Source organism: Gossypium hirsutum, chromosome A13 (genome assembly GCF_007990345.1).
Source record: "Gossypium hirsutum isolate 1008001.06 chromosome A13, Gossypium_hirsutum_v2.1, whole genome shotgun sequence".
Lineage (NCBI taxonomy): Eukaryota > Viridiplantae > Streptophyta > Magnoliopsida > Malvales > Malvaceae > Gossypium > Gossypium hirsutum.
The window spans coordinates 104,860,897-104,932,985 of record NC_053436.1 but is presented as its reverse complement, the minus strand read 5'-3'; the positions used below and the strand labels follow the sequence as shown (position 1 = coordinate 104,932,985).

The following is a 72,089-nucleotide window of genomic DNA, read 5'->3' as shown; positions in this document are numbered from 1 at the left end:
TTTGTTAAACAACTTTTTGATTTATATGGCATGTATTGGGGTTGATTTGATAATGTAATAGTATGAATGATTAAGTATGTAAAGTAAATTGAATGCAATGGTTGTGTTTGATAATGAAATATACATGTTTTGGCCTGAAATAGTTGATTTGTTGGACTTTATTAGTGTATAAATGTGATTTTGTTTAGGAAAATATTGAGATGGTGAGAAAAGCGGCCTTAAATGGCCTATTTTCGTCCACACGGGTAGATACACGGGCGTATATTTTGGGCCCTCGTAGGCCTGTATATTTTGGGCCTCATAGGCCCGTATAAGGGACTTTAAGCATGTGTTTGAATAATAGTTTATTTGGAATGAAGTTTCATGATCTGGTTTCGGGTGTGTTTAATTGTGTTTAAGTCTGGTAATACCTCGTACATTGTTTCGGCATAGAATACGGGTAAGGGGTGTTACAGATAGAGAAATGAGGAAAACAAAAGGAAGAAGTAGAAGAGAATGGAAAATAAATAAATAAAAAAGAAAGTTAAAAGAATATAAAAGAAAAAAAAATTAAATTGCACAAAATGAAAAAATATTGAGACCAATTATATAATTTAACCTAAAAATTTTGTTTGAGATGATAATTTAATGTACCATGTCAGCTTATTATTAATGACAATTAATGATTTAGTGACTAAAATGTTTCAACACGTTAACGTAAATGACTAAAATGTAACATTTCAAATATAAGTGATTAAAATGTAACTTGAAATAAATAAAAAATGACTATTTTGATAGTTTACTCTTATTATTAAAAAACTTTCAATAATATTAAAAAATAATTTCATTAAAAAAAAGTACAATTTTTATTTTCGTTTACATAGATTGCTTTATATGAAAATTTACATTATACAAATTTTAATTTTAATTTAATTTACTTTTACTAATTAGAGGAGCTATTGATAGTTTTAGGTATTGTAACAAAAAGAAAAAGAATCGTGATGCTACGCTCAAATAGAAAAAATTATCATTTATTCAAAAATTAGATTTACTACCATTCTACCCCCACATGAGAAGAGTTAGATTTATTCAAGAATTTAGTCTCAGCTTATAATTTCAGTTTTAAAGTTTGTAATGAAATTAGAGTAAATATAATTCTTAGTTCTCAAACTTGATAATTAAAATTATTTTATATGTAAATTTAACAACTAAATATACTTCGAATCCTGAAATTAATTTCCATTAACAAACCTTATACAACTTTTACATTATCCAATTTCAAGATTATATAAACTTAATTATCAAGTTGATATACCAAAACAAAACAAAAAAAAAAATGCAAATATTAAGGTGGACTAAATTACCAATTTTGTTCACCTCAAAGTTGGTTAAATTTGAAGCCATAAAAAGCTTGCTTGCTCTTCATGGCAAGGAAAGAAGAATGAGTAAAAAACAATAGCAATAATATAATAAAGAAGGAATATAGATTTTGCAAATGCTGAATTGTTGGAAACACGCGGAGAAATCAGACATGTTGCATTCCATATTTCTTCTATCAATTTCTGGGTAACTCTTTTTTATCTTTCCAATTCAATCTGTTCAATTTCATTTCGGGTATAATTAAATCCCAAATAAAATAAAGCGAATTTTACTGATCAATCGCTGCAGTTTCATTTGTTGATTATGAACGCTATGAATTTCATCATCAATTCGACCATGAAGCTTCCTTCAACACTCCTAAACCTCAGAAACGCTTTGTTTTTGGGGTCCCGACATCGGTTTAATCCTCCTTGTTGTGAAGATAAGCTTTTCTACAAGAGCAAAGCTTCTCTATTGAATTTCAGTAAAAACTCTCAATTCCACGCCTACCCTTCTCGATTCGTAGGATTTCAACGTGTTATCAACAATGCCCAGAAGTTTAATTGTTTACCAAGTTCCCTTTTTGCCCGACCCAGGGCGGTTCCGATGCCTTACGGTTTCTCTGTTCAAGCTGTGATAGCATCAAAGGTAAGAGACGTCTCAACATCTGTCGAAACAGGTAGAAACGACAAGAATTTCGAAAGAATTCACGTGCAAAACGGAATTAATGTGAAGACGCTTGTTGAAAGAATTGACACTGATAAGAACCTCGTAGGACGAGAAAATCCTCTAACTGAAGATGGAAACAACGTGAAGAACATTGGGGAGGGTTTGGGAAAGGGAAAAAATGGAGTTTCAATTGATAGTGCTATTGAAAAGGAGGCATGGGATTTATTGAGAGATTCAGTTGTGTCGTATTGAGGGTTCCCTGTTGGTACAGTGGCTGCAAATGATCCAGGTGATAAGCAGCCTTTGAATTACGACCAGGTCTTCATTCGTGATTTTGTGCCTTCAGCTTTGGCTTTTTTGCTTAAAGGTGAAGGAGGAATTCTCAAGAATTTTCTCCTCCATACTTTGCAGTTGCAGGTATACATACTCACTTAAGGTATATTGGATAACTTTGTAGCAGCATTAGTAGTGCATTTCCTTTTTTGGTGTGACTAGTCATTGATTATTTGATATCCATTTGTTTATTTGTGTATTATTTATCATTCAGATAGCCTAAGTACTTGTTTTGTTGATGAATCATCATTTGTCATTGATTATCTTTATGGTTTGGTGGCTTGGTCCTTTCCCAACATTGTGTAAAAACAAATCCAATGCACATATTCACGATAAAGTTGGCGAATTGTGCTTTTAGGTTCCTTTCAATCATTGTAGGACTTTGGGCATTTATTGCTTAATGTAATCAATTTCATGCCTCTTTTCTCCGTGCTGGTAGTTTCAGACACATCGAATTTCAATCCAGAGGTGGATATGGGTTTGCTATGTACTATGTAGGTTGAACATTTCCTTGTCAGTTTGCAAAATTATACCTTTAAAACTTAACCAACTATTTTGTTGTCTTTGATCTAGAGTTGGGAGAAAACTGTGGACTGCTATAGTCCTGGACAGGGTTTGATGCCAGCCAGTTTTAAGGTTAGAACTGTACCAATTGATGACAATAAGTTTGAGGAAGTTCTAGATCCAGATTTTGGAGAATCAGCTATTGGTCGTGTTGCACCAGTGGACTCCGGTTAGTTTATTGCAACTTTGTAGACCATTTACTATGACAACTTGCTAGTTAATATTAGGATGTTGAATCATTCAGCTTTAGCATTCATGATGCTTTTGTACTTTGAAGTTCGCATGTGATTCTTTTCTTTTTCTTTTTTTTCCTTTTCGAAGTTATTGCTCAAAGAAAATTGATTGACTTAGTTCATTGAATTGACACTCAGAGGGAAAATTGATAAAGTGAGTTTATTGAATTGACTTCTTTGATAGGATTATGGTGGATTATATTGTTGAGGGCATATGGGAGAATCACTGGTGATTATTCATTGCAAGAGAGAGTGGATGTTCAAACGGGAATGAAGCTGGTCCTCAACTTGTGTTTAGCTGATGGATTTGATATGTTTCCTTCTCTGTTAGTCACCGATGGATCCTGCATGATAGATAGAAGGATGGGTATTCATGGTCATCCCATTGAGATCCAAGTGAGTTCATTGTTAGAAGTTTTAAAGTTTCCGAACAAAAAACAGCCAAAAAGGTTGCTTTAAGTTGCTCTTGTTAATCATATCGGATTTAACCTGATCTCAAAAAGTTAGGTTGCTGTTTTATCTGTGACCTCTAAAAAGGATGCTATATTAACTTTTTTAGACCATAATTGCTTTCTGTTTTCTTTGCTCATTATCTTAATTTGCACATGGTTTCTGATCCTGCCTCATTTTTAACAGAGGCTTTCATTTGCCCTTTCTATGTTGAAATTGTTGTCCTAATTGTCACATGCTTGGTCCACAGGCTTTGTTTTATGCTGCTCTACGTTCTTCTCGTGAGATTCTCTCAGTAAATGAGGGCTCCAAGAATTTGGTGAGGGCTATAAACAATAGACTGAATGCACTATCATTCCACATCAGAGAATACTATTGGGTTGACATGAAAAAGATCAATGAGATATACCGTTATAAGACAGAAGAGTACTCCATGGATGCTACCAACAAATTCAATATTTATCCAGAGCAAATTCCTTCCTGGCTTATGGATTGGGTACCTGAAGAAGGTGGATATCTAATTGGCAATTTACAGCCGGCTCACATGGATTTTAGGTTCTTCACACTTGGGAACCTCTGGTCCATTGTTTCATCACTGGGCACTTCAAAACAGAATGAAGCTATTCTCAACTTAATTGAAAACAAATGGGATGATATTGTGGGGCATATGCCTCTCAAGATATGCTATCCTGCAGTAGAGAATGAAGAGTGGCGCATAATTACGGGCAGTGACCCAAAGAATACGTGAGTGCCTTTCTCTTTATCATGAAGACTTTTCTCTCTCTCTCTCTCTATATATATATGTGTGTGTGTGTGTGTGTGTGTGTGTATCATGTACATATTATCTATTGACGCTGGTGTGCTTGATGAACTTATGTAGCCCTTGGTCATACCATAATGGTGGATCTTGGCCAACACTTCTCTGGCAGGTAAGCTTGAATTTTCTTGTAGTTTGGAATACCCTTTGTCAAGGATGGCCTTTTTCCTGTTTCAAATATCCAACTTTGTTCTATGATGCTTGTTTGAATACCTTGAATTAGTTAATGCGGTTATACCCTCGCTCTAAATCTTAAATTACTCTTTCAGTTTACTTTGGCTTGTGTCAAGATGGGCAGATTAGAACTAGCCCAAAAGGCCATAGCTTTGGCAGAGAAGAGGCTTTCAAGAGACCATTGGCCTGAATATTATGACACCCGAAGTGGGAAGTTTATTGGAAAGCAATCTCGACTTTCCCAGACATGGACCATTGCTGGTTTCCTGACCTCTAAAATGATGGTGGAGAACCGAGAGATGGCTTCCTTGTTATTCTGGGAGGAGGACTACGAGCTTCTCGAGATCTGCGTTTGTGCACTTAGCAAAAGCGGCCGGGTAAAATGTTCTCGTGGTGCTGCTAAATCTCAGATACTCGTGTAATCGAACACCATTATATGGAAGGTGGAGAGCCTTGTTACTGTACAGCTACAAGTTTAGGGTAGAGTAAGATTTTGTGTCTGATTAGCAATTTTCAATACTTAAAAAGTTCATCAACATACAGGTTTGTATTACAAACTAGTTTAGCATATGTTATTTTTTCCGATCAATCATGGAAGTTGACTGGCACTGAAAGTATAAATTGTTCTCCCATATATTGGGCCCTTGGATGACCAATTTATTGCAGCCATTGATTTTTCTTGTGCTTTCTAATTGAAAGAAATCAATAGGAAAAGGTCGTCCCACTCTATCAATAAATTCCCAGAGCTTCAAAATGAAATTTTATGTTCTCATAATTGGTTATGGTCCGTATTTTTCCGCACTTTGATTCATAGAATATAAGATTACTTTTGATAATAAGATTATAGGAATATAATATTACTTTAGCATATTAGTGAATATGTTATATCGCTTTGGTTTATTAGATTTTATTTTTTGGTTGGCCAAATGTAGAAGTACCTAAAAAAGCACATCTTTTATTATTTACTACACAAGGGCTGAAGCTTATAATATTTTATTTTATACCTTTATTTAGTAAATTAATTTCATACCTCGTTTCCTTTTTCAAATAAATAAACTGTAATCAGAGAGGGGATAAACATCTAATAACTTTTTAATCCGGAAAGAAAGAAAAAAAGTATGTTTCTGATTAAGTCTTAATGTAATTGGTATTGTTACTATTACAACAATTAAGAATATGTTTGTTTGAGTGCGCTTAAACACGCATTTTTCTCCAATTTAATTGTGGAGAAGAATTATCCATGAGTTACCAAAATATACACGATAACTTGAAATATTTTTATAACAAAAAATGTTGAATAGAATAAGTCCATATTACTTAATGATGAAAAATCAAATTGATTTTTTTTAAAATTATATTCAAAATAAATTATCTCTTTACTTTCTCTAAAAAATAAAATATTCAAATTATTGTATTTAATTTGTATCCAAAATTATACAATATCATTTTAACAAGTCTAAAATTATGAAATAAATAATTTGAAAAATTAAAATTTATTATTATCAAACGACATAAATATACACAATATTAAAAAAAAGTCAATTTAGTTATTGCTCATATAAGAGTTAAATATTTCAAAATGGTTATATAAAGGTCTAACATTTACCAAAATGCTCAAATGGATGCTAAAGCTTTCAAAAATGATTAGAAAATGGTCAAATCTTTTCGAAAGTGCATAAATAAGGGTTAAATATTTTCGAAAGTTCTCATATAAGGGCTTCTCAAAAATCATATATCATGTTACAAGTTATGTTTTTATTATTTTATTTTATTTTCAGGCAATATTTGATTCAACTATCATGTGTTTTCTTCTAAGCACGCCAACATTCATCTAATTTTTACTACAAACTAGGTTGAAGTGCATGAAAAGTCTTTATTTGAACACTTTTATAATGGTTAAGTCCTCATATGACTATTTTGAAAGATTTTGATCCTTATCTAAGCTGCCCCTAAAATGTTAAGCCCTAATTTTGAACATTTAATCATTTTCATAATTAAATTCAAATAAAAATATTATTATTTTTTTTTTAAAAATGAAAGGGTGATATGGGAGGGATGAGCCTAAATTCTTTTATTTTGAAATTAGGCTTCAGCTCGACTTAGTCCAATTTAGGTATGAACACCTTTTATGGTAATAAAATCTGTCCGAAGTTATAAAATCTCTCCAAAGTTAAAGCTATCCGTTAAGTGCATATTGAATTGAATTTGAACAAATTTTTAAAATTCAATTTGGATAAATTATAAAATTAATTATAAATTATATAAAATATCATATTAATATAATTTAAAAATATTTTAATCTTATCATGATTGACACTTTCCTTTTTTTAATTTTTATATTTTTCATAATTTCAAAAAAAGTTTTAAATGAATTTTTAATTAGTTTTATTTTTTAAATTTTTGGAAAAAATTTTAAACAATGATTTTTAAATACTTATGAATTTATATTAAAAATGCGAAGTAAAATTAAATTTTATTTTTATTTTATAATTTTTATGTAATTTGAAAGTGTAAGGATTGAAATGAGAAAGATAAAGATTAAGAGCTAAAAGAGAGTTATTTTACTCTTTTATAATTGCTACATCAACAACTTCAATAGTAAAATTGGATGGAGTTTGAAGACTTTTAAATAAATAAAAAAAATTAATATCTCAAAATTAAAATGTAGAGGTTAAATTTTAAGTTTAAAAAATTAGAGGGGGTTTTAAGGAATTAAAAGAAGTTGCGCTTGCGCAAGGCTGCCAGTGGAGGAAGCTGCCCTAAAGTAAAAAGAAGAAAAAAGGTAACTTTGTAATTTGTATTACTCCGACACAAAGACCCGTCACTGGGTTGGGTTGGGTTGGGTTTGGTTTGTGTTTGGTTGTGTACTATTAACACCCTAAGAAACTTAAGTACTATAAATATCGATTGGGTGTTGAGATCATTTTACACAGATCAGAAGATTCCCATAGATTTTCCCCGCCCAAAGATCCATCACTCCACCTCCCCCGGTACAGGGAAATGACAAAACGTAAGCCCACCACTGCCCCCGCCACCAACGACCCTCCTCACCTGCAACCTGGTTCCCAAGTGGAGATCAGTTCCAACGACCCTGGGTTCCGTGGTTCATGGTACACCGGCGTCATCATCAAGCGCCCTTCTTCTAAAAAGCCCAGCAAATTCCTAGTCCAATACACCCACCTCTTCGAGGACGAGGCTGGTACTACACCCTTGAGGGAAACCATCGACGCTGTGGATATACGCCCTCTGGCCCCTCGAGAGTCGACCAGAAAGTTTAAGTTCAGTGAAGAGGTGGATGCTTATTACAATGACGGATGGTGGGAAGGGGTGATTACTAAGGAGTTGGAGAATGGTAATTTTCATGTTTACTTCAAGAGGTCCAAGGAGCAGTTGGAGTTTGGCGAGGAGCAGTTGAGGCTTCATAGAGAGTGGATTAATGGGTCTTGGACGCCACCATTGGCGGGAGATGAGCAAGTTAAGGAGGTAAAATTCTTTTGGGTATTTCTTGTTTCTTACTATTTCACTTTTCTTTCGTAATTGAGTTTTTTTGTCGTAATTCTTATTCCTTTAGGTTTCTTCAGATAAAAAATTTGCTAGAAATTGGGATTTATGATTTATTTATTTGGATATAAAGTAGTTCAGAATGTTTGTAAACTGATATATGTTATTTTGCGAGTTCTGCATATATTTTAAGTCTTATATTGTTCAAATGCTCCATTTTTTGTAGGTTATTAGGAGTATTAAAGTAATAGGTTGTCTGTTTGAGGATCTAAGTATATCACGTGCTGAATATAAACTTTAATAGTTATGCTCTTTGAATTAGATAGATATCCTGGTTTCAGAAAACTGGTGTTGCTATTCAATATTCTTGATAATGACTTATTTTACTGATTGAATGTCTAAACTTGGAAGTCATTATATGAATTTGTTTCTCAAAATTGTTTGTAATATATGTTACCTTAGGTGTTCTAGATTGTTTGTACTTTTTGAGTAACAATTGATGGATTCCTAATTAACAATAAAATAAATGGAAAAAAAAATCAAGTCTGACAGAGCAGTGACCGAAGCAAAGATGAAATTTAGCAAAGTTGTCACCCAAGAGAAGTTAAAGCGTGATAATGCAGCAAGCAAAAAAAAGTCAAAGTCTGGTTTAGCTGGGAGCGGAGAGAAATTGAGGTCTAGCAAAATAACAATGGATAAATTTTTTTGTAAGGGAGCACATGTTGAGGTAACCAGTGATGAAGATGGTTTTGAAGGTGCTTGGTTCGCTGGAACTATTGTTAAAGTAGTGGGGAAAGACAGGTACCTAGTTCAGTATGAGAGCTTGAGAACTGACGATGACACTGATTTCTTAAAGGAGGAGTTTGATGACCTACACATTAGACCTTGTCCACCAGAAATTGTTATGGCTGATCGGTTCCAAAAGCTTGATGAAGTTGATGCTTTCTACAATGATGGCTGGTGGGTGGGTGTGATTTCTAAGGTTCTTTCGGATTCAAAGTATGAAGTCTATTTTAAGGCTACCAAGGAGGAAATGAAGTTTGAACACTCTGAGTTAAGGCTACATCAGGACTGGATTAATGGGAAATGGGTTGCAGCTTTCCAGGTATGACACTATCCCTTTTCAATATCATTTTAGATATGTGTTCTTGAATGGTGTTTGCATGACGTTTGCTTGAGAAATCAAAAACATGATCTATCTTTTTCTAGACTTGCTAAATTCTGTATGCATTTGTTGTGCAAGCATGGATTTAGGCCTTTAGTTCCTGAATCTTTATCAACTGCTTAAAAACTTTGATTTGTTAAAATTACATTCCTTTATTTTCTAAACATCTGTATTTTATAAATTCTTGAATAAATGCATGAGATGCTAAGAGCGATATGCATGATTACATTATCACAAGGGGAAAAAATGAAAGATGTGTGATTAAACACAAGTTGTCAATTAACAAATACATGCTTGCTAATCAAATGATGGAAACTTGTTTGTTGCGTGCACAAGAATAGGGCCAAGGCTAAGGGTGATGAATAAAAAACTCCTCCTTGGAGGAATCTATGGTGGAAAAAACTAATGAAGGTTTTTTAGGAGACTTCATACCTCAAAAGAATAGTAGACAAACTTTTCTACTTGCTCCATTTCTCTTACTCAATGGCTTTTGTATGGTAAGCATTACGTTGTTTAAAAAGGAAAAATTAATAAAATTGCAGACTTATAGGAGCTAAATTGTTAGCAAGAATAATTTCAAATTTGCATGGATTAGGCTTGGTCTAATTCTATCCTATTGATCACTTGAGTATGGCTTTTAGTTTCACTTATAAAATTGCAGACTTTTAGTCTCTTTTAAAAACTGAGGAGAGAGACATGAAATAGATTATGTTTCTTGCTGGTAGGCGGAAGGACCAACTGATTGGCCATAGGGCCATCTTGTTGTAGGATTTGGAAAGGTACATAGAATTTGGTGAGAGCTTTGGTGGAATGTGGCGTAGGCCAGTTTGTTACTGCCTTGATTTTGCTAGGAGTTGTTGAAACTCCACTAGCTGAAATAATATGCCCCAAGTATGCCATCTGTTTAGCTCCAAACGTGAGTGATGAGCACGTAAGAGTTCCAAGGCTTTCTTAATGTGCTGGAGGTGTTCCTCCCCAAACTTGTATGCTAAAATGCTGCCAAAGAAAACGAGTACAATTTTTTGTAGATGGAGTGGAAATACCTCATTCATCAATGCTTGATAGGTTGAAGGGACATCTGTCAATCCCAATGGCATGATTGAGAATTCGAACTGATCATGGTGGGTGTAAAAGACAGTCTTTTCAATGTTTGTTTGGTTCACTCTAATTTGATGATAACTTGATTTGAGGTCAAGTTGGTGAAGAGTCAATCTTATGTAGTTCATCTAGTAGCTGTTCTACTACCGAATTAGAAATTTAACCTTGACACCTGAAATTAGAAATTTATCTTTGACACTTTGGGTATTCGATTCTCTTTATGCAAAATTTCCTTGCACCATCTTGATTTTGAAAGAGAGGATTGATGAAGAGAATGGAGATTTACAGGTCTGGAGAATTCCTTGGCTCAACATTTCAATGTATTGCTTTTCAATTTCATCCTTCTAGGGATGCGGTTAGTGATAAGAGCAAGCTCCCACAGGGCCTGCTCCTAGAAGCATGCATATCTTGTGGTCACATGCTCAAATTGGAGGAGCTCCAATAGGCTCTTGGAATAAATCTGAAAATTCTACTGACAAGTCTTCAAATTCGTAAATTGTATTTGTGTCTCTTAGTGTGTGAATCCCAGGATGCATTTTTTTATGGCAACCCATGGAAAATCACATTCTTCATTTAACTCAAGTCCCATGGTTAGAGAAGAAAAATCCCATAATATTGAACCTAATATCTCCAACCATTTTGCCCCCCAAACAACATCAAACCAATCTAGTGAAGTGAAAAAATAAATCAGCAGTGAGAATGTTGGGCTAGTTTGAAGTTTATCAACTTACAAACCCCCAAGCTAGTTATTTTTGCACCATTTGCCACTATCACTTTCATGCCTACACTTCTGTTGATTGGAAGTCCTTATATATTGGTTGCATTTTCACTTTACTGACAATTGCATGGTTTTTCAATGTCGAACTCTAGTGATTGCATGAAGGGAGATTCTCTCATTAGAGTTTGGATTATGTTTAACTAGGTCCCAATCTTTTATTTCCAGCTTATAAAGTCTTTTGCACTGATGCCCAAAGGTGTAGGGTTTATCACGATTGAAACGCAATCCTTTGGCCTTGCGTTCTGGCATTTTAGCCCATGTCAAGCGCTTGTTGCTACTCATGCTTGAGATTGAGATTAATTTTGCTCCCGCTGGACTTGCTGCCATTTGCATTGCAGGAAGCAATAGTGTGAAGGAAGCCTTTGATGATATCCAAATCTTGGCTAGTTGTTGTTTATATTTGATTGGACAACTCTTCTAGTCATCCTTTTGTTTTCTGTATGTGTATGTCCATCGCCGTCTTCCATTTGGGATTTCCCACGACAACTGGTAGCACTGAGAGCAATTTGTTCTATGCTCAGAACAAAATTGAGTCACAGGATGGTGTACAGAAAAATCTTTCTCTGAGAGGGTGAATGTACTCTTGTTGGTGTTGCCTTCCTTCTTGGAGGAACCTATGGAGGAAAGAGCTAATGAAGGCTCTTTAGAGGGAACTGTTTGACCTCAAAAGAATAATTGACATCCTTTCTCCATTTCCCTTTCTTGATGGCCTTTATGTAGTATGCGATACATCGTTTAAAAAAAAATTAATAAAATTGCAGAATTATAAGAGATAAATTGCTAGCAGAATAGTATCAGATTTGCTTTGATTCTTGCTCTGCCAATTATGCCATTTGTTTTGGCAGATTTTATGCTGTTTATTTTCTATTGTAGACTTGATCAACAAATGCATCCTTAACATTTGTTTCATCTTTTGTACATGGTTAGCAGTTGGAATGTAGCTTTCGTACCGTATCTGATGCATCACTCATTTCTTTCTTCCAAGTTTTAATTTGACTCTTAAACAGTAAATGGATTGCACCAATTATGGAAGCACAAGCTTGTACTGATTTTTAATTGATTGTGATTTGTTTCTACTCAGGCATTGAAGTCATAAGTACTGCAGAAGGGAGAGGTGTCAACAATACTCATGCTTGGGGCCTTTTGGTCAGAACCAAAGTAAAGCCAAATCTTTTCTGGTTTCCAGCTATTGCATTTGGTGCTGGTGAATGCTTCTGTAACCAGTTTTAGGCATTCTTTAGAGACTTAAAATGTTACCTTAACAAGCAAGCTGAACTTAGTAGAGCTTACTTAAACGTCAATTTGTATGAATGGCATACCAAATGCCTAGTCTTTTCTATGAAGGATTAATAATGATGCATTACTTTTATCCCACATTGTGTGTGTGTGGCTTGCTTCATGACATCTATGATGGTAGTGAAACTCAAGTCAAATCATGGAGGTTGTTCAAGCATTAAAATAAGACTTGTCTATCTCAATTTAAAGGTGGCATTACGTTTAAAAGCTGTATTTTATTCAACAATATTATTATGGATAAGTTACGCATGATGTCATTAAGCTATTAATAAGTTTATGTTTTTGTTACTAATTTTGAAAAGTTATAAAATAGTTATTATATTTTTTGAAAGTTTTTATTGAAGTCGTTGAGTTGTTTAAATTATTGTCATATGGCTTTTTATTAGCCTTATTTATACCAATCGAAAGTTTTTTTCTCTTATTTTGCAGTTCATTTTTTTCATATAATAACTTTTAATGTCACAATTTTGCGAGTTAAAATCCAAACTTTTTCTTCTGTGATCTTCGGTGATCATCAAATTGATTTACATTTAATATATATTTTCTAGTCATCGATGAGTATTAACCTATTGTATCAACTGTCAAATCATCGTTTGGAGCTTGCCAATTAAACTTTTTAAAAAATAAAATTTAACATCTTAGTGACTTAGATAAAAATTTCTAAATAATTCAATGTTTTAAATAACCATTTTGTGACTATTTAAAGTTATCAAAACATAAACTTAGTAATAGTTTAGTGACATTGGTGTAAATTACCCTAATATTAAATATTAAATGGAATTTTTTTTTTAATTTTGTTGTTAAAATCATACTTTGAAAATCCAAACCATGAATCTAAAAGATTCAAGAACTAATCAAGTATTAGTAGTCAAATTATGTTTTCTCTTTGCCTCACATATGACTAACATAACAGTATACAAAGAAGAAACTGAAACATAGTAGGCCTCATCATGTCATGGGAAACAGAGCATTTTTTTTTCACTTACAAAGGCATTTGGTTGCACTACCATTCCAGTTGATTGAAGCAACAACACAACACAACACAACACATTTTCGGAAACTATGTAGTACCATAAAATAAAATCATTTTTTTATTGATTGCTAATAATGATATTTAGTACATTAAGGCTTTCTTCTGTTGGGAATTGAAAAAGGACTCTAGACTTCCTTCACTTCGACAGCTCCATTCACTTGTTTCTCTTCATCCTTACCCTTAGAACCCTTAACTTGTTCACCTTCAATCTCAAAAGCTGATACAGGGAAAGTCCTAAACAGCCCTGAAGGAGTCTTGAAAGTGATCTTCCCAGTGGGAGGATCATCCACTTGGATATCACTCAGTGTGATCCAAACCAAAAGCTCTTTGGTCTTCACCCCAGTCAGCTTCTTGATCTTGCCTTTCTCAACGACAGCCGTGACTTCAGTTGCATAGGAAACCAGCTTCCCTATCTTTTCGAACCTGTGGGTGATGCTCTTCTTTTGTTTGAGCCACACGAAACCTGTGTCCTTCACGTACCCACATTCTTCGATGTCTCTAAGTGGCAAAAGCCCCCTTGGCATGCCTACTTCCTCCAACAAAAACTTGGATTTCTCCTGGCATATCTCATCTCCATGGTAAATCTCTGATGCACTCGCTTTTATCTCTTCTGTCACAAGAGACATGTTTTCTTTCTTTCTGTAACCTTTGTCGCTCGAGAAAGATGGATTTGTTCAAGACAAATGGAGTCTTGATATAGTTGTTAAGCTATTTATTCACCCTTGTGAGTACAAAAATATTTCCATAATGCCATTGTGGCAAAGCTTTATAGGCTGTGCGTGGTGTCTGGACACAGTGGTTTGGTGGGTCAAGGCTGGGTTGGGTTTAGCCATCACCTTTAGGTGAACTAACAGGTGAGAGCGGTAAAAGGGGCTAAGATTCTGCCTAGCTACCATCTGTATGTATTTATGATACAGTTGGGAGATTTATTAATTGCATAAATTTATGGGAGGAGAAAAAAAAAGAGATAAAGAGTCGGGTGTTTGGAAGGGGTTTCCTATAGGAATGTGCCAAGTGTTTGAGGTAGGTGGGAATTCATTTATTAGAGTACCATATCAAGCTGTATATGATTAAGTTGCTTAACCCATTTTTAAAAGGTTGTATACAAAAGGTGAAATCTATGTTTCGTAGAAATCAAAATCAAAATATAAATAATGGAAATGTGGTAGTGGTTGAAGCCTGCTTATAAAATTAACTACTAATCTATTATGGGTGCTTGATGAGACTTGAACATTCATACATGTTGGGGCTATATTTGCTGGATTGCATAAGATTAGGACAAAACTTTGCCACTTTCAGCATGTATCACGAATAAGTGTTACGTAAAATACATTGCATTTTAAAACAAAATTAGAAAGGGATTGTTGTAACTTCGATACTTTGAAACCCTAATCCGATCTCAGCCAAGGGATAAACTCTGAAAACCAATTAACATGACTAATAGTTTTTGTTAAGAGCTTCATTAAAAAAAAATTCCAAACGAAATTATCCATGTAAAAGAACAAAAAAATGGAGGAGAATAAATAATATATCAACATATACCATGAATGGAGGAAGGGGCAGCCATTAATAACTTTGTCCGGCCATTGTGAAGGGTGTAGGTTAAGTTATAGATGGGCAGTCGCCATGCCTGTGTACGAAGGGGTGAGAAAATTATGAGGAACCATCAACTTGTTGGAGTGGCCCTCCCATCACCAGATTGTATGGCATTAGCATTGAACCAGTAAGAAGTTTTAGTCCACACGGCCCAACTATCATAAATATAGGTACTAATTAATAAATAATTATTTATATAAAATCTAGTATAAATTGCTCCCACCAAGATTCATGCAAGCTATGTTTCTGCTCTTTTTATTCCAACTACTTTAGCCCATGCATTTATAATGCTTTACTGAATAATAGGTCAAATAAAAAAAACACCATCTTTGAATGATTATTATCAGCACCAAATAGTCAGTTTAAGCATGAAATTTATCCGAATGATTCAGTACTTGATAGAAGAAAACTCAGCAAGAATAATGCTGAATCTAAAAGGTCACATTTATAAGCAATGCTTCAATTGCTATGAACTAAAATTTACAGCATGCTATGGATGGGAGCATACCATCTATAAATATTGCACTACGTACGTGGAGTCCAATAAGAAACCCACAATCTCTGCATGCTGAAATGGTGTGGGTGGTGGCTTGTGAGGGCAAAAATTAGATAACTTCCATGTAGCATGGATAATTTGGAGGGTTCATTTATTCAACTGAGCTAACAACGGCATAATTGCACCTGAAGCTGTTTTTGTCATTTTTGGGCCTTAAGTCAAATAATAAATTAGAGTTATTTTTAAAGAAAAATTATAAAATTTAATATAATAAAATAAAAGCATATACTAATAATAAAATAAAAAAATTGAGAGCCTCTTTTCTTGCCTATAATGAAGCGTCGATCAGAAAACTTAAAAGGCGGAAGAATTTTTTTTCCCATTAAAAGCTGGAAAATTTATTTTTAGGCCCCTTCCAGCCCTGGGCCCTGGGCGGCCGCACTCTCAAACTATCCCTAGGGTCAGGCCTGACCATTACCTCAAGGATTGAGGTAGAGAGTGTGAAGTGGAAAATGAATTGGTTTAAGTGACTTAGGGTCAATTTAGTATTGCTTCTTAAAAATACTTTTGAGATAAAAACATTGTGAAACAAAATGTTCCTAAGCTTTTCAAAAATGATTTTGGGACAAAAATTATTTTGCAAAAGTACTTTTTTTGACCAAAAGCAAAAATAAAAAAAAATTATTTTTATTTAAGAAGCAATACTTAGTGAGCTCATTCGAGTTTTAGCCAAAGGAGAGAGAGAAAAATGTTATGCAAATGGGCAATTTTTTTACAATGGTAATATACTAATTTACAAGCAAATAACAATGAGAAAGGAAATCCAAAAATTTGTGAGATTGCAATTACCAATTACTGTATGGGATGGACAATACGAAAAGCAATCAGATATGAAAGTAAATTATAAATATAGTACCAAACATAATTAATGCAAGGGTAATAAGTTCCAATGGGACTAACGGTGAAATCCACGCCACTAATTTATTTAGGTAGATTATACAATTAGTCATTGAATTATGGTTAAATTTTCGTTTTGGTCACTTAACTAAAACATGTTACAATTTAGCCAGTAAATTTTTTGAAATTGTTTTTCTAGGTCACTCCGCTGTTAAGTGACACTTTTTAGCTGGTGAAATAACAATTTTTATATTGTTTGTCAATTTAACTCTAATTCTAAATAAAATTATAAAAAAACTTAAAATTATTTAAAAAATAGAAAATTCAATATAAAAAATTTTAGAAAATAATATCTCAAAAATGTTGTTAGAAAATTATCATTCAATAGAATCATAAAACAAATTACAAACAGAACAAAACTAAAAAAAATGTTAGATTGTTACATGCTTCCTCAATGTTTCCCCAAACTCAAATTAGTAATATATTCAAATCAAGTTTCATGCCCTTGAAGAACATCCAGATTTGATATTATGGAGGCTTGTGAAATTGACATTGATGTCATTTCTTTAAAAAAATATTTAAAATATACCACAAAATTTTATTTTTCGGACTCGATTCAAATTTTCAATTCATTTAAATTATTTTTAAAAAAATCCAAATTGTAAGAATAAATTATGTTTTGAAATTTTCTTTTGAAATTTTCTTTCCTTATTACAGAAAAAAATACAATGTCAAGAAACAGAAAAGATAAAAAACAGAGAACTAATACTTTTGCTTAATGTTTTATTTTTCTATTTTTTTAAAGAATTGGTATTGGATTTTCTATATAGATAATGTAGGGAGAAAATTTGAAGGGTTTAAAAATAATTTTCCCTTATTTTCTCACACTTTATCTATTTTTAAAACAATTATTTACTTTTATTTTTATTTCTATTTTTAGAATTTTCTAAATTAAGAGTCACCAACAGGTAGAAAAAGGTTTTTCCTTAATATAATGCAAATAAGAAAGTGTGAGTATTTGGGTTTGATTCTAAGAAACCCCAGCTCTCATTCTAATGAGTTAATTGCATTAGGCATCCCTAAATTATATTCCTTATTTTAAAATATAAGTCCTCAAACTTTAAAATATTTTAATTATATTCTTAAACTATACATGTTATATCATTTAACATTTAAATTAATGGTTTAATAACAGAAGAACCTTATTAATATAATATCGGTGGTTTGAGAATATAATTAAAATATTTTAAAGTTTAAAAGAAAAATTTAAAATCTCAACCATAATTTGACTACTCTAATTTTTAAAAAAAAAAGGTGAAATTTTTATTAATATAAAATATTCAAATATGATTTATCTCATATCATCTTTATATTTACCAAATTTAATTTATTTCTTGTCAATCCACTTGCTAAATTATTCACATTTAAAACACAATCCCACCCGTATCTCAAAATTTCAATTTTATCCCATAAATAAAGATAATTAAAATAAAGAAAGAAGTTTAAATATTTTAAGCCCAAATCATTCCATGTCCATGAATAAGATTTTTTGGTAATTTAAAATGCAAGACATAAATTTAAAGAGAATTTTTTTTTTCTTTTTGCTTAGATTTTAGAAGAAATGATTGTTGGAATGGGATTAGAGGTCAAATTGATCAGACCATTGATTTTCGGTTCAATCAGTCCGTCTGATTCAAAGCAAATAATTTAATAAAATGTTTAAAAGAATAAAAAAATAAAAAAAAATTCGATTCACTCAAATTTTCAGTCCAGTTCAATTAGTTTGTACTAATTCTCAAATCAATTAACTTTTTTCACTCTCCATATCGATATCCTAGTCAATTTCTCGTCTAGTTGGTCCAATCCAATCCAATCCAAACAATACAGTGAAAAAAATACAAAAGATAGACCCATGCAAAATCTCAAACATGCCCAAACTCTCTAGACTATCTATGAAGGCCACAGATACACAAAACAAAATAGAAGAAAGATCATTTGTGGGGGGAAAAGGGAGAGTGTGATTTAGGCAGAGCAAATATGGGAGGTAGGAAAATTTGAGAATATTTTTTGCACGAATTTATGGAGTTGTAACATGCTTAATCAAAGCAATCTATAGTGCTTTATTTTTTCTGTTCCTATTTTAATCACATTTCCTTCCTTGGTTCAAAACCTCTTTCATTTTTTTATTTTTATTTCCAGTAATCACATTGGTCTTGAATCTTGATATAAAAGCATAAAAGGAAGAAACCCCAAACGATGACTTACAAAATGACAGCTGTGGGATTTGAACCCACGCCCTTTCGGACCAGAGCCTAAATCTGGCGCCTTAGACCACTCGGCCAAACTGTCAAAGTTGAGAACTATTTATATATTTAGTTATTATAATTAAATACAATAATAATGATAACATTCATTAATTTAATCTATGAATTTTAGATTTTGTCACACCCACTTGATTTCTCCAAAAAAATATTTGATTTTAATTCCGCTCCTTGGACAGAAAATTTTAGCCTTACCCTTAACGTTCATGATGTGAATTGTAATATTAATCCAACAAAATACTTTATATAAATATAAATAGATAATCTCATATATGATGTAATGTTTATAACTTTGAACATATTTGGAAAGAATGCTACTTTTTGTAGCTTTTCTTTTCTTTTTACATTTGATATAGGGGAATATTAGGTCTTCACTTGAAAGGAAACTTTAAATGTTAATTCAATTACACTCATCCAAACATGACCTTATTTGAGTATTATTTAACCAATGTCTATCACCAAATATTATTTTAGATCATATAAATAATTAATTAATTAAAAAAATCCAAAGTAGAAATTAAGACTTGGAGCATAAACCTAAGCACAACGACTCCCTTCAACTTTCGACTTCTTTCACATTATTCATTAGTTTTTTTTTCTTTCTAATAGTAAAAAGACAATTATAAATATATTAGACAAATACAAATATATGTTTAATTGATTACAATGTAAAATTCAATCAATATAATGTATAATATATAAATAAACAAATCGAACAATAATTGGTCTAAGTCAAAAAGAAATAGACAAAATCTACATAAAATATACAAATATGGTGGAGAGGAGACTTGAATCCAAGTCTTTAAGGTCCGGTTGAGGCCTGAACTGTATCAAACTTAGATATATTTTATTATTAAAATATTGATTAAATTAATATGACACAAATTAAATAAATATCAATTTAATTAAATAAATATGAAAATTTTAGTTTTCTTGCTGATAAAAAAAATACATAGGACAACTCCTTTAATATATAATATTATATAAATTTAAAGATACTTATGTATTTTATTTTAAAATTTATATTTAAAATTTGACATCAAATTAACTTAATTTTTTTTATATTTACTCACTAAAAAAATATTTATCTAAAGAAGTACTAAAATTTGACATTATTTTTTTTATAAATATTTTAAAAATTCTTTTTAGTCTTCAGTTGTGGGTAATACAATATGGAAAACCCTAACTGTGTATTCATTTGGTTCATGGGCACATGCAAGCCACTTGAAAATGTAGGGCCACGTAGTCACATGGTGGTGCGAGGCTCCTTTTAGCTCATAATAGTCCCCTCATTCTGCCTATGCCCTGTTTTGATTTAATGTAAAATTAGGAAATTTTCAAGCGATATTCAATTCGAACATATTTTGTCACATATGGAAGGACATGACCATTAGCCTTTATGCACACACAACACGTGTTTTGAGTTTTAATATCTTACAAAAATCTGTCAAAATTAAACTCACATGTCTCAAATCTAAAATCTCAATCTTGGTTGGGGACTAGATTGTTGGGTTCCTTCATTCCTCCCTGCCCTTACCCTTTTGCCGACACCATTTTCATTTATTACCACCTATCAAACTCCAAAATTCTTGGGATTTGATTTATCAAAGTAAATTGAGATTCTATTGATTTCACATAGATTTTATTGACAACAACAACATGCATTCATTACGCTTATAATTTCTTAAATTAGTGTCTTTTATTTTTCTCATATTTTTATTTATAATTAAATGCACTTCAACCATTGGTGACACCATGTTTTGTTCTAATCTATGGTTAAAATTTATAATCGAAAAGAAAAACACAACAATGAACACAGAGACGGAGACGGCAAATGGGGCTTTAAAAAAAGGGAAAGAAAAGTCAATATACAATAAAATACACGAATTTAACTAAAATGTAAAAACCAAAGTTTCCAAAAAATATTATATAATATAATAATGAACACCTTTTTCGCCATTTTTTACGAGTTGACAAGCCGACCAGCCGGCGGCTGTGCACCGCCGCTGGCGAGAAACTCGCTGATAGCTGTCATGGCTCGAACTTGCATCTCTAAAGCTGCTATGTAATCGCTAGTCTCTTCTAGAAGGTTCGCCAACGGTAGTTTCCGGCAACCGGGGAGAAGACGTCCCAAAGCCATCAACTTCCTCTCAACGGCCGGCAGTTTTCTCTTCTGTCTGTTACTCACCGGCTTCCTCAACTTCCTATTGGCGCCAACCTTGGCTCTCTTATGCTTCCTCATCTTGGCACCAGCAGCGAGTCGGCCCAGGAGAATGGCTCTGCTCCACCGCGTTGTACCCTTGGCCGAGACAGCAAGAAGTCTGTACGCCATGTCACGGACATAGTTTCCGGTCGCTGTTGGAGAACGACGGAGAGATTCGATGAGGTTGGAGGAGTAGATCCGTTGTTCTCGTTGGGTTCGCCATTGCTTGATTCTACGGTTGCCTTGCGTAGGATGAAAAGAAGGTGGGTTTCCTTCGGTTTTCCTCCGTTTCTTCCGTTCAAACTCCGGTGACATCTCAGGGCCTGGTTCGAGGTCTGGTAAGAAAGAAGCCATCAAAAGTCGGAAGCAATGAGAGGAAAGGAAAGAGACCAAAGAAAAGAAACAGTTTTTTTTTTTCCACTATCGTTTGGTTTTGGCGAGGAGGGAGAGTAGGGGATTCAATTTATTGCAATTTTTCGAAGGATATTGCGTTAAATATATATATATATAAAAAGATATTTTACTATAGTAGTAAAGGAGACATTTTCATAAAGAAAAAAATCAACACTTGGTTTTTATTATAATGTTAAAATTTTACTTTTTCCTTTGGTATTTTATTTTATTTTTGATAAAATATATTATTTATATTAATAATAATATTAACTAGAATTGATTTTTTTAACTTTTCTACATAATATAATTTTTTTTAAAAATTGATTACTTATTTTAAAATAGGTTAATATACTAAAAAATTTAAATTATTAGACTTGGTTTAAACAAGCCCTTAAGTTATCTTTTAGTTAAGCTAATGTACTCTAATTTTTACTCATAAAAGTCATTAATTTTAATATTTACGTAAAATTATTTTGAATTTCAAGCTCTTATCTTAATTTCTTATTGATGCAATAAAAATTTTATACACTTTTAATATTAACATAAAATTTAAAAAAAGTAATTAACATTTTCAAAAAAAATTATTTAAGTGTGTTATGTATGTAAGCGCTTTCAAGAAATTGTAAAATGTTATTTTTTATTTAATAAACTATTTTCATTAGTTAATTTAAAATTTTAAAATGTGTTTACTTTAATAATAAAATCAAGGGCTTTTATGGAAAAAATTTATAGTTACAGGCTTATTTAATTATAAAAATAATATAAGTGTTTGTTTAAACAAGATATAATAGTTTAAGATGTAACACCCCTAACCTTTATTCATCGCTGGAATAGGGTTACAGAGCATTACCGAAATTTACAGATCAAGTAAATAGATATTTCACATCATATAGTATTCATATTATAAGTCAATCATAAATTCCCTTATATGAGCCCTCGATGCCCAAAATACACATTAGAAATAAGTTGGGACTAAGCTGGGTACTCAGAGAATTTTTCAGAAAACATCAATTTTTTTTCCAAGTGCAGGGGACACACACTCATGTGAGCCACACAGCCAAGAGACACGCCCGTGTCTCAGGCTGTGGGGGCATTCAATATGAGGCACACGACCATGTCCCAGTCTGTGTCCTTACCCGTGTAACTCTTTGACTTGGGTCACATGGCCAACCACACGCCCGTGTATTAGGCCGTGTGCAAAGTGCAGGGTTCACACGGCTAAGTTACACACCCGTGTGCTAGGCCGCGTGCTAAAACTTGAGCATTCTGTTTTAAAATTTTAAGATGCAAGAGACACACAACCAGACTACACACCCATGTGCATGGCCGTGTGTCACACACGGGTGAGACACATGCCCGTGTGGACAAAAATAGGTCATTTTAAGGCCACTTTTCTCATTCATTTTGACATCAACCTACACACAACATTCACATACACCAATATATCCCAACCAAACAATCAATATAAGCTAAAACATGCTCTCAACATGACATAACATCACAAATATTTCAGTTATTTATATTTACCTATTTAATTCATTTCATTGATTTATCAAATTCTATTACTAATTACATACATACAAACATTTAAGATTCACAACCCCAATTCAAACTATTTCATTTCCAAACCAACCATATACATGCCATACAAACCAAAATTTACATTGCAAAAACTACCGGATTAAACTGGATAGTGTAGTTTGATGTGTTGATCCGATCTCCCGATAACAAGTTAATTTACAAGAACATAAAACAACACGGGTAAGCTTAATGAAGCTTAGTAAGTTCAATAGATTAAACATTGATCTTACCAAACTTAATATAATAAACTAAATTGTAAATAAATCAATCATTCTCCCTATCAAATACAACATAAGTCAATGAACACACTTCTTTCAGATCAATATCATTAATAATCAATATATCTTTCAATTCATTCACATAGGTCTTTTACCAATTCTTACTGAATCGAGGAACGACTTACGGACATGAGTACATCGTTGTCTTTGTGCCATAGACCAATTATGATCTTACACAAGCATTGTCATGACCCAACTATGGTCTTACATTCGTATTGCCATAACCCAGTTATGGTCTTATCATCAGAATGTCATAGTCCAACTATGGTCTTACTTATAATTACTGCTATGGTCCAACCATGGTCTTACGTTCAAAGTGCCATAACGCAGTTATGGTCTTTTCATTAAAATGCCATAGCCTAGCTATGGTCTTACATATAAACACTGTCATGGTCCAACCATGGTCTTATCCATCAATTCATTTTTAGCCACAAAACGATTGTACTCAATCTCGCGTTCTACTTAATTTAAACATTCAATTCGATTTCACAATTTAACAATAATTTTATTTTCAACAACAAAAATACGACTAATTACATTATAACATTTATTAATTAAAAAATCATTAAAATTTAACCATATGAACTTACCTGGATTAAATTGTAAGTTTGTAGTAGTTCAAGGACTATTCAGCTAATTTTCCTTTTTCTCATTGATCTATGGGCTCGTGATATGAAGTAAAATAAATAAAACCAGCTTAAAACCTTCTCCTATAACGTTTTTGGTTGATAAATTGAAGAAGAATAGCCTAGAAAAGTTTAGAATTCAATTTATTTAAGTTAATTTCACAAAATTTACAATTTTGCCCTTAAATCACATGATTTTTCTTTTCTTTTCTGATTATGCCACCTAATTTTAGGCATAATTGCTCCTTAAGTCCTTCCTCATTTAACATTTAGGCTATTTTATCACTCTAGCAAGTTTTGCACATTTTTCAATTTAGTCCTTTTCAATTAATTAACTATCAAAACGTTAAAATTTTCTAATGGAACTTTAATACCAACTTAATGACACTCTGTAAATATTTATAAAAATATTTACAGCTCGGTTTATGAAATCGAGGTCTCGATACCTCGTTTTTGGAACCACTTAACCTAGTAAATTCTTTTAAAACACAAATCACTAATTCAAAAATCTTTCTAAAATCACACTTAACTAATAAATAATAAATAATAAAATTTTTGAACTCACTTGTCGAATTTAGTGGTCCCGAACCACTGTTTCTGACACCATTAAAAATTGGGCTGTTACATAAGAAGGTTTTATTTTATTTTATTTTATTTTAGTATATTAGCTTTACAAGTACTTATTTGAAAACTACTATAACCAATTTCTTTTTGGATTAATATATTATTTGATATCTGATTTTTTTTTTTAAATTGGCATTTGAGTTTGGCTTCAAAATTCAATTTGATATTTAAACTAAATGACATGTGGACCAATGAAAATTCAACACATGTACTCTAATAAAAAATAAATAGATATTTAATTGAAAAAAAATCTTGACATATGGGATCATCATTAAATCGATCTCCTAATTTCAATAATTGTGATTTAATATACTTGCAAGCTAATAAATAATTAATCATTTAACAAAGAAAAAGGCAATTTTTTTTTGGGAAGCTATAGTTAATTTATAAATTTTTAAAAAGAGTTAAAATATAATTTTATAAACTTACAATTTTATTGTGGTTAAAATATATTATAAGTCGTTATATTCTTTATAAATTTAAAAATTATTTTATATATTTTTAGTTTCGAAATTTAGCCCTCTACTCATATATATATATTTTGTGGAGTAGGAGGTACAAAGAAAAGAGATGTCATGAAGTTCATTATATTTGTGATTTGTCTTTTATATTTATGTTAACTCTATGAAATATGTTTTAAGATAATATTTTATCATTATATAAATGATTTAATTGTACCTTATATTTAATATTATTTAAATAATTACTATTATACAAAAATTTAAATTAATTATCAAGAATGTTTTAAAATTAATTAAATACTATTTACGGTATTTTTTCTATTGACGAATTTTTAAATCTATGTCACTGGTAGCTATTATCAGTATAAGGCAATAGAAATGAACAAAAATTACAAAATTGGATTTTACTGACACTAGATTACAAAAATAAAATGTTTTTAACCGAAGGAAAGCATTCTTAAATCTGTCAGTATATGATATAGTAATTTATTGATGAACTAAACCGTCCGTTAAGGCATGGTGGGATAGTGAACATTCAAAATCCTCTTCACAGACAGACTAATCATCGCTATAGATTAAGAGGCATATACAAATGAATTCTAGCCGTCCTAAAAGCTTATACCGACATACCCCTATAGCAACGGCTCACATTTTGTAGGGTATCCCATTTGACCGTCGGTAATAGTATAGGCTTTAATTTGATGGATTCCTATACTTCTAGCATCGAATTATGTTTGTCAGTATATGTCGATTTGTTGTAGTGAGATCCAATTGTTAATACAGTTTATTTTTTTTTGTTAAATTTGTTGATGCAATATTTTAAAATAAAAAAATTCTCATTTTATAGCTATGTAATTAAAAAAATGATACTGTTATGAACTTAAATTTAACAAAATAATTTTAATAGTATTAACAATTGGACTTGAATTTTAAAATAAAAAAAATTGAATGACTAAATTCTTGAAAATTATATGAACAAAATTCCAAATTCATGGCCAATATATGAACTTAGAGTATATTTTAACTTTTTATAATTTATGAAGAAACTAAACTAACATCTCACCATTTTTTGAAGGGTAAGAATTGAATTATATATATTAACTTATATTATTATTTCGTTGTTGAATTTTTTTATTACAAGAAACTTGTGAATTTAAGCATAAGGAAATGGGTTATAGAAAATTGAAATTAAAAAATATAATTATTGTTTATGGAATGGGGTTTTGGCATCAAAGCATTGCTTTAGAGATAATAATTATGTTTAGGGTAGATTTTGTTTATTGCAATATTAAATTATGACTATGTGGGAAAATATGATTGGATGACAAAAGAAAATATGCACTCAATGGGTAATGGAAATTGTTTTCATTGTTAGCAATGATTAATGAGGGTTGCACAAATAGGAAAACAATGGATTAGACACAAAAGAAGGCATCATGTGGTTGCATTCATGGCACTTTCTTTATGTCCTCTTATTTGTTTTGGCCATTTTAGCACACCTTCTCTTCTGAGTTGTGGACAGGTTTGATCCACATACATTATTTTATTCTCTTGTTTTAGGGTTAGGTTGAGGTATTTATCATAATTCCATTGATTTTTTAATATTAATTATGAGTTTGTATTTTTAATTTTTATTATGACAAAATATTTCTGTTTTATAACTTTTAAACATTATTTGGTGAATTTTTTATTTAAATAATCAATAACTCTAGTATTTTTGAATTTTTATTTTTATTTTAAATATAAAATATTTATTTTCACATTATAAAAATTAAATTAATTACAAAATAAATAAAATTTCAATTCAATTTATTTGAATAATTGTATTTTTTTTATTTCTCAATGTATCTACCGGAGCGAGTTCAGTAACTAATCCTTCACACTTCGTATTCTATAGGCCCATTAAGGGGTAGATGCTGACCACAAGTTTTAAAGTTGCTCTATATCCAAGGCGAGATCCTGTTATCCAAATCGATTTTTAATTTCTGGAATATTTTCCCAACCCACCTTTCTCCTTCCTCACTTGCTATGCACTAAATAATGCAATTTCTTGTGTTTTTACTTTTCTTTCTTATTTTTAATTATTGATACATTGCTTTCTTCTTTTCTTTTTTCTCACCACCGACAAATCAAGGAATCCAGATAATATTATGTTTACCAATTTTCTTCTGATTTTGAGCTATAGGTTTCAAATATGTATAGGGTTAATTGCATTAGATATCTTAAATTATAATCTAAATTTTAAATTACCCCTAAACTTTGATATATTTTAATTGAGTTTTCAAAGTTTTGGAATTATAATATCAATTTGGGTGTTGGAGTACATTTAAAACACGTGAATCATAGTTTAATTTTTGGTATACCTATTGCATGGTAAGTTTGGATCTGACACATTAAAGAAAGTAGGCATCTCATTAATAGTTAAGAGGACTATTTTTTAATTATTAAAATTAGATCTAAATTGTCCATACGATAAGTACAAAAATATTTAAAATTTAATCAATATATTTTAAATATTTTTTACATTAAATCCGAACTAATGAAAAGACTTAATTGATATAAAGAGATATAAAATTTAAAGAATAATATAGATTATGAACCCATTTGATAGAATAAACCCATATTATATAAATATATGAATGGTTATAAATTGCAAGAAATTGAGATGTCACATCACATGCATTAGGTCATAAGTAGTAGTTCCAATAATTTGTAGACATGGAAAGCTTAACAAGAGAAAGATTAATTGTATATTAGCAAATTGTAATGTAGAAAAATCTAAAGAGAATCTGATGAGCCAGTGGGGTTGCCTCCTTGTGTGAGACACCCATTTCAATCTCACAAGTCAATCCTTTATTTTTTTTTTCTTCTAATCATACTGTCAACCTCATTCTCTGCACTACATTCAAAACTTACATTTTCATGTATGCATGTTTATATATTATTACTTAAATTTTAAGATATTATTATATTTATTTTAAGTAAAATTAAATTAAATTAATATTTTTATATATCAAATAAATATCTTTGATTGACAAAAAATTGATTCTAACTTATCCAATTCAGTTCTCATATTAAAATTTTTTTAATTTAATTATTAAAATTGTTTGTAATTTCTGTTAAAATTTATTAATAAAAATTTATTTTTTATTAACTATATGTCACATTATATAAATAAATAAATAAATAAATGAAGGGCATGATTAGAAAAGACAAACAAGGTTTGATTAACTTTGTAGGGTTGCTCCCTAACATGGGTTTCAGAATTAAATATGCATATTGTAATAGAAGAGGAGGGAGCAGAAGATTAAAAATAGATTAGGTGAAATAAATGGGGTTTAGGGTGTCAATCCTCTATTCTATATTATTACAATAATTTATTTAGATTCAAACATTACTAATTGATATGGATTGATTGTATCATTAGTCAAATTATGTGGGTGAATTAGAAAATATTTTATATTAATAAATTATTATAAGTTGAGTGGTAAGGGTGTTTATATAAATTTGTTGGTATCGTGTTAGATTTTTAAATATTATTTTTACTTGTTTTATTTAAAAATTATATAAAAATATAAAAAAATGAAAATATATAATTGTAATAATATTAATACTTTTTAAAGTAAGGGTATTTTAATAATTTTACAGCTGAGTTAGTATCGAGTTTGACTCGTGATATCAACTTAATCAACTACTTTATATATAGTATAGATTACTATGTGTCAAGGTATAAGACGTAGAAAGGGCGTTCAATTTTTTTTATTTATATGATAAAATTATATTTTAACATCTTTCGAAAATTAACAATTTAATCTAAATTTTTTTAAAAATATATAATTTTATCTCAACTTCTTAATAAAAAGGTTTTAGTTTCACCTATAAATAAAACCTTCAATAAAGGTTAAAATAGTTCTCAAACTTAATTGAGTCCTTAAGATATTAATCTCATATTAATAAAATCCTTCTGTTATACTAGTCATCTTCTTGAGCTTAAATTCTTGCTCGCATATGATGTGGAGTATGTCTAAATTATGTAATCAATTTTTAAATACATTTGTGTCTATTGCATTAACAATTTGCATCTAACGTGTTAAAAGAAACAAACAATGTCATTAAAATTTAGGAGATTATTTTCTTTTTTTGAAACACGCTAGATCCAATTTGTCCATATACTATAGGTACATATGTATTTAAAATTTTATCCATGTGTTTTAAAATATACTCAACATCATATTTAAACTAACATTTAATGCTTAATTGATGTTTTGAGGACTCAATTAGAATGTTTTAAAGTTTAGGGATCAATTTAAAATTCAAGCCATAGTTTGAGATGTATGTTGCAATTAACTGTCATCATCATCTCTACTATAATAAAACCATTGATTGAATTGGTGTCATGAATTAACCAGTCATCAATTTAATTAAAAAATTACAAGAATACTCTTTTTAAACAAATAATAAACATCATTATAAGGGTATTTATGTTTTGTAATAATTTATGTAAAATCTTTAAAAGAGACTTTTAAAATACAATATTAATGTTTGAACTTGAAACTTTAAAATATTGACAAAAACAGTCAACCAATGGTTTAAGAAGGTTTTACGTATTATTTTTCACAATGAATTTTTTTCCTCACATAGTAATTAAGTATGTTGTTAAAATTGAACGTAAATAATGACAATAAATAGTAAAGAAAGAGAGAAAAATAGAACACATAGAATTTTACGTAGAAACCCTTTCGAGGAAAAATCATGGGTAGAAGAGAAAACAATTCACTATGTCAAATTCGAATAAGACAAGAGGATAGACAATGACGTCTATTTATAGGTTTAAAAAATCTTATTCTAATCAAAGTAAAAAAGAAGCAATAAAATAAGATTAAAATACCTCATTCTAATCAACATAAATAGAGGAAGTAAACTTCGCCTCTATATTGCCACTTGTATTTTATTTTAACAAGAATTTAAGTCACACAATTTCTAACCTATGTAGTTAATCTTGTACCACTAATAATAATATGACTGACATGATATATCATTAGAGGTTGATTAAGATTGTTTAAATCCCAATATAAATACTAATATTAATTAAGGTAAACAACAGCACCGGTCATCTAACTATGGGCTCATTTATGTTTTGGCCACTCAACTATGAATTTTTTTAATTGGCCACTCAACTAATCGGGTTTATTTATTTATTGTTCTTTTCTGTTAAGCGTCGTTAACTGTTTAATGGAAGGGTGAGGGAACAGCTTAAAAATTTAGCATACTAACAAATTTAACATTCAACTTTTACACGTCAATCAAGTCGTAATTTTAAAAAAATTAACCTTCAATTCCTCAAACTCTAAATCTGCAACCCATACCAAGAACCAACGTCAAACCTCTTCGTCGGCCATAGATAAATTGGAGTTCGATGGTTCTTGAAACTAAATTATGATTTTCCTCTTGGCCTCCTAAGCATGGATTCAAAGTCAGACTCCTCAGACGAATGAAATCTAAAAATTGGACCATGCCCGAAGATGGATTCTTACTTTAGAACATTTGCATATTCCAAACAGAACCAATGAAACAAAGAAAAGAGAAGAAAAAAAAACCTCAAAAAAATAAAGAAAAACCTGCAAAGGATACAAAATATTAAAAATCAGTTTGCAAAATTAACCTCAAAACCGAATTAACAAATAAGATTAAAAATACCCGTTGACCATGGGATCGATACAATTCTTGAGAACAATAGATTGGTGGGGTCAATAAGTTTTGTTAAGTCCTATGTCAGAAATGTTGTTTTGGAATTCTATGTTAATCTCCTCCGTAGCATAAATGATGACAAAAGAAAACTTCATCATAAGGCTTTTGTCGGAGGTGAATGGTATGAGTATAGCCTAGTAGTGATTGAGAATGTACTAAATTGCTACTGTCAAAACATGGTTGAGTTGGATGAGACCATGAACCAAACTGTAGTTGCGATCACCAACAACGTGCATCTTACCTGGATAGAAAAAGGTACTATTCATGCCTCTTCACTTTCTACAATCTGTCAAAATCATTTTTTTGAAAATGGGAATCGACTTTATTTAAAAGCGAAGATTAAAACGGGAGTCGCCACCAATCTTTATTAGGTGTGATCGGATCACCTTTGTTTTAATAAAACATTTTAGTTTACTAAAATAGTGTTTTTGGTCTACGAAACTTGAGAGAACAAGTTCGGGAGGCGGTTACGTGCGAGAAAAGATTAGCACCCTCGTCACGCCCAAAATTGGTACCGAATTGATTAGTTAGTGTCTCAATGTCGAAAGTTGGAAACTGGGAACGGATTTAAAATACGATTCTTTTTATTAATGTAGCTTTTAAAGGGGCTTGAATTAGATCAAAACAATTGCTAAAGATTTCCTCGTCTTGAGATATCGAAGTATCACATCCCGTAAGTTAGGACACGATACCATGAACTCCCGAGCGCAAGTTTGTCTTTAATTTTAATTGGAATTCTGTGTTTTTTTTAAACTCGAAAGGATATTTCGCTATTTAGAATTAATGAGAAAATTGAAACCCCGTAAGTTAGGGCACAATTCCTCGATGTTCCAAAATGCGAAACATTGTCTTGTTTAAAATATTTCTTTTTGAATAATAGTGAACACGATATTTAAACGACATCCGTTATTTTGTTTGGAATAAAATCAAGCTATCCAAGTTGGATAAATATTAATTCACAATGCGATGACATGAAATAAAAATGTAATAATGAGCATGGAATATGAAAATACAAATAACGAATCATAGTACATGTAATGGCAATAATCATACAACATTTAAATGATAACATCGATAAATAAGGACCAATGAATTAAATGATAAAAAGGTATAAAACAAATTAAAATAAATAAAGTGTGAACAAATTTTAGAATGATAATAAATGAGTTTAAAATAAGTAATGTAAAAAAATATTTTAAAATCTATAACCGCACAAAGTAGAATTTAAAAAAAATGAATAATTTTAAAATAAATAATATGTATATAAAAGGAGTAAAATAATATGTAAAAAAAACTAAAATAAATAATAATAAAATCATTTGAAATTAGTAAAATGGGTTTAAAATAAGGTATAAAAAATAATTTTAAAATAAGTAATATATAAGTTAATTTAAAATATAACAAGTTTAAAAAATATATAATATGTAAAAGAATTAAAAAAGAAAATATAAATATATTTTATAATAATAACAATTCAATGGTAATGAAAAAGGTTGTTTGAAATATATAATGTACAATAACTTAAAAATAAACAATATAAAATAATTTAAAATAAAATAAATATATAACAAAACGATTTTTAAAAGAATTATAAATATAGAAAAAGGCTTGAAGTAAACTATATGTATACATATATATAATAGGTAAGGAATATAAAATAAATAATACATATAAAATAGATCAAGATAAAATATATGCATAAAGCAAGTTAAAATAAATAATAAGAATTTAAACAAATAGTATATTAAAATAAGTTAGAATAGATGTAAAGTAAATAACATATAAAATATTTGAAATAACATATAAATGAAATGTTTTTTTTAAAAAGAAGTTAATAAATGGATTAAATAGATTTAGGACATGGTTAAAAACAAGTTAAAATTCGGGGTACAAAATTATAAATACTGAAAAGTTAATCAGGGATCTAAACGAAACGCGCCGAAACTAGCGGAGACTAGATGAAAAAAGTCCCCTAAATGCTCTGCGCGCGTTTACCCTGACAGCACAAGGGACCAAATCGAAAACCAAACGAAATCTGAGGGTTAAAATTAAAAAAACAAAAGAAAACAGGAAATGGGGCTCGGTTGAATGGAGTTGCAAATGAAAAGGACTAATCGAACAAATTTTCCCTTTAGGGAGAATGTGCAAACCCCCACCCCACCAAACCACGTCATTTCAAAGATGAAATAAAACCAAAATCTTCATTCTTTTTCAATCTGCCGTTTCTTCTTTTATTTTTGAAGAAAAGAACAAAACACCCTCTCCCCCTTTGTTTCTCAACTCTCTGCTAGGGTTATGAACCCTAACCTTTGCGCCGTCAGCCCGTCGATCGAGAGGAAAAAAGTCTCTCCTCTCCTCCTTTTGGGTCTGATTTCAGCAACGGAGAGAGTCTCCGGCAACACAATCACAGGGATTCCGGGTAAGCCCTCTCCTTCTTTTATTATTTTTGTTTAGAAGAGATTTAAAAATAAAAGATGAAAAATATATAAAAAATATAAAAAAGAAAAGAACACGAAAATGGAAATCGAAATCAACTTTTTTTTGCTTCTATTTTTGCTTTTTGATTGCTTAATGATTCGTAAAAAAAATACAAAGGGGATCCTTCGGCTTTTAAAGCCGGATTACAACCTTTTACATCCATTTTTCTTTTCGTTTTGTTATTTGTTTCTTCTATTTGTCGTTTCTTTCTTGTTTTTATTGCTTGTGTGTTTGCTTTGTTTTGCAGGTGTTAGAGGCACGTGCAAGCCGAGCGGTGGTGGCGCGCGTGGTGGCCTTGTTGGTGAGGAGCGGCAGCTGAAGGCTTGGTGGCTAGGTTTTTTTGTCTGCTGAAAATTTTGAAGATAGTGGGCTGGGATTTGGGCTAGGGTTTATAAAATTTGGGTAGTGCGTTTGGTTTTAATGAATTGGGCCTTGATATTTATAAAATGGACTGCCAATTTGGACTTTATCATTTATTTGGTGGGTTTATTTTTTGTTTTATTGGTTTGGGTTCTTTTAGGCCAAAATTGGCTATTACAGCTGCCCCTCTTTGTTCATCGTCATGTAACGAGAATGGAGCAAAGACCTTAAAAGAGCCAATTTTGCCTATTCTCGCTGACTCTTGACTTCTTTGGTGCTTCTATTCTTCGAGTAGCTTCATTCCATCCCACTGCATCTTCAGGGGTATAGGAATTGTTGCTTTGATTCACTGCACTGCAACTTCAGGGAGATAATAATCATAACTTCAACCTGTCCCACTGCAATTTCGGGGGGATAAGGTTTGTAGATTTAACCTGCTCTACTACAACTTCAAAGAGATAAGATTTGCTATATTCAGTCTACTCCAATGCATCTTCAAGGAGGTAAGACTTGTATCTTCAACATGCTCCACTGCAACTTCAGGGAGATAAGGTTAATGGCTTTCATCTGCTCCACTGTAACTTCAAGAAGATAAGATTCGCCATGATAGATTTGATCCGACCCACTGCGACTTCAGAGGTATAGGACTTGTAACTCGTAGTTTTAGCCTATTCCACTGCAACTTCAAGGAAATAAGATTTGTTGTCTTCGATCTGCTCCACTGCAACTTCAGGGAGACAAGATCTACAATCTTCAGCCTACTCAACTATAACTTAGGGAGATAGGATAGTGGCTTAAATTTGCTTCACTGCAACTTCAGGAAGACAAGATTCGTTGTCTTCGATCTGCTCCACTGCAATTTCAGGGAGACAAGATCTACAATCTTCAGCCTACTCCACTACAACTTAGGGAGATAGGATGGTGGCTTAAATCTGCTTCACTGCAACTTCAGGAAGACAAGATTCGTCGTCTTCGATCTGCTCAATTGCGACTTTAGGGAGACAAGATCTACAATCTTTAGCCTACTCCATTACAACTTAGGGAGATAGGATGGTGGCTTAAATCTGCTTCACTACAACTTCAGGAAGACAAGATTTGTCGTCTTTGATCTGTTCCACTGCAATTTCAGGGAGACAAGATTTGCAATCTTCAGTTTACTCCACTACTGCTTAGAGAGATAGGATGGTGGCTTAAATCTGCACTACTGCAACTTCAGAGAGACAAGATTCACCGTCTTCGATCTGTTCCACTACAACTTCAAGGAGACAAGATATGTAATCTTCAGCCTACTCCACTACTGCTTAGGGAGATAGGATGGTGGCTTAAATCTGCTCCACTACTGGTTAGGGAGACAAGATTCGCCGTCTTTGATCTGTTCCACTGTAACTTCAAGGAGACAAGATCTGCAATCTTTAGCCTACTCCACTACTGATTAGGGATATAGGATGGTGGCTTAAATCTGCTCCACTACTGGTTAGGGAGACAAGATTCACCGTCTTCGATCTGTTCTACTGCAACTTCAGGGAGACAAGATCTGTAAATTCACCGATGTTGCTACACCATCCTCTAGGGACATGATCTGTAGAATCAGTTTCATGTATCTATGCTTATGCCAAATGATTAGGATGCTATGATCGAAATGAATCAAATGTTCCTAATTAGATGTGATGCTTATGTCAAATAATTAGAATGCTATGATCGAAATGAATCAAGTGCTCCTAACTAGATATGTTATGAATGATATATGAATGTAGAAATGAAAATGATCATTTTAAAAGGCTTAAGGTAACATTGCTCGTTGTTCAACAGAGCCTTATCATTGACGTATTATGCTGCCGTCTTATTTAGCTGGCATTCTTGATAGAAAACCCGAAGAAACAATCTCAATCTGCTCGGCAAGCTTGCCCCACTGAAACTTTATAAAGTTTTTTTTTGCTTATCCACTGCAACTCAGGGTATAGGATTTGTTTTATCTTCAATAAATTTGATATGTTACACCATTCCATGGGTGTAATGACCAGATGTATATGTTTGATATTTGCATGAGTGCAGAGTATCATTTTTCTTTTCTTGAAAATGATCCCCTTTTCCACTTAGGTTGACATTGCTCGTTATTTGTCGAGGTGGCGTCACAGGCAAAACGTCTTGTATTTTTGTTCAACCACTAAAAGAGTCCAAAGAGATAATCATCTTTCTCCAATATTTCCAATCCTTAGGCTTGGTGAGTTCTAAACAATAGTCTTGTTTCAGGTTCTTGTATTATTTAGACGCTTCCAAAGTAATATGCAAAACTCCTTTTTACGAAAGTATTATTAGTCCACTAATCGTTATTTCAATGCGAAATACTTGAAAAAGATTGTAACAATGGACAAGAAGCATAGCTCGAAACAAATAAGTTAACCAAGGTTAGCAAATGCAATTGAAAAGGGAATTTATCGGAACCGTATATTGAAAAGAATAAAGTAATCAAAAATAGCGAATTCAAAATAGGTAAAATGGAAAACTAGGTGCCCCAGATGTCGCAGTTTGAGCTTCTCTGTACCAACTTCTTAAGGATCATTTTGAGCCCAATTTGTGTTTAGGGGATCCGGAGTACTTTGTCGATGCCCCAAGACGTAGCATACTTATTCATTGTTAATTATAGCAAGACTACTGTACGCCCCACTTTGATCCAAACTTGAGCTGCCCTTTTTGAGTTTTCAACTCAAATTCTCCTTAGTCTCAAGGCGCCCTTTGTGGGTTTTCGCCTTGGCCTCTCCTTTTTCTTTTTCTCTTTTTTCTTCTCCTTTTTTTGAAGTATTTGTTGATTGAATCTGAATTCACAAGATTAGGCAGGTTCTTACCATCACCTTGGTCAGTATCGACGCTCTTCCAAAGGATGCCTTCTTTACCACATAAGGTCCTCCCTAATTTGGCATACATTTTCCTTTGAAGTCCCTTTTGTATAAGAAAAGACCTTTTTCAGTACAAGGTTTCCCTTTTGAGGCGAACCTTTTTTTTATTTGTTTTTGGTACATTTACTCATGGTGAATAGCTTTCAACCTCATTTCTTAGATCAAATTCAATTGATCACATCAGAATTGGATCCATTCGGCTTCATCTAACTTCGGCTCTAACAAGACTCAGAGAAAAAGAATCTCGTCTTCAAAATCATTTCTATCCCCTAACCCAATGAGCAATGTGTTGCTCCAACGAAGGTCCTGGCCGATGTTCGGTAAGCATAGAGGGTAAATGGTAACTTCTTTATGCCAATCTTTACAAGTCTCAATCGCCTTTCACTATGACCTTTGTTTTGTTGTTTTTATTCTTCTTCTTCTTCTTTTTTTGTACTTTTGTTTTTATTTTTGGCTGCCTTTGCTGCATTGTGATATGGTGTCTAATCTTTGAACAGACTGCAAGCTTTTGACATTGTGTAGTCGTATTAGACATGATCCTTTTGACATTCCTTGTCGACACCTGATCTCTTTTTTTTTTCTTTTTTTTTTTGGAATTTGATGACAATCGACTTAGTAACATTGGTATATGAGGTGACTTTCACCCTCTTCGTGAAGTAATCGACAACCCCGAAGATGACTCAGTATCGGTTAGAAACTTTTGACGAGATCGGCCCCATAATATCCATACCCCACATATAGAAAATCTGTGAAGAAATGGAGGAGGCATAGAAGTCTTGTCTTCCTTCGTTTGGCATTCATGGCTTGGCTGATACAATCCCCTTTCCATGGTGGATCAGCAGTACCCGAACCTCAAGATTAGTCTGGCTAACGTAAGACCATAAGTATGTGTTTTTTGAACACCCCATAGCATCCTCATGTCTTAGTAGCTTAGGCATATCTTGATGCGATTATGCGAAAACGTCTTTGAATTAGGAATGACTCAATGATGTCTCGCTTTGTCTTTGTGGTGAGCTAGGCTTTGATCTTCACTTCTTTCCTAGGCTCGCAATGCTACTGACCCTTAGTATAGTAGGATCTGTTTTTCATCTTGTTCTACCATCCTTGACAAATCAGGAGAAGACTACAATCTCTATCATCTTCAAGGTCCTGAGATCCCTCTAGACACATATCTTGCTCGAAAGGAGACTCAGAGTCAGTGATAGTGTCACTCACGTCATTGATATCTGGGGACCTGTTGTAGTTACGAAGGCAGATTCCAAAGAATAAATGATTCTAAGGATGATTATTTGTATGGTATGATTATAAATGAAGAATAAAAGAATATTTGAGATAAAATCTAAAGAACAAAAGAATCTAAGAATAATTATCTGAATGAAATGGAAAGAATAAAGAATATTTACTCAAAATGATTGTAAAGATGCATTTTATTAAAAAGAAGATTTTGGACATAAGCCTATTTCACAAAAGGCCTCTCATTGCTCCTAGGCTTAGAGCAATAGGCGTGTTCTTAGCATTACTTTAAATTAGCTCTAAAAATACGAGGATCTCTTCCACAGTCCCATTGTTCAAAATACCCTAAGTGCGTAAGGGTAGAAGCTTGGAAAAGTGAATTCCCTGGTTCCTTCTTCAAATATGTCGTTAATATTCAGATCCTCCAACTTCAGGTCTTACACTAGAGCCCTGAACTCAATGCATTCTTGGATCTCATGCCCTTATCCATCATGGAACTCGCAATATTTACCCCTTTAACAGAAAGGTTAGGTAACGGATTTTCTGCGCTAGAAGGATCATCGAATTTTAGGATACAACATGTGCGTCAAACAAAATTTGGTACAACTCCTTATATGTGATCAGGATAGGTGCAAATTAGTGTTTTTCTGAATTCAATCTTGGATCGGGTTCTTGCCTTGGGAAGACTTGATGACTAATAGTTGCCGTCCTTGGCTGGCTTACTATAACCCACTTCGAATAGCCCTTGTTATACCTATTCGCATCATTTGCTTCCTTTTTCTTCTCCTTCAGGGTCTTTAAAGTCCACTCTCCCCTTTCCTTCGTTTCTGCCAGAACAACTGGTTTGGCTCGATCATCTTTCGAGTTAAAATCTGAACCCATCGGGAAGTTCAATAGTGCCGAGGTATCAGCCTGATATTGGGGTCCAATAATGACGGGTACTTATTGCATGTCTGGTTGGGTCAGGACGCTTATTGGGGTAAAACTTGGGGAATAGATGATGTCTTCATTATCATCCTCACTATTGACCACTGAGTCACTCCTTTTTTAAAATTCTTCGGCCAGTAACTGGGTTAACTGGCCAATCATATTTCTTTGGAGTTCTAGCATTTGTTCTCGCATATCTTGTTGAATTTTGATAAATTGCTCTTGCATCTGTATTTGCCTTTGCTCTATTCGCTCCAACCTTTGGTCCATATCCTTTATCAGTTCTAAAATAATTTTACCTAATTAGGGTCCTTTAGTGAAAGTTGAATGCAAATGATGTAATACAATGCAAATGTATGGAATGAATGCAAAAGAAAGGAAGGCGTTGATTCTGAATTCAATTTCATTAGAACAACTTTTCTAGAAAACAAATTCCTTTACATAAAACATATTACATATACGGCCTTTCTCTCATATTCCAAGCGAAGACACCGATCCCTCTTCATATTCGGATGTTATGGTTGAGTCTTGCGAATTTTCTAAAGGATGTCACCATTAACTCCTTTTTGCTTGATCCAAGCTGCGACTCGTATCTCCGCGATACTCGTCAGCTCCATTAAGAAAGTCAAGACGTGATAGCTCTCGAATAACCTTTGTCGGTTTTAATCCTCGGGCAATGAAGCAAAGTCGTGTATTTCTTCATGGGCTAACAGCCTTTTTTCATTGTGTTTACTTGGACCATATTTAAACAATCGTGTTATAATCCACTTTATTAAGAAATTCATTTTCTTATGACAAACTGTTCTATTTAGCAATCAAATATCAACACCTCCTTTCTATGATGATGTAATGCAATGCAGTTATAAACAAAACAAAAACAAAACACGTTAGTACAAGAGGAATAAACAAAATAGAGTACCTACCTAGGTGACCACTAGGGGTTCGGAGTGGCTCTACCTAAGGTAAGCTCCTAGGTCTCTCTATATGTGGCTCGATTCTAAAGTAAGGGTACTCAAACTAGCAGATTTCTCGATCCTCACCCGTTATAGGCTCATATGGATTGAGTTCGGTTCAGGGGAATATATTTCCCTATGATCATATGAAGATAAAAATCTCACGAAATCATAGGTACGGATGTATCCCAGAAGCAATCGACTAGCCTATGCGGAGGTGAAAACCTCACGAAGGTATAGCTTCTCACTCCCACTTAAAAGGTGTGACCACATCGGTCATGCAATGCAATGTGCGAGGATATATGCATAAGAAAAACTCGAAGCAATAAAGAAAATAGGAAAAATAATAAAAATCGTAAGAAAAACAGATGAAATGCAATGAAAGGATCATAAGTTCAAAACGAGTTTTTAATTTTCGACAAAGGTCAAAAATCAATCAATTTATGGCTCGACTCTTAAATTCCCCAGTGGAGTCGCCAAGCTGTCGAAACCATTTTTTTGAAACAGGGAATCGACTTTGTTTGAAAGCGAAGATTAAAACGGGAGTCGCCACCAATCTTTATTAGGTGTGATCGGATCACCTTTGTTTTAATAAAATATTTTAGTTTACTAAAACAGTGTTTTTGGTCTATGAAACTTGAGAGAATAGGTTCGGGAGTCGGTTACGTGCGAGGAAGGATTAGCACCCTCGTCACGCCCAAAATTGATACCGAATTGATTAGTTAGTGTCTCAATGTTGAAAGTTGGAAATTGGGAACGGATTTAAAATACGATTCTTTTTATTAATGTAGATTTTAAAGGGGCTTGAATTAAATCAAAACAATTGCTAAAGATTTTCTCGTCTTGAGATATCGAAGTATCACATTCCGTAAGTTAGGACACGATACCATGAACTCCCGAGCACGAGTTTGTCTTTAATTTTAATTGGAATTCCGTGTTTTTTTTAAACTTGAAAGGATATTTCGCTATTTAGAATCAACGAGAAAATAAAAACCCCGTAAGTTAGGGCACAATTCCTCGATGTTCCAAAACGCGGAACATTGCCTTGTTTAAAATATTTCTTTTTTGAATAACAGTGAACACGATATTTAAACGATATCCGTTATTTTGTTTGGAATAAAATCAAGCGATCCAAGTTGGATAAATATTAATTCAAAATGCAATGACATGAAATAAAAATGCAATAATGGGCATGGAATAATAATACATGAATAAAATATTACACAAGTGAATGACAATAATATGAAAAAACAAATAACGAATCATAGTACATGCAATGGCAATAATCATACAACATTTAAATGATAACATCGATAAATAAGGACCAATGAATTAAATGATAAAAAGGTATAAAACAAATTAAAATAAATAAAGTGTGAACAAATTTTAGAATGATAATAAATGAGTTTAAAATAAGTAATGTAAAAAAATATTTTAAAATCTATAACCGCACAAAGTAGAATTTAAAAAAATGAATAATTTTAAAATAAATAATATGCATATAAAAGGAGTAAAATAATATGTAAAAAAAACTAAAATAAATAATAATAAAATCATTTGAAATTAGTAAAATGGGTTTAAAATAAGGTATAAAAAATAATTTTAAAATAAGTAATATATAAGTTAATTTAAAATATAACAAGTTTAAAAAATATATAATATGTAAAAGAATTAAAAAAAGAAAATATAAATATATTTTATAATAATAACAATTCAATGGTAATGAAAAAGGTTGTTTGAAATATATAATGTACAATAACTTAAAAATAAACAATATAAAATAATTTAAAATAAAATAAATATATAACAAAACGATTTTTAAAAGAATTATAAATATAGAAAAAGGCTTGAAGTAAACTATATGTATACATATATATAATAGGTAAGGAATATAAAATAAATAATACATATAAAATAGATCAAGATAAAATATATGCATAAAGCAAGTTAAAATAAATAATAAGAATTTAAACAAATAGTATATTAAAATAAGTTAGAATAGATGTAAAGTAAATAACATATAAAATATTTGAAATAACATATAAATGAAATGTTTTTTTTAAAAAGAAGTTAATAAATGGATTAAATAGATTTAGGACATGGTTAAAAACAAGTTAAAATTCGGGGTACAAAATTATAAATACTGAAAAGTTAATCAGGGATCTAAACGAAACGCGCCGAAACTAGCGGAGACTAGATGAAAAAAGTCCCCTAAATGCTCTGCGCGCGTTTACCCTGACAGCACAAGGGACCAAATCGAAAACCAAACGAAATCTGAGGGTTAAAATTAAAAAACAAAAGAAAACAGGAAATGGGGCTCGGTTGAATGGAGTTGCAAATGAAAAGGACTAATCGAACAAATTTTCCCTTTAGGGAGAATGTGCAAACCCCCACCCCACCAAACCACGTCATTTCAAAGATGAAATAAAACCAAAATCTTCATTCTTTTTCAATCTGCCGTTTCTTCTTTTATTTTTGAAGAAAAGAACAAAACACCCTCTCCCCCTTTGTTTCTCAACTCTCTGCTAGGGTTATGAACCCTAACCTTTGCGCCGTCAGCCCGTCGATCGAGAGGAAAAAAGGCTCTCCTCTCCTCCTTTTGGGTCTGACTTCAGCAACGGAGAGAGTCTCCGGCGACACAATCACAGGGATTCCAGGTAAGCCCTCTCCTTCTCTTATTATTTTTGTTTAGAAGAGATTTAAAAATAAAAGATGAAAAATATATAAAAAATATAAAAAAGAAAAGAAAACAAAAATGGAAATGGAAATCAAAATCAACTTTTTTTTGCTTCTATTTTTGCTTTTTGATTGCTTAATGTTTCATTAAAAAAAAATACAAAGGGGATCCTTTGGCTTTTAAAGCCGGATTACAACCTTTTACATCCATTTTTCTTGTCATTTTGTTATTTGTTTCTTCTATTTGTCGTTTCTTTCTTGTTTTTACTGCTTGCGTGTTTGCTTCATTTTGCAGGTGTCAGAGGCACGTGGAGGCAAGCCAAGCGGTGGTGGCGCGCGTGGTGGCCTTGCTGGTGAGGAGCGACGGCTGAAGGCTTGGTGGCTAGGTTTTTTTGTCTGCCGAAAATTTTGAAGATAGTGGGCTGGGATTTGGGCTAGGGTTTATAAAATTTGGGTAATGGGTTTGGTTTTAATGAATTGGGCCCTGATATTTATAAAATGGACTGCCAATTTGGACTTTATCATTTATTTGGTAGGTTTATTTTTTGTTTTATTGGTTTGGGTTCTTTTAGGCCAAAATTGGCTATTACACAATCTATGTTGCTCTATATGCTATTATTATGAGAGTTTGGCTCCCCAACAGCTAGCGTGATTCTGTAAGTAAGAAGATTGTAGTCCTTAAAAAAATTGTAGAAATGGTGCAATTTGATCTTAGCCAGATGGTCTATGATGAAATTATTAAACACGTTGAAAAGGTGCACGAGTGATATTGGATGCCATTCCCATCCTTGATCTTTCAAGTCCTCTTCAAACAAAATCCTTGCATTTTCGGTGCCACTGAGCATCATGAGCAATTAATGCTTGAGCTCAAATTTTCACACAAGTTATTGGAAAGTAAATACACATTTAATGAACCAGAGGCTTAACTAGTAAGTGCTGAAGAAGATGCATGGTTAAGAGGAGGTGCCTAAGGATCGAGGAGTGCCCACTTCCTCAGGCTCTAAGCCTATTCCTATTGGAATCATAAAAGGGATGATTGGCGAGCTTACCTTATCCATAGAGGCTAATGATTGACTTATTGCCTACCTCCCAGTAGAAATGAAGGTCGTTCAGAAGATCAAGGACAGACAAAAAGCCCTTTGCAATGATCTGCTTACCTTTCTTGATGAAGAGTGGCTTGGCAATATTTTGATCAAAAAAAGGGAGATGATGAATGACGGCTGGTGGGGGGAGAGTTTGGGGCAATGCTGCTGATGTTGCTTTTGCTTTTATTTTGTTTATTTTTTGAACACTTTTTTATGATTGTAGTATTGAACTCGAATGTTATAGGATGGATGATATTTTTTTACTTGGTTTAATATTTGTCTTGTCCAAAACTTACTTAGCAATAATTATAGTTTTTTTTATTAATATGTATTTCAAACTGAGCATTGATGAGTAAACTACTAAATTGTTTTTGTTGAAACCATTTTTTTGAAAAATAATCGACTTGATTTTGAAAACGAAAAAAAATGGGAGTCGCCACCAATCCTTTTTTTATGAGGTGTGATCGGATCACCTCGTGATAGTTTTAATATTTGATTTACTAAAACAACGTTTTCGGTCTACGAAATTCAGAAAACGGGTTCGGGAGTATGTTATGTATGACGAAAGGTTAGCACTCTCGTGATGCCCAAAATTGGTACCTAGTTGATTAATTAGTGTCTTAGTGTCGAAAGTAGAAAACTTGGAAAGAGTTTTAAAATATGATTCCTCTTTGTATTAATGTTAATTTTACAAAAATGCTTAGATAAATCAAAATAGATGTTAAAGACTTTCTTATCTCGAAGTAATGACACATCCAATAAGTTAGGACACAACATTTTAAACCCTCGAGAATAAGCTTGTATATCTAAAACTCATGTGTTTGATTCTAAAAGGATATTCCACTATTTAGGCTAAACGAGGAAAAATTGAAACCCAATACGTTAGGGCACGACTTCTCGAATTTCCAAATACAGAACATTGCCTAAAAAAATTCATTTTTATGAATTTGGATAAAAATTAGTGTAATATTTAAAATGATATACAATATGCGATAAAATATTATAATAAGGATGATATAATTATAAAGATGAATACAATATTAGTGGACTAGTCTCGATGAATAAGTAAAGCAATAAAACAAAAATTCATGATATAAAAAACAAGCAATCATAGCATAGAAATGTTTAAAATATATGGAATGACAAATGAATGAGTAAGTAAAAAATATATATATATATTGCCAAGTTTAGATTTTTTAATGTAAAAAAATAATAAAATAGCAAAGACGAGATATAATAATAATAATAATAATAATAATAATAATAATAATAATAATAATAATAATAATAATAATAATAATAATAATAAAAGTGTGAGTAAAGGGATAAATAAATAGATACAATAAATAAATATTAAGGAAAATAATTAAGGAATATCAAAAATAAAAGGACCAAATTAAGATATGAATGAAATTAGGAGTACAATTTGTAATAAAGTACATAAATAAAGATAACAATGAATAATAATAGTAATAATAAGAACAATATATGTAGTAAAAACACAAATAATCTAAATTTTAAAATATATATATATAAGGACAATAAATAGATAGATAAATAAATAATAATAATATTAATAATATTAATGACAATAATAATAATAATATAGACACAAATAAAATGAAAGATTAATGAAAGAAAATTAAAGATTGAAAGAATAATAAGTGAATACAAGGATAAAAATGAATAAATGAATGAATGAATGTAAAAATAAATAAAAAAAGTAAAACAAGAACAATGTGCATATAAAAGAATAAAATTTGAAATTAAGCAAATAAAGGATTAAATTGGAATTAAAATGAAGTTTAGAGCCTAAATTATAATAAAATAAGTGAATAAACATAAAAGCACTACATTGAAACTCGAATGAAATTTAAGGGGCATAAATCGGAATAAAAAATGAGGTAAAGGACCACATTGAAGAGCGTGAATTACATAGAGGGACCCAAAGGGAAAATATTCTCTCCCTTCAAAACGGCGTCGTTTAAGAAAAGGACTAAACTGTAATCGCAGGAAAACATAAGGTAGAAATTAAAAATATAAAAAATCTAATTACAAAACACTTAAAAAGCAGAAGGACTACTTGCATAAATAGCCCAAAAACCAAAAACACGCGAATCCTCTAGAGCAGGCCTGGTCGCGCGCGGGTCGGCTCCAAAACGACGTCATTTTGGAGTTTTTCAAGATACCTTGAAACGACGCCATTTTGCAATGGTATATAAGCCATCCTTTTGACAAAAAAAATCATTTATCCTTGTTTTAGAAAAAAAAAGGCTCTCTCCTTTTCATTTTCTCTCTGGCCGAAGCTCAACATCCAGCGAAGGGACAACCGTGGAGCCATCGTGCCTGCCGCCGCATCTTCGCCGTGGGCGGTGGTCGGATGTCCCAGGTAAACTCTTTTTTTTTATATTACTGATATATATATATATATAACAGTTTTAAAGTAAGAAAATATAAAAAAAAATATAGGTATATGTATATGTAGTTTCGAAGAAGAAAAGTAAAATATAAAAAAGATGATAACCTTCTAATATTCGAATCAATCTCTTCTGTCTTTTTCTTTGTATATTATTTCTCTGTTCAAAAGATCTGTGTCCATTACAAGATTTTTTTCATGGCTTTTATAGCCAAATGTTGCACTTGACTTGATTTTGTTACTGTTCATGACTTGATTTTGCTACTGTTATTTCTCTGTTCTTTGGTCCTCTTTTGCAGGTTCAACAAGGTCAACGGAGGCCTGAAGGGTTTCTTTGCTGTTTTGGTGCAAGTTTGCAGATGGACCTCGGGAAGAGGTGCGGACGGTGCGCCCGACGAGGAGCGGTGCACATGGGGGTTAGGGTTTCTTTTTCCTCTCTTTTTTTGCTGTTTTTTTTAGATTTTAGGCCACTTGGGCTTAGGGCTTTTTTTTGTAATTTGGACTGTTTAATTTTATTTTATTTTGGGTTTTATTTGACTTAGTGGAACAGGTGAATTCGGGCCTGTACAGCTGCCCCACTTTGCTTATTGTCGTGTAATGGGAATGAAGCAAAAACTTTAACAAGGGCCAAATTTGTCTGGTCTTGTAGAATCTTGACTTCTTGGTGTTTATCTTCTTCAAGTAGCCTTATTCTATCCCACTGCATCTTCAGGGGTATAGAAATTAGTGCTTCGATCTACTCTACTATAACTTCAGGGAGATTTGATTGGCATCTTCAATCTGCTCCATTGCAACTTCAGGGAGATAAGATTTTTAACTCGTAGCTTTAATCTGTTCCACTGTAACTTCAGGGAGATAAGACTAGTGACTTCAATCTACTCCAATGAAACTTCAGAGAGATAAGGTTTATAGCTTTAATCTGCTCTACTACAACTTCAGATAGATAAGATTTGCTATCTTCGATCCACTTCACTATAACTTCAGGGAGATAAGACTAGTGGATTCAATCTGCTCCACTGCAACTTCTGGGAGATAAGATTTGTAACCTTCAGTCTACTCCACTGCAACTTCAGGGAGATAAAATTTGTAACTTCAACCTGCTCTACTGCAACTTTAGGGAAATAAGGTTTGTAACTTTTAGTCTGCTCCACTGCAACTTTAGGGAGATAAGACTTTTAACTTCAACCTGCCCCACTGTAACTTCAGAGGGATAAGGTTTGCTAACTTCAACCTAATCCATTGCAACTTCAGGGAGATAAGATTTGTAACTGCAATCTACTCCACTGAAACTTCAGAGAGATAAGATTTATTATTTTCCACTGCAACTTTAGAGAGATAAGGTTTGTGACTTTAATCTGCTCTACTGCAACTTCAGGGATACGGGATTTGTGATTTCAATGACCTGTTACACCACTCTCTAGGTAACATGACCTGTAGAATCTCTTTTATGGGCCTATTTATGCCTAGTGATTAGGATGCCATGATCAGTGTGAATTAAATACTCTTAACTAGATGTGTATGAATGATATTTGCATGAATGCAGAATGTCATTTTTTTCAAGAATAATCCCCTTTTAATGCTTGGGTTGACATTGCTCGTTGTTCATCGAGATTTTATCACTGACGTATTACGCTGCCTTCTTGCTCAGCTGGTATATCTGACAGAAAACCTGAAAAAATAATCACAAAGTGGGCTATTCTTTCCCAAATGTTTCGAACCCTGAGGTTTGGTTTGTTGTAAATAATAGTCCTGTTTTAGGTCTCCATATTATTTAGAAGCTTTCAGAGTAATATGCAAAACTCCTTTTGCTTGAATATTATTTAGTCCATTAATCATTATTTCAATGAAAAATGCTTGAAAGAGATTATCACAATGGACAAAAGGAATTTTATTGAGAGCAAAGCTTGAAATAAATACGTTAATCAAGATGGCAAATTTGCTAAAATACAAAATGAATAAGATGAAAATAGGTGCCCCAGATATCGTAGCATGAGCTTTTCTGCCTAAATTCCTCGAGAACCCTTTGAACTTGATATATGTCTAGAAAACATAGAGTACTTTGTCGATGCCTCAAGATGTAGCATCCCTCCTTCTCATTAATTCAAAGAGGACAAGACTACCACATGCCTTATCTTTGATTAAAATTTGAATTGCCTTTTCTTGGGTTTTCAACCCAAAACCCCTTTGGTCTTAAGGCGCCGTTTATGGGTTTTTGCCTTGGCCTCTCTTTTTTCCTTTCTTTTCCTTTTTTTTATTTTATTTTTTATTTTATTTTCTTTCTTTATTTTTTTTAGTAAAGTATTTCTTGACTGAATCCGAATTCATCAGATTGGGCAGGTATTTGCCATCCATCTCGGTTAATATCAATACTCCTCCAGAACAGGCCTTCTTTACCACATAAGGTCCTTCCCAGTTTGGAATCCATTTTTCTCTGAAGTCATTTTGTATGGAAATGATCTTCTTTAATGCCAAGTCCCCCTTATGGAACACTCTAGGGTGAACCTTTTTGTTTTAAGCTTGCATAATTATTTTTTGGTATATTTGACCATGACGGATAGCTTTCAGCCTCTTCTCTTCAATCAGGTTCACTTGATCATATCAAAATTGAGTCCATTTTACTTTATCCAACTTTAGCTCAGCCAAAACTCAGAAAGAAGGAATTTTGACTTCAATGGGCAAAACCAATAAGAAAGGTGTGGCTCCGGCAAATGTCTTAACAGGCATTTAATAAGCATAGAGGGTAAATGGTAACTTCTCATGCCAATATTTACAAGTCTCAGTCATTTTCCACACGATCTTTTTGTTTTTGTTTTTGTTTTTGTTTTTTTATTTTTATTTTTATATTTTATATATTTTTTAATTTTTTTGGCTGCCTCTATTGCACCATTCATTTTGGGGTGATATGGCGTTTGATCTTAAACAGACCACAAACTTCTGATATCATGCTGTTGTTCAATTTTAGTGCATTGTTAGATATGATCCTTTCTGGCATTCCCTATCAGCACATGATCTATTTTCTTCGTATTCTTCTTCTTCTTCTATTTTTTTCGAATTTGATGACTGCCGAGTTTATAACATTAGCACGTGAAGTAGCTTCCACCCACCTAGTGAAGTAATGAATGACACAAAGGTGAATCGATGCCTGCTAGAAGCTGTTGGCAAGATCGGCCTATTGACGTCCATGCCTCACAAAGAAAAAGTCCATGGAGAAGTTGTGACATAAATGAGACAGATGAATCTTGTGTCCATAAATTTGACACTTATGGCGTTTCTTGGTATAACTTACCATCCTTAACAAATTAGGAGATAAGCTACAATTTTGATCATCTTCAAAGTCCTGAGGTTCCTCTAGACACGTATCTTGCTCAAAAGGAGGTTCTGAGTCAATAGCAGTGTCGCTTATATCATTGATATTGTAGGGATGAAAGAAGACACAAAGAACAAAAAAATCTAAGAATAAATATTTGTGTGGTATGATTATGAATGAAATGAAATAAATTAAAGAATATTTGCTCGAAGTGGAACACAAAGATACATTTTATTTGAAATAACGATGTTAGACATAAGCCTATTTCACAAAAGGCTTCTTATTGCTTCTAGGCTTAAAGCAATAAGCGTGTTTTGGACATTACTCCGAATTAGCTCTAAAAAATACAGGGATTTCTTCCACAGTCCCATTGTTCAAAACACTCTTAGGTATGTAAGGGCAAATGCCTGATAATTTTTCTTCCCTAGCTCCCTCTTCGAATATGGCATTAATGTTCAGATTCCCTAACATTCTTTCTGGGCCTTCTTTAAGGAATTCCAACTCTTTATTATCCATTAGGCTCTGCACCAAAGCTTTGAATTCAGCGCACTCCTATATTTTATGACCTTCTTCAGCATGGAACTCAGAGTAGCTCCTCATCCTTTTTGATTTCTTCCCCCATTCTCAATTATCGCGTTTACCCTTGGGTCTAAATGACTGGGTAACAGATTCCTTGCCACATTAGATACTGATGGGTTGTCGAATTTTATGATACCCATATTGATGAATCTTTTAGTTAACTTTTTAAATGTGGTGCAGTTCTCAATTGAGTGTCCTGTTATTTCCGCATGGTACTCGCATTGAGCATTCGCATCATACCATTTCGGGAATGGAGGTTGCATGGGTTTTGAGTAGAACGGGGATACCACATGCGCATCAAACAGATTCTGATACAGTTCTTTATACGTCAATGGGATGAGTGTGAACTGGTGTCTTTCTGTATTTGACCTCGGGTTGGATTCTTGCCTTGAGGGTCCTTGATAACTAGTAGTCATGGCCCTCGGCTGGCCTATAGTGACGGTTTGTAATACCCTTTGCTCACATTATTCACTTCATTTTTATTTTCTTCGGGGTTGATCTTTTGGTGCTTTCTCCCGTGTCTATCTTTCTACTCCTTAGCACGTTTTCAATCATCTCACCTGACATCACCATATCTGAGAAGCTCATGGTAGTGCTTCCCAACATATGGTCAATAAACGAGGCTTTTAGAGTGTTGATGAAAAGTATCGTGGTTTCTTTCTTCAGAAGAGGTGGCTGAACTTGCGTTTCCACATCTCTCCACCTTTGGGCATATTGTCTGAAGCTCTCACTTTTCTTTTTCTCCATATTCTGTAACGTGATTCTGTCAGGTGTCATGTCCGTCACATGACTATATTGCTTCATAAAATCTTGTGCTAAGTCTTTCAACGAATTGATTTTGGTACGACTTAGTTGGTTGTACCATTTAGCTGCTGACTCAATCAGATGTCTTAAAAGCAGTGGATTAACAGTTGATCATTATTAACGTATCCTGTCATCCTTCAACAGAATATGGTGATGTGAGCTTCTGGACAACTAGTCCCATTATATTTTTCAAACTCTGGAGTTTTGAACTTGGGAGGGAGCACTAAATCTAGAACCAAACTCAAGTCCTTGACATCAATTCTGCAATGATAATCAGCGTTTTCTATTGCATTAAAATTTTCTTCTAGCCATCTGTATCGATCCTAAAGTTGATTTGGCAGTTCCACTCTTGTTTTTTCCATTTCTGCCATATCATCTAGATCAGGAACAACGGTTATCCCTCGGATTGGAACCTGAGCCTGTTTGGTAGTTTATCGGCGCCGAGGTATCAGTTTGATACTGTTTGGGTCTGATTGTAATGGGTACCCTTCGTGGGTACACCTCTGGCTGTACCTGGGCATTTATTGGGGTAAAACCTGGGGGATAAATAAGATCCTCATTATCATTCCCTGAGTTGACTACAGTGCTCTTCCCTTTTTCATGTTCTCCAGTCAGTAACTGCGTCAATCGGCTCATCATGTTTATTTGGGATTCCAGTATCTGATCCCTCATCTCCTGTTGTACTTTCGTTAATTGTTCTTGCAGTTGCGTTTACAATTAGTCTTGCATCTCCTTTTGAAATTGTTCTAATCTTTGGTCCATTTCCTTGGTTTTAGCGCGAGTAATATATTCGGTTGGTTGAATCTTGTTGGTTTAACTAAAATAATTTTGTTTAATTAGGGTTTTTTTGTGAAATTTAATGCATATGATGCAATGTAATGCAAATGCATGAAATGAATGCCAAAAGAGGCATTGACTCTAATTCATTCTGTTAGAACAACTTTACTAGAAAACAAATTTCTTTACATAAAACGAATTATGTATACGGCCTTGCCATCATACTGCAGGCGAAGATCCTTTTCTTCATGTCTGGTGTTAAGATCAAATCCTGTGAATTTTCCAAAAGGCACCTCTATTATCTCTTTTTTGCTTGATCCAGGTCACCACCCATTGCTCACTCATCTCCGTGATGCTTGTTAGCTTTTTTAAGAAAGTTAGGACGTTGATGGCTCTCGAATAATTTTTGTCGGCTTGAATCTTCGGGCAATGAAGCAAAGACGTGTATTTCCAATCAGATTACCAATCTTCTCTCGTTGTATTTTCTCAGACCATATTCAGACGATCACATTGTCTTCCACTTTATCAAGAAATTCATTTTCCATGACAAGCTCTCTATTTAGTAACTGACCGTGAATCAACACCTCTTTTCTATGATGAAAATGCAGTGCAATCATAACCAAAACAAAACAAAACAGGTTAGTACAAAGTAAAAACAAGCAAGAAAAATAGATATAGCAGCTATTCGAGTGACCACTAGGGTTTGGTATGGTTCTACCAAGGGTAGGCTCTTAGGGCTCACTGTATGTGGTTTAGTTCTAAAGTAAGGGTACCTGAACCGGCAGATTCGTCGATCCTCACCCATTATAGGCTCATATAGACCGAGTTTAGTTCAGGGGAATACATTTCCTTATGGCTATGAGGGGATGAAAATCTCACGAAGACATAAGTACGGATGTATCCCGAAAGCGATCCACTATCCCATACGGAGGTGAAAACCTCATGAAGGATTAGTTTCCCACTCCCATTTAAAAGGTATAACCGAGCGGTCATAATATGTAGAAATGTACCAAAAGGCTCAAACATATCAAAATGAACCACAAAAATAAAATGCAACAAAAAGGATCATAGATTTAAATCAAATTATCAGTTTTCGACAAAAAGACAAAAAAGTAATCAACTCGCAGCTTGACTCTCTTATTTTGTCCCCAGTAGAGTCGCCAAGCTGTCGAAACCATTTTTTTGAAAAAGGATCGACTTGATTTTGAAAACGAAAAAATTCGGAGTCGCCACCAATCTTTTTTTATGAGGTATGATCGGATCACCTCGTGATAATTTTAATGTTTGATTTAGTAAAACAACGTTTTTGGTCTACGAAATTCAGAAAACGGGTTCGGGAGTTGGTTACGTACGAGGAAGGGTTAGCACTCTCATGATGCCCAAAATTGGTACCTAGTTGATTAATTGGTGCCTTAATGTCGAAAGTAGAAAACTTGGAAGGAGTTTTAAAATACGATTCCTTTTTGTATTAATGTTAATTTTACAAAAATGCTTAGATAAATCGAAATAGATGTTAAAGACCTTCTTATCTCGAAGTAATGACACATCCAATAAGTTAGGACACAACATTTTAAACCCTCGAGAATAAGCTTGTATATCTAAAACTCATGTATTTTATTCTAAAAGGATATTTCACTATTTAGGTTAAACGAGGAAAAATCGAAACCCAGTACGTTAGGGCACAACTTCTCGAATTTTTAAATACAGAACATTGCCTAAAAGATTCCTTTTTATGAATTTGGGAAAATTTAGTGTAATATTTAAAATGATATACAATATGCGATAAAATGTTATAATAAGGATGATGTAATTATAAAGATGAATACAATATTAGTGGACTAGTCTCGATGAATAAGTAAAACAATAAAACAGAAATTCATGATATAAAAAAAAGCAATAATAGCATAGAAATGTTTAAAATGCATGGCATAACAAATGAATGAGTAAGTAAAATAGATATATATTGTCAAGTTTAGATTTTTAATGTAAAAAAAATAATAAAATAGCAAAGACGATATAGAATATAATAATAATAATAATAATAATAATAATAATAATAATAATAATAATAAAAGTGTGTGAGTAAAAGGATAAATAAATAGATAAAATAAATAAATATTAAGGAAAATAATTAAGGAATATCAAAAATAAAAGGACCAAATTAAGATATGAATGAAATTAGGAGTACAATTTGTAATAAAGTACATAAATAATGATAACAATGAATGATAATAATAGTAATAATAATAAGAACAATATATGTAGTACAAAACACAAATAATCTAAATTTTAAAATATACATATACATATATATAGGATAATAAATAGATAGATAAATAATAATAATAATAATAATAATAATAATAATAATAATAATAATAATAATAATAATAATAATAATAATAATAATAATAATAATAATATAGGCACAAATAAAATGAATGATTAATGAAATAAAATTAAAGATTGAAATAATAATAAGTGAATACAAGGATAAAAATGAATAAATGAATGAATGAATGTAAAAATAAATAAAAAAAGTAAAACGAGAACAATGTGCATATAAAAGAATAAAATTTGAAATTAAGCAAATAAAGGATTAAATTGGAATTAAAATAAAATTTAGAGTCTAAATTATAATAAAATAAATGAATAAACATAAAAGCACTACATTGAAACTCGAATGAAATTTAAGGGGCATAAATCGGAATAAAAAATGAGGTAAAAGACCACATTGAAGAGCGCGAATTACATAGAGGGACCCAAAGGGAAAAATATTCTCGTCCTTCAAAACGGCGTCGTTTAAGAAAAGGACTAAACTGTAATTGCAAGAAAACATAAGGTAGAAATTAAAAACATAAAAAAATCTAATTACAAAAAACTTAAAAAGTAGAATGACTACTAGCATAAATAGCCCAAAAACCAAAAACACGCGGATCCCCTGGAGCGGGTCGGGTCACACGGGGTTGGCTCAAAAACGACGTCATTTTGGGGTAAGACACCTTGAAACGGCGCCGTTTTGCAATGGTATATAAGCCACCCTTTTGACAAAAAAAATAATTTATCCTTGTTTTAGGAAAAAAAGGCTCTCTCCCTCTCATTTTCTCTCTGGTCGAAGCCCAACATCCGGTGAAGGGCCAACCGTGCTGTTGTCGTGCCGGCCGCCGCATCTCTGCCGTGGGCGGTGGTTGGATGCCCCAGGTAAACTCTTTTTTTTTTCTTCTTTTTTTTATATTACTGATATATATATAAAACAGTTTTAAAGAAAGAAAATATAAAAAAATATAGGTATATGTATATATAGTTTCGAAGAAGAAAAGTAAAAAATAAAAAAAGATGATAACCTTCTAATATTCGAATCAATCTCCTCTGTTTTTTTTGTATATTATTTCTCCGTTCAAAAGATCTGTGTTCATTACAAGATTTTTTTCGTGGCTTTTATAGCCAAATGTTACACTTGACTTGATTTTGTTACTGTTCATGACTTGATTTTGCTACTGTTATTTCTCTGCTTTGTTTCTCTGTTCTTTGGTCCTCTTTTGCAGGTTCAGTGCGGTCAACAGAGGCCTGAAGGGTTTCTTTGCTATTTTGGTGCAAGTTTGTAGATGGACCTCGGGACGAGGCGCGGGCGGTGTGCCTGAGGAGGAGCGGCGCACATGGGGGCTAGGATTTCTTCATCCATTTTTTTGCTGAATTTTTTTGTAGATTTTGGGCCACTTGGGCTTAGGGTTTTGGTATAATTTGAACTGTTTTAATTTTATTTTATTTTGGGTTTTATTTGACTTAGTGGGCCGGGCGAATTTGGGCTTGTATAGTTTTCTAAGTTAAAGTTGTTGGAGTAAGGGGATCATGCTAACGGGGAGCTTTGGTTGATTGTTTATTAAGTTCCTTGTCTTAATATTATTTTGTTCAAAAAATTATCAAAGGGATGAGTATTGAAATATTTGAAGTTGCTGCAATGTGCCATATTTGGAAAATAGACAATTTATTGAATCATATCTTTGGATTGTGTTGATATCATGGAATGATTCAAGCACATAAATGAAAATCAATTCATTAGGAGAAACATATATAGAGGATCCTTTAAATCAAGCAAGTTGGATAGAATTGAAACTTAAAAGACTTATCTACCAACAATCATTTTTACTTTGGTCATTAATATTATATTGTATTTAGCTATTTTAGTTGTTGTTTAAAAGGGGTTGTAATTGATCTTCATTATATTAGCAAGTCTAAAAAATATTATATAATCAAGAGACTTGTATAGGTGAATGTATAGAGTATTGAGAACACTTATTTGTTCACTAAGGAATGTTACTTGTAAGAGAGCATTTTTATTGTAAAACCTTTGTATGTTTTGTTTTACAAGTTAAGTTCTTAAGGGAGAATTTAGCTGTGAGAGGTCTAGTCTTTAAAATACAAAAGTGAGGATTCTTCACTCAGATGTATTAGAGCTAGAATCATTGGCTATATTTGTTTCAAAGATAATGGATTCATCTCATTGAGTTAAGTTGTGCAGACATAGGAAAATCAAACTACATAAACAACTTTGTTATCCCATGTTTTCATTGTGGCTATCGCAGTTATTGCAGAAGTGCCCACTTCTACAACCACTTTTGCTCACTCTGCTTGTAAACTTAACAACTGTTTTAGGTCAACATAAATACATTCGTGCATACTTGAAACATAGAATCATTATAGTTTATATGGTCCCAGTTTTCATGCCGAATTACAAATCCTTTAGAAGGAATACATGCTTTTAGTGCCAAAAGGAAGAATTCGACATGTTTTTCATACCATAAAAGACAAGTTTCCTGAGATTAAGATACAAAGAAAGTTTTTTTTTATAACCATAATCATAAACAAGTTAGTTTTTTTTTATCAAAATCATAAACAATTTAAATAACAATTTGGTTAGCAATGATTATTTTCAAATGCTTCAAATGACTGCAAAGTAAGATGGTCGAGTCCAAAATGATGAGCAAAATTATCGCACCAAAATGTGCAACACAAGGAGTTTAAGTATCAAGAGAAGCCATTCAAGGGAAATGTTTACAAAAGTAGATATTGTTATACTTAAATCTTGCGAAACCGCCTCATGATACATTGCTCTTGCAAGGTGTTCCATGAGCTAAGATAATTTGTGACAACAAGTTTTGTCAGTCAAGGCCAGGCCCACAGCTAGGAGAGCACACCCTAAAGGGACCACACCTTTGACAAAGACATCATGTCTACCGTATGTAAAATTTACTCGTTGTCTTGACATGATGACTCATACTTAAGAGGAAGTGACGTCAATAAATCAACTAAGTTTTAGGGAATATGAAGCCAATAGAAAAAAAACATGTGGTACCTCAAGAAGGAACAATGATACCCTTTAAAAGATCCCTCAAGAACGAGGGATAGGGCGCTCTCTCTCTTCCAACTGTCGTCTCCCAAATTCCTCCATCTCTCATACTATATTATCTACAACTCTCCACCCACTAAGCGAACCGTCCTCAATCACCGTCATCTCTGCTTTGTATTGAAAATACAAATTTCAACTCAGTTGAATCTTGTTATGATACCCAAAACAAGATTTTGCAATGCATACACAAAGTAAATGAGTTCAAGTTAGAACAAAGTGTATATAATTATACCAGCTAAAGGTTTCTCGGTCCTTTTTAGCTTTGGCTTTCGCATGTAACGTCTCTGTTTTCTCCTTGCTCTCTTGACTTATCTAGTGGTGGCTCCTTGCTATTCTCTTTTCTTTCAGCTTTGGTTTTCTCTGGTTTTCTCTTACTTGGAGCTCTTTCTTTCTTTGTTTTTTTTCTCACCCTTGAGCCCCCTTAAGCTTGGACTTTTTAAAAGCCAAATTTTCTTCTTTTATTTTCCCCCTTGCCATGTTGCTTCTCTATCACATTTAATTTTTGTACTTTTTCTCTACTTTCACATGGTTATTCCTTGCCTTGTCTTGTACCCTCTCTTTGCTTTTAATTGTTGTCCTTTTTGTTCTTTCCCTTTGCAAAATATGGCTGCCATCTTCGCATGCATGGTCATCTCTTTTATATGTAATATTAATAACAATCACAAATAAATAAAAAGTCAAAGTCAAAGTCAAAGTCAAAGTCAAAATCAAAAATCAAAGTCAAGCCCCCCGAAATTTGAAATAAAAATTAACTTGGACTTTCAAAATTGAAGCTGAAAATTTTAATTATATGGATTACAACACCTATAAATTAGTGTCCTTTTTCATTATGAGTAAAAACGGTTTCAAAGCCATCTATGGAAAGCAGATTTTTGGGTGCTAATATGGTTTTCCCCTTATTAAGGAAAGTTATGCCTTGTTGGTCAACACAGCCTTGAGTTGTCTGGCTCACCCTAGTACCAGATTCTTTCATAATAATCTATCAGAAAATGGCTTATTTTCCCAATTTTGCCAGATAAACTGCCAAAAAGAAGAAAACAAATGTTAACTTTCCAGTTCAAACATATTATCTCAAATGGTATATATATTGACCCAAGTCATTCTATTTTTCTACAATACTTAAGCTCCTATTCCATTAAAAAAATGCAGTTTTTCAATTTCTTCCTCAACAGTAGTTTGCTGGTTTTAGTCCTCTCGATGTCAACCAAGACAGATGGTCAAGTTAGAAAAACTATCATAGTAGATCAATCAGGCCATGGGAGTTTCACCACTATTCAAAATGCCATTGATTCTGTTCCATCAAACAATGAAGCTTGGACACTTATTCATGTTAAAGCCGGTATCTACAAGTAATATATTTACCGCTGAAGCTCTTTGGTGTATATATATATATATATTTGCGGACCAATGAAGTGGTTTATTTATAGCTCTAATCTTATGCTTTAATATTTGTTTAGTGAAAAGGTGACTATCCCTAGAGATAAACCAAGAATTCTTCTTCAAGGAGAGTCATACAGGTCGACAATTGTCCAGTTTGGAGATGGGGGTGACTCTATTAAAAGTTCTACACTCTCTTTGTATGCTGACGATTTTGTTGCCATGGATATAACATTCAAGGTCTATCAACTTTAACTTTTTGCACGTTCAAGTCTAAAAATATTCACAATTATATTGAACAAATAACCTTTTTTGTTTGACAGAATACTTACAATCTTGAACCTGGAACACCAATTACATGGGCACCAGCAGCTCTGATCAATGCAGACATGGCTGCATTTTATCGATGTCGGTTTATAAGTGTACAAGATACACTGACAGATTCAGAAGGTCGTCATTACTTTGAAAATTGTTATATTGAAGGTGCTGTTGATTTCATATGGGGAAACGGAAGATCAATTTACCAAGTAGGCATTGACTCGATTATAATCACACGAATCTCTCTCTCTCTGTGATTGAGGTATATTTACACTCAAAGTTTCATGTAGGGATGCAATTTAAATGTAACGGCATCGGCTCAACGTAGCGGCATGGCGGCTTATATCACCGCTCAAGCTCGGGATAGCGTAGTTGATCATAGTGGTTTCGTGTTCAAAGAGGGATGGATATTCGGAACAGGTCCTGCTTATCTAGGAAGAGCATATAAACCTTATGCCAGAGTATTGTTTTACCGCACGAGGATGTCGGGTATCATCGTACCACAGGGTTGGTCAGCGTGGAATTATGTTAAGAAAGAGTAAGATTTTTAGGCCTTGGAATTTTTTTTATCTTTGTTGGAACTAATGAGTCAATTAGGCATGGTTAGTTTTTGATAGTTTCATTGATAAAATTTGTGCAGAAATAGTATAGTTTATGCCGAAGTAGATTGTACAGGAGCAGGGGCAAACAAGTCGAAGCGTGTGGCATGGGAGAAGAAGCTGTCGTCTAAGGATTTGAGCTATTTATTAGATATCAACACTTTCATAAACAATGGAAGCTGGATCCAAAGACAACCTAAGAGAGGCTCTTAAACATGTTTTTTTTTTCCTTCTCTTATAACACTTGTTGCTTAGACGTTTTGGTTTGTTAGCTAATTTTGTTGGAGTTCAAATTTTTTTCTTCCTTTTTTAAAGTTTTGTTTCGAATAAAATGTTGATGAATCTAAAGTTTTTGATCCGTTTTTATTTATCACCTTTGATTTCGCAATTTGTGACCCTCAGCACTTTCATCATCATCATAGCCCTCACCTCAAGTTCAACCCCTCCCCTCAAATAATCACTTAAGGCTAGGCTAAATCAATATTTTACGGAGTTAAAAATTATAGTTTATGCTTATCCAAATTCAATTCGATTCAAATTAGAAATTTAATTTTATTTAAGTTTATTCATATTTATAAATAATTAATTTAAACTTAATTTAAGATCATTTATATTAGTCTTTAATTTTTTAAAAAATATTTATATTATTTTTAGTTTAATATTTAATAGTTTTACATATCTTTTTTATTTATTAAATTTTTTATATAGACATTATAACATTTTTTTAATATTATATTGGGTAAATATATATTTTGCCCCCTAAAATTTTCCATTTATATCTAGTTGATACTACTTTTTGGACCTAGTTCATACTTGAACTTGTATTCCATCAACAATGGTGGTATCTCTGTACTGATACTGTTAGTTTGTACTGACGTGACACTGGTAACCAATCTAGCGATGACACATGGTAACTTCTTAGTATGCTACATGGCAAAACATAAATAAAAAAATTTTAAAATGTAGAAATTAATAAAAAAAGTACACTTTTTTTCAACATCAAGATTGAACCTAGACAAATGTTTGTCCAAATATATCTGATTCTAGATACTAGTTTGTCTAGATTCATTCCAAATGTATTGTTAGCAAGTTTATATATTTTTAATACATAAAATTACTAAAAATGTATATCAAATGAGTCTAGACACATGGTTGTTCAAATGCATTTGAATCTAGACAGCCATGTGTCTAGGTTTATTCTTGATGTGAAAAACATTACTTTTTTTATTAATTTATATATTTTTAAATATTTTTTATTTCATTATTTATGTTTGCCATGTGGCATATTGAGAGGTTGTCACGTGCCACAGCCAGATTGGTTATCAGTGTCACATTAGCACAAACTAATCATGTTAGTGCAATGGTATCAACCTAGATGATGGAATATAAGTTAAGATACCAACTAGGTTAAAAAAATAGATATTAGTCTTATACAAATGGAGAAGTTCATGTGGCAAAATTTATATTAAACTCATTTAATATTATGATGAAAACATTAAAATAATTTAAGGGTAAACTACACCGTTAGTCACTAAACTATGGGTAAGTTTTTGTTTTGGTCACTTAAAAAAGTTATAAGTTGGTCATTGAACTATTCAAAAGTTTTCATTTAAGTCACTGGGTTATTAAAATTGATGCTATATGACTTTCTTTGTTCACATTGTTTGCACCAATTGAAAGCTTTTTTTTCCCATTTTTTTCTATAGTTTAGTTTTAGATCTCATGAATCTACGAACCAAAATTCTAACAACTTTTTTCTCTAATCTTCGACACTGATCATCAGATCTATTTGAATCTAAGATATATTCTTCTATTTATTGATGGGTATTGATCCACTATACCGATTGCCAAATTGTTGCTTAGAGTTCATTGGCAGAACTTAAAAAAAAAATTTAACAACCTACTAACTTAAATAAAAATTTTTAAATAGTCTAGTAACTTAAATAAAAACTTTCAAATAGTTTAGTGACAAAATTGTAATTTTTTTTAGTTAAGTGACCAAAACAAATATGTACCCATAATTTAGTGACTAATAGTGTAGTTTATTCATAATTTAAATTGTTGGTATATAAAATTTTAACAAATTGAAAAGATACGTGAAATTAATAAATATTAAACTAAAAATAATATAAGTATTTTAGAAAAAAAAATCTAAAACCCCCGTAAAACATACAACATATAGCTCCTGTTCACCCCTATTATCACAAGAGATTAGCACTCCCAAAGACTTGGCAAAATTAAGTAGCGAATACCAAACAAACAATCAGAGCCAAAATTTAGGCAAATCCGACGGTCAAAATGCATATTGAACAGATTCTAGACCCCCACTTACCATTGATCGTCAAGGTCTCTACAATCACCTCTTTCTTCAATTTCATCAATAAATTTTCTTTTACCTTTGCTGCACAACAACCATGTCCAAAAAATTCTAAGTCATCCTTTATAACTCATAGTCCAGTTCCTTCTAGTAGACTTTTACACCTAAAAACTTTCGATAAGACTAGCACCCTACAATCCAAAACAATCTCTACTTCAAGGTGGAAAGATTCATTCAACTTGGTCGTTGAAAGTGACTGCCAGTGTGTTGTTAACTGGCTTAAAGATCCTTCTAAAGCCCTTGGGTACTTAAAAAAATACCATATGAACATTTCATCATACCAAAGCTCAACATAGAGGCACCCCCTTTCACTTTGATTTTCATTTAAGAAATTATATATCTCACCAATATCAAGTTTGTGGCATGGAAGAAATGGGATCAACCATATACATATATTTGAAGTAAACAAAGACTGACAGACAAAATTGAGTTTGGAATTAGGGTTTTTCCGACAGGCTGACGGTTGCCATAAACAGATAAAAGATACTTAGCTACCTGCACAACCAATGATCTATAATTGCTCAATGACTGCAGAATCCAATAACAATAATGTCGTCTCAAACTGATTTTTTTTTCTCCTCTCTAACTGCACTATCTAAGTAGATAAGTTTTAAGAAAACAAAAACTGTAAACAGAAGAGGAAGATAAGGGCACGAATGTATGTATGTGTGTGTGTGTGTGTTATCAGTAAAATAGATCTTGTTACAATCTTTTCAATCACAATATTGTAAATCCTTTCAGCTAAAGGAATCAATGATATAGTAAGACCATAGGATGATGATGAACAAAAAGTTACTTCCTTGCATGCTTATAGGTACATATCTCATATATATATCATGGCAGGCGAAGCAGAAAAAATTCAATCAATGAAGTACTAATCACCTTGACAACAATTTTTGAACCTGATAGGGCTGAATTGGATCTTCTAATTTATTAATACTCAATATGAAAAGACAGAGAATCCATACTCGATATATAATTTGTAGATAAGCAAAAACATAGCCGAAAATCAAATGAAAAATGTAAGGATCCAATTGGCCTAATAGAAGAACACATGATGATGAGAGTTAAAAGGGGCAATTCGATCAGGAGAGTTGATCCTCAATATCAAGTTCCTCGATCAGGTTCACGTGGTTGAGTAGGGGACTGAACATATCAATGTCCGAGCACTTGTTGGGAAGTTTAGGGTTCTCAACGGTGGGTTTTGTAGTTGGAACTTTACGAGCAATGACCACTGAATTAATAACTTCATCAGTAGGATGGAATACTGAGAGGACCTCAAATCCTGTTAGATCACAAGGGTCAACAACTGGATAAAGGAAAGCCCTAGCACCATGAGCACTCCTCAGCATTAAAACTGCCCCAGGGGCCATATACTTAGCCAAATGATCAATGACTCGAACTTTAGCATCCTTATCCATCCCTACAAGAGCAGCCAAGAAAACAACATCATAGTCTTTCAAAGCATATGTAACATCCATTATGTCCGTGGTGTGAAAGATCATTCTTTCAGATAAATCAGGGTCGGATGAAACTAATTGGAGAGCCTTGGAATTGGCTGAAGGGTCAATATCATAGTTATGGAAAGAGGTGGTAGTGAGATGGAAAGAAGCCAAGACAATTGAAGTGAGGGGAAGAGGACCAGAACCCACAAAGGCAACTTTGTTAGGGACATAATCTGAGCAGTGTTTTTTAAGAATATCGAATTCAAGTAGGCTAAGCTTAAGATAGTTAGAATAGTAAGGGAAAATGTTGAGATGGTGAAGAGGGTTTTCATAGGATCCTAAGATGGTTGAGAAATGGCTCTCAAGGAGACCCTCAGCTTCCCCACATAGTCGAATCAACTTAAACCTGATTTCTTGAATTCTTTTGCAGAGCTTGGTAACATCAATAGGGCTTGGTGGCATGCATGTGAGGACAAGTTGTGTGAAGAGCATGTTGACATCCTTGGAAGGTTTGAGACTCTCGAGGCTCGAGATTTGGTCATACAACTCGCACACTTTTTGTACCAAAGGATCTTTCTCCCAAACCATGTCGACACTATGAGGAAGCTATGGAAACACTCAATTTTAAACTCTTCAGAGAGCTAGCTTGAGAATGACAATCTCAGTACCTCCATTGGAGTCCTTATTTATGGCCAAATGTGGGACCACACCATGCTGAGGGTTATATTGTTTTTTAGCTTTTTGTAACTTCAAATTTTAGGTTAACTTTTAACTTGGAGCATTAATTTACCAGGATGGTCAGCTATGAAATATTGCTTCATATATATTTCTGGGTCTGATCATTTTGATGGATCCTTTTATGTATAATTGTTTAATTTACATGAAAATAACTAGATGGTTAATTTCTTGGGTAATCTTTCTTTCCTGGACACCATTTTAGTTTTTTTTTTCTTCCCATTCTTTCTTATTTTGTCTTGTCAAATCCTTCAAATTTCATAAATATATATTCTGCATAATTTTCATGTCACCATCCATTTAGCATCATCATCAGCTCGTTGAAAGTAGCTTGAAACACTATCCGTCCTTTGATATTTATATATATATATGCGCAAATTGCGAAGTTGTAGTGAATTACTTGAATTTCCATTTTTTTAATAACCCAGAATTTTATTAATTCAAAATACAAATATTACAATCTAGCATAAAGCTAGAAGGTAACAATATAAATATCACTTCATTTTCAATTTGACAGACTTAAGCTCTATATATCTTATTATGAACTGAGCATGCTGCCACAACACAATTGTCCATATTGCAAATGTTCATGATAAAATTAATAAGTTTTTCTTTCTCACTCTTTTATGTAAATTTCCACAACACACCCCATTCTATAATGGCAAGCTGATTGTAGGGTTAAACTAGATTAGTAAGTTGAATTGAAAATTGATATATTTAATAATTTAATCGATACAATATAAATAGAAAAATGGATGAATCGCTTAAAAAAATCAATCACCTATAAATAATTTATCAAACCTATTAAAAAAACATTAAGAGCCATGTTGAAGCTAATTTAAATATTTAATTTTGTTATTACAGGAATGCTTATATTTCTATTTTTGTTTATTAACTTTATTTTTTAATTTTTTTTTATTTTTTATGAATACTACGGATTTCTTTAAGAATTTTTTATGTTATCATAATTGAATTTAAAATTAATAATTTCATCCATTCAATCACCATTATAATTCTTACAACACTGATGACAGGAGACTTGGTCATTGGTTTCGTAAAATCTTATATGTATATGTATATGTATAATATAAATTCAACATAAATATAAAAATATAATTCTTAAATAATTTTTCAAATACATGAAAATTAAAAAACAAAAATTAAACATACTCCCACCAGACGCGTAGTAATTGTTGGACTTTAACTTGTCCCTTCGTTATCCAAAGTGGAAGTTTGAAGGATCTTTTCCTTTAACAATAAAGACATAATTGAAAAGTTATCGTATTAAAAAGATAACAAAAATACAATCTTAAAACCGATATTACGTCTACAATATCTTATCACAGAGAGAGTAATTCACTATGTATAAACAATATAAGATGTTATCTAAATTTAACTCACTAAAATCTTATACATCAATTAAGATTACTCTCACTGCTAAAACTTTTCCCTTAAAAGTTCACCTACAAATTGAACCTCACAATAGTTTGGTTGCAATGTATTTGCACTGAAAATAAGTTCCTAAGATGACTTAGATCTCTCTTTATTTCATACAAAATCAAATAAACAAGCTTTCTTTAAATAAACATTATGGACTTGTTAATTCCTAGCCATAGTGAACAATATATCCCTTAGAAATGATACTCAATTTCATTTCACAAGTTTACATAGCAAAAGAAATTTTTTTAATATTAATCTCATTATAAGTTCTTATCATATCTTTTTTTTTATATAATCTCTTAAATAGGAGAATAATACACTTTAGTGCACTCAAACCCACTTTCTCCTATATTGACAACAATACTAATACCAATCAAGTTAAGACTTAAGAAAAAAAAAACTTAAAACTACTCTATATGAATTGTAGCAATCAAGTTGTGGATATAGTTACAAAGTCATTGAGAGCTGAAGTTTCCCAATATTTGAGAAATTGTTTGGAGATAAAGCTTATAAAGAAATAAGTTTAAGGGGGCAAATTGTTAGAGTAATAGTTGGCTTTTGTTATTGCTGTTAAGTCTATTGATATCAGTTATTAACAACAGTTAGTTAGTAGTTTTTGTTATTGTTAGCAGTTACTGACTGCATGCTATTCTATATAAGCATGCACAGCTTCTCCTCAAGAATGTAATTTTTCTGTATTCTCTTGAAGTAATATCAGTATTTTCCATCATTCTTCTATAATCTTAACATGGTATCAGAGCTCCATTCTTTCCTGGCGTAATCTCTCATGACTTCTCCTCCCAATTCTTCTGATATTCACTCGGCTACTCCAGCAATGTCCTCTCTTCCAAATGAAGTTGTTGACAGTCGGTTTTTCTCTACCAAGAAGATCAGTGTGATTCTTGATGATAATAATTACCTATTGTGGCGTCAACAGGTTCTTCTTGCAATCAAGACATATAAGCTTCAGAACTTCGTTGATTCGTGCTTTGTTCCTCCTTCTCAATTCATTTTTGATGATGCTGGCGTCTTGCACGAAAATCCTGAGTTTGCTCGATTTGAACAGCAAGATAGTGCGCTTGCATCATGGTTACTGTCATCGGTGAGTCCTTCTGTTCTTCCTCATCTTATTGGTCTGGATATAAGTCTTCAAATTTGGAATGCTCTAGTTAGTTTGTTTGGCAGCGAAACCACTTCTCAACTAATGTTTTATAGAAGGGCGTTACATTCTCAGCGAAAGGCTGATCTTTCTATGAAAGAATTCTTGATGAAAATCAAGGGCTATTGTGACAGTCTTGCTAGTTGTAGAGAGGTTATCAGTGAGCGTGAACATGTTACAGCCATTCTTAATGGCTTATCATCTGATTATGAGTTAGTACTCACAATCATTACTGCAAGTCTGGTGCCTTATAGTGTCCAGGGGGTTACTACTATGTTGCTTGATGCTGAAGATCGTCAACAACTTACTATGCTTGATGCTCCCAGTTCTGCGAACATGGTCTCTCACCAGCCTACTGCTCCTGAAGTCAATACTATCTCCCCTCCAGCTTATCGACCCTCAAGAAGTCGTGGTCGTGGGTGTGGTTGTTCCTCAGGCTCTCGATTTCAGTGTCAGTTATGTGGAAAGGCTGGTCATTTTGTTGATCGTTGCTATTATCGATTCGACTCCACTTATAAGAGTACAGCCTATAGGCCTCCTCCCACTCCTCAGGCCAATGTCTGCATGGTTGGCAATGGTCCATCTCTTAATCCCTAGGTTTCATCTTCTATGCCCATTGTGCCTCCCTACTCACAACAGAATTGGTTTGCTCCCCCAGTTTATCCTCATGCATGGACTAGTCCGTTTGCTGTCAATCCTCTACAGCATGTCAGTGCACCTGTTCCAGGGCCATCGCCTTCTCAACCTCAGGCTTTGATTGCTACTCCTGAAACTGTGGGTGATAATGCATGGTATCCAGACTTTGGTGCCTCACACCATCTCACTAATTCCTCTGCTTTCCTATGTGACAGTACTCCATACAATGGTTCAGGTATGGTGTATATGGGCAATGGTAATGCTCTCTTTATCCGGTCAACTGGTCAATCTTCTCTTCTTACTCACTCTCGTCCTTTATTGATGAAGTCTCTACTATTTGTACCTAGTATAACAAAAAATTTATTGTCTATCTCCAAGTTCACTAAGGACAACAAGGTAATGTTTGAGTTCTTTCCCAAACAGTGTCAGGTTCGCGATCTACAAACCAATGAGGTTCTACTCCGGGGTTCTGTACATAATGGCCTGTATAAACTTGACTTACCTAACTCGTCTTCTACTGCTGCCTCTACGACTTCAGCTCAGTGTTTTGCTGCTGCTACTTCTCTTCCTCTAAGTCTATGGCATTCCAGACTCAAACATCCTTGTACTGCTACACTTCAAACGGCGTTATGTCATTGTAATATAAGTTTTGGTGCTTCTACAGAGCCTCTTCCATGTGTTGCTTGTCACTTAGGAAAAGAACACAAATTACTTTTTTCTAAGTCTATATCTGAATATACTAAGCCATGACAACTTGTAGTTGCAGATGTTTGGGGCCTTGCTCCGATTTCTTCTAATGGTTTTCATTACTATGTTGCTTTTACTGATGCTTGTACCAGATATACGTGGCTCTATTTTTTGAAGAAAAAATCCGATGTGTTTCATATTTTTCCACTCTTTCATAAACAAGTAGAATGAGTTCTCGGTTACAAGTTGCTTGCTTTACAAACCGATGGGGTTGGAGAGTTCCAGGCATTAAAGGGTTATTTGTCTCAGTAAGGTATTTAGTAGAGGGTTACATGTCCATATAGTTCTGAACAAAATGGCTTAGTTGAAAGAAAACATTGGTAGATCGTGGAAGCAGGTTTGTCCATGCTAGCTCATGCATCTATGTCGCTGTCCTACTGGAACGATGCTTTTAGCAGTGCTGTATATTTGATCAACAGGTTGCCCTCTTCACCTATAGGCAATGTGTCACCATATGAGAAATTATTTCAGGTCCAACCAAACTATTCTTTCCTTCGAGTCTTTGGTTGTTTATGTTTTCCAAACTTTAGGCCATATAACACCCATAAACTTCAGTTTCGTTCCACACCTTGCACGTTTTTAGGCTATTCACCTTTACATAAAGGTTATCGTTGCCAAGCTGATAATGGCAAAATATACATTTCTCGTCATTTTACGTTCCATAAGTCATCATTTCCTTACAAAGCTGTTAAATCCAAGTCTGGTCCCACTGTGGTCTCTTTACAGTCAAGCTCTAAGTTACTTGTTCTAGACCCTAATTCTCAATCTACGAATACGTCAGTACCTAATGCGATTCCTAGACTTTCACCAAACTCTACTCCTATTACTCCTTTAGTCAGCTCGTCTAGTACAGCTCAACCTTTTCATCAACCTACTCCTAATAACAATTCACCAGCCTCATCCCCTCAATCTGCTGCTCCTCAACCTACTGTCCCTCAACCTACTACTCAACTTAACTCTCATGCCATGGTCACCCATAGCAAAGTTGGAATATTTAAGCCTAAGGCATACCTAACTCGGGCAGCCTGTTTATCAGGTGATCCTCCTGTTGACATTCATAAAGCAATGCAGAGTGAGTGTTGGCGAGCAGCAGTGCACAATGAACTACAAGATCTTCTTCGAAATAACACATGGAGTCTCTATCCTCTTCCTGCTAATCGAAAAGCTGTTGGATGCAAATGGCTGTTTAAAGTGAAAAAAAAGGTTGATGGGACTATCGAACGGTATAAAGCCCGATTAGTGGCCAAAGGCTTTTCTCAACATGCTGGCATTGATTTTTGCGACACATTTAGCCCAGTGGTTCGAGCAACAACCATCCAAATTGTGCTTGCTATTTCTGTTATGAAAGGATGGTCTTTGCGACGGGTTGATGTCAATAACGCCTTCCTCAATGGCGATCTGACAGAAGAAATCTACATGCAACAGCCACCTGATTTTAAGGTACCAGGTGCCAATGGCTAGCAGCTCGTGTGTAAGCTGAACAAAGCACTTTATGGTCTGCGCCAAGCACTTCGAGCATGGTTTACTATTCTCAAGCAATACCTGGTTACTCAGCTCCATTTTAATGCTTCCAAGGCCGATACCTCCTTGTTTATCCGTACTTCATCTGACAATGTGGTGCTCCTTATGGCGTATGTTGATGATATCGTAATAACAGGTAGTTCAGCCACTGAGGTGGACAGTGTGGTTCGACAACTTCACCACAAATTTGCTCTCAAGGATATGGGGCAGCTGGGTTTCTTCTTAGGCATTGATGTGTAGCACATGTCGCAAGGAGTGTTCCTTAGTCAGAAAAAATATGTTTTAGAGATACTTGCCAAGACTGGCATAGAAGGGGCAACAGCTACTCCTACACCTATGGTAAACACTCCAAAATTGTCTGCTTCTGATGGCAGCCCTCCTTTTCCTGATGTTCATTTATATCGCAGTACCGTGGGGATGCTTCAGTATTTGTCTATCACACGACCAGAGTTGTCATTTTGTGTTAACAAGCTAAGTCAGTATATGAATCTTCCGAGTGAAATTCATTGGCGAGCAGTAAAACGGGTGCTAAGATATCTTATTGGGACTGTTGATCATGGTTTATATTTCTCAAAAGGGCGAGTTGAGGTTGTTTGTTACTCAGATGCTGACTGGGCCTCATCTGTTAAAGATCGACGTTCCACCACTGGGTATGTTGTATACATAGGACCAAACCCTGTTGCATGGTGTTCCAAGAAACAAAATGTTGTGTCTAGATCGTCCTCTGAAGTAGAGTATCGTAGTCTCGCCAATTGTGTGTCAGAGCTTTTGTAGGTTAAACAACTGATAGAAGAAATAGACCTGTCAACTTGTTCACCACTTGTGATCTGGTGTGACAATACTTCTACGGTGTCCATAGCTGTAAATCCCAAAAATCATGCCCGCATAAAGCATGTAAAAATAGATAATCACTTTGTTCGGGAAAAGGTTCTCGATGGCACACTTCAAGTGAATTTTGTCCCTTCATCAGAACAAGTCGCAGATGTTCTTACCAAGCCCATTACACCTAAGCAGTTCAGCTCGTTTCGACAAGCTCTTCGAGTTCTCATACTGATTGATGCTCTCATTGTGCAAACAACAAAGAAACCAGGAGAATGTTAGAGTAATAGTTGCGTCTGTTATTGCTGTTAAGTCTGTTGATATCAGTTATTAACAACAGTTAGTTAGTAGTTTCTGTTACTCTTAGCAGTTACTGACTGCATGCTGTTCTATATAAGCATGCACAGCTTCTCCTCAAGAATGTAATTTTTCTGTATTCTCTTGAAGTAATATTAGTATTTTCCATCATTCTTCTATAATCTTAACACAAATGTTCAACTTTAAACTTGTCCGTTCATTATCCAAAAGTGGAAGTTTGAAGGACTTTTTCTAGAAATTACAAAAGGATCTTGAAAATTTATGTAAAACTCATAATTATAATATTAAAATTTGAAGAAAAGTCATTGAAAAGTTATCTTATGAAAAATTCATAATTATATTATTGAAATTTGAGTAGTTTTTTGGGTCTACAAAAAAGTGAAAAATAAGAAAAAAAATTTCAGCTTATCCTATAAATTTTTAATGTAATTATAATTCAAGTCTGATATCTTAATACTCATATTCGAATTCGAGTACTCATAACATAAAAAAAAATGGATGGCAAGTTGAAGAAGGTGATAATATGTTGACATTTTGACGCCATGATATGAAAGTTAACCTTATTTTTATATTATATATTATATAATTATTTTATTATATATTATTTATTATATATTATTTATCACAAATTATTATTATTTTACATTATTATTTATATATTATTATATTTTTACTTGTATTATATATTTATTAATTATTTATATATATTATATATTATTTTTTAAATATATACTTTTATATTATATATTATAATTATTTTATTATATATTATTATGTCATTTTTTATATTATTATACATTTTTATCTATATATTATTATCATTAAAGGTTTTTAACTTGTATTATATACTTATTTTTATTTATATGTTAATAATTACTTTATTTATATTCTATTATTACACATTTTGAAGATATTATAATATTATAATTTGTATAATACATATATTTCATCATTAATTACTTATTTTATATTATTCTAAACTTATATTTATATATATTATATAATTATTTCATTATAAATATAAATTCTTTTACATATTTGATATTTTATACATTATTTTTCTAAACCAATATATTTTATATTAATTATTATTCTTATAAATATATTTTTTATTATATATTATATTTTAAATTTATTATTAAATATCACATTTTTTTATTATATGCTCATTCTATTTATCAATTGTTTATATTATACATATATTTTAAAACTTATGTTTTTTTTATTATACAATATTTGTTTTTACTTTAGAATTAATGTATTATTGTTATGTTATGTATTTTATATGTTATGTAATATCTTAGACTTTTATAATTTATTTTCAAATGCATATTTTTATATATATGTACATTGATATATTGTATTATATGCATCATTTCATTTATTAATCCATTAATGTGTACATTAAATTATTGGATTGTATATTTTATATTTTATGTAGATTCTATTTATCCATTTTCTATGCATGTCATCTATTTTTACTCATACATATTTTACACATTAATATTTACCATGTTTTTTATATTATTTAATGTTTTATTTATGATATATTGTATATAATTAGTGCATTTATTATGTTTTCTTTTGGGTATATTCCTATTTGCTTGGCATGATTATTTTTATTATTCTATTTTGCCCTCTATATATAGTGATTGCATTTGTATAAAGTGTTATAATATTTTGTAATATATGTTATTTGAATATCTATGTTTTGTAATACAGAATTGTCACTCTAAAAGGTCATTTAAAACAATATTTAAAAGTTTTATAAAAATAAAAGCAATGCTTGATGTTTGGAAACTTCGAGAAAGGTAGTGCCCTAACTTACTAGGTTGACACTTTTCTCGTTGAGTTCAAATAGTCAAGCACCTTTCAAAAATTTTTTAAAGGATTTCAAAATACGAGCAACTATCTTGAAATTTCAAAGCGTTGTGTCCGAACTTACTGGATATGACGTTTTGACGTCTCAAGATAGGGATTTTCAAAAATGGTTAGCTTAGTCTCGAATGTCTTAAAATAGTGCGTCCTA

General features: G+C 32.6%; 5 protein-coding genes, 1 long non-coding RNA gene, 1 other non-coding gene and 1 pseudogene across 7 annotated transcripts; 4 read left to right on the top strand and 4 right to left on the bottom strand.

Moving 5' to 3' along the window:
- The first annotated feature begins 1,391 nt into the window (after positions 1-1,391).
- LOC107893299 (alkaline/neutral invertase A, mitochondrial-like) lies at positions 1,392-5,256 on the top strand (annotated as a pseudogene).
- Positions 5,257-7,310: 2,054 nt separating this feature from the next.
- On the top strand, positions 7,311-12,494 carry LOC107893300 (protein AGENET DOMAIN (AGD)-CONTAINING P1). The gene is made up of 3 exons (XM_016818249.2): positions 7,311-8,061; positions 8,624-9,184; positions 12,202-12,494. The coding sequence occupies exons 1-3, from the start codon at positions 7,579-7,581 to the stop codon at positions 12,214-12,216; spliced, it is 1,059 nt and encodes a 352-aa protein (XP_016673738.1). The 5' UTR covers positions 7,311-7,578; the 3' UTR covers positions 12,217-12,494.
- Positions 12,495-13,484: 990 nt separating this feature from the next.
- Positions 13,485-15,129, bottom strand: LOC107893301 (uncharacterized). Its single transcript, XM_041085561.1, has one exon. The coding sequence runs from the start codon at positions 14,073-14,075 to the stop codon at positions 13,575-13,577; it is 501 nt and encodes a 166-aa protein (XP_040941495.1). The 5' UTR covers positions 14,076-15,129; the 3' UTR covers positions 13,485-13,574.
- A 3,578-nt stretch (positions 15,130-18,707) lies between these two features.
- TRNAL-UAG (transfer RNA leucine (anticodon UAG)) lies at positions 18,708-18,787 on the bottom strand. The gene has a single exon. It is a non-coding gene; the product is annotated as a tRNA-Leu (tRNA).
- A 1,821-nt stretch (positions 18,788-20,608) lies between these two features.
- Positions 20,609-21,429, bottom strand: LOC107893302 (transcription factor bHLH149). The gene has a single exon (XM_016818252.2). It carries the CDS (start codon positions 21,314-21,316, stop codon positions 20,723-20,725), a length of 594 nt encoding a protein of 197 aa, XP_016673741.1. The 5' UTR covers positions 21,317-21,429; the 3' UTR covers positions 20,609-20,722.
- A 20,401-nt stretch (positions 21,430-41,830) lies between these two features.
- On the top strand, positions 41,831-42,939 carry LOC107893303 (uncharacterized). Its single transcript, XR_001682790.2, has 2 exons — positions 41,831-42,175; positions 42,490-42,939. It is a non-coding gene; the product is annotated as an uncharacterized lncRNA (long non-coding RNA).
- Positions 42,940-57,712: 14,773 nt separating this feature from the next.
- On the top strand, positions 57,713-59,076 carry LOC107894447 (probable pectinesterase 29). Its single transcript, XM_016819721.1, has 5 exons — positions 57,713-57,918; positions 58,027-58,186; positions 58,270-58,473; positions 58,555-58,802; positions 58,905-59,076. Exons 1-5 carry the CDS (start codon positions 57,713-57,715, stop codon positions 59,074-59,076), a joined length of 990 nt encoding a protein of 329 aa, XP_016675210.1.
- A 2,955-nt stretch (positions 59,077-62,031) lies between these two features.
- On the bottom strand, positions 62,032-63,314 carry LOC107894796 (nicotianamine synthase). The gene has a single exon (XM_016820009.2). The coding sequence runs from the start codon at positions 63,271-63,273 to the stop codon at positions 62,326-62,328; it is 948 nt and encodes a 315-aa protein (XP_016675498.1). The 5' UTR covers positions 63,274-63,314; the 3' UTR covers positions 62,032-62,325.
- Between the last annotated feature and the right edge of the window lie 8,775 nt (positions 63,315-72,089).

Excerpts from the sequence above, each read along its gene's own strand:
- LOC107893300 (XM_016818249.2), top strand. The coding sequence starts at position 7,579 with ATGACAAAACGTAAGCCCACCACTGCCCCCGCCACCAACGACCCTCCT. Across the intron at positions 8,062-8,623 it reads GAGATGAGCAAGTTAAGGAG|TCTGACAGAGCAGTGACCGA; the intron begins GTAAAATTCTTT and ends AAAAAAATCAAG.
- LOC107893301 (XM_041085561.1), bottom strand. The coding sequence starts at position 14,075 with ATGTCTCTTGTGACAGAAGAGATAAAAGCGAGTGCATCAGAGATTTAC.
- LOC107893302 (XM_016818252.2), bottom strand. The coding sequence starts at position 21,316 with ATGGCTTCTTTCTTACCAGACCTCGAACCAGGCCCTGAGATGTCACCG.
- LOC107894447 (XM_016819721.1), top strand. The coding sequence starts at position 57,713 with ATGCAGTTTTTCAATTTCTTCCTCAACAGTAGTTTGCTGGTTTTAGTC. Across the intron at positions 58,187-58,269 it reads CCATGGATATAACATTCAAG|AATACTTACAATCTTGAACC; the intron begins GTCTATCAACTT and ends TTTGTTTGACAG. Across the intron at positions 58,803-58,904 it reads TGGAATTATGTTAAGAAAGA|AAATAGTATAGTTTATGCCG; the intron begins GTAAGATTTTTA and ends AAATTTGTGCAG.
- LOC107894796 (XM_016820009.2), bottom strand. The coding sequence starts at position 63,273 with ATGGTTTGGGAGAAAGATCCTTTGGTACAAAAAGTGTGCGAGTTGTAT.